We start from the raw sequence: 72,089 nt of genomic DNA, 5'->3' as shown, positions 1-72,089 counted from the left end.
AGGCAAACAAGCAGAATGGTTTTATGTGTTGTCCATGCCCTAAATGTGGGAATACGAAGTCTTACTCTGACCGGAAAATCCTTCACACCCACCTGCTTTACAAGGGTTTCATGCCACACTATAATGTTTGGACGAGGCATAGAGAAATAGGGGTTATGATGGAAGACGGCGAAGAAGAAGAGGACGATGACAACTATGTGCCCCCTGAATACGGTGATGCTGCAATGGGGGAAGCTGCTGAAGATCAAGAGGAACCAGACGATGTGCCCGATGATGATGATCTCCGCCGGGTCATTGTCGATGCAAGGACGCAATGCGAAAGTCAAAAGGAGAAGCTGAAGTTCGATCGCATGTTAGAGGATCACAAAAAAGGGTTGTACCCCAATTGCAAAGATGGCAACACAAAGCTCGGTACCATACTGGAATTGCTGCAGTGGAAGGCAGAGAATGCTGTGGCTGACAAAGGATTTGAGAAGCTACTGAAAATACTGAAGAAGAAGTTTCCAAAGGATAACGAATTGCCCGACAGTACATACGCATCAAAGAAGGTCGTATGCCCTCTAGGATTGGAGGTGCAGAAGATACATGCATGCCCTAATGACTGCATCCTCTACCGCGGTGCGTACAAGGATCTGAACGCATGCCCGGTATGCGGTGCATTGCGGTATAAGATCAGACGAGATGACCCTGGTGATGTTGACGGCGAGCCCCCCAGGAAGAGGGTTCCTGCGAAGGTGATGTGGTATGCTCCTATAATACCACGGTTGAAACGACTGTTCAGAAACAAAGAGCATGCGAAGTTGATGCGATGGCATAGTGAGGGCCGTAAGAAAGACGGGAAGTTGAGAGCACCTGCTGACGGGTCGCAGTGGAGAAAAATCGAGAGAAAGTACTGGGCTGAATTTGCAAGTGACCCAAGGAACGTGTGGTTTGCTTTAAGCGCGGATGACATTAATCCTTTCGGGGAGCAGAGCAGCAATCACAGCACCTGGCCCGTGACTCTATGTATGTATAACCTTCCTCCTTGGATGTGCATGAAGAGGAAGTTCATTATGATGCCAATTCTCATCCAAGGCCCTAAGCAACCCGGCAACGACATTGATGTGTACTTAAGGCCATTAGTTGAAGAACTTTTACAGCTGTGGAATGGAAACGGTGTACGTGCGTGGGATGAGCACAAACAGGAGGAATTTAACCTGCACGCGTTGCTGTTTGTAACCATCAACGATTGGCCCGCTCTCAGTAACCTGTCAGGACAGACAAACAAGGGATACCACGCATGCACACACTGTTTAGATGACACCGAAAGTATATACCTGTACAGATGCAGGAAGAATGTGTACCTGGGCCATCATCGATTTCTCCCGACCAACCATCAATGTCGAAAGAAAGGCAAGCATTTCAAAGGCGAGGCAGATCACCGGAAGAAGCCCGCCATGCGTACCGGTGATCACGTACTTGCTATGGTCAATGATTTACACATAATCTTTGGAAAGGGTCCCGGCGGACTAGCTGTTCCGAATGACGCTGACGGACGCGCACCCATGTGGAAGAAGAAATCTATATTCTTCGACCTACCGTATTGGAAAAACCTAGAGGTCCGCTCTTCAATTGACGTGATGCACGTGACGAAGAACCTTTGCGTGAACCTGATAGGCTTCTTGGGCGTGTATGGGAAGACAAAAGATACACCTGAGGCACGGGAGGACCTGCAACGTTTTCACGAAAAAGACGGCATGCCTCCGAAGCAGTATGAAGGTCCTGCCAGCTATGCTCTTACGAAAGAAGAGAAAGAAATTTTCTTTGAATGCCTGCTCAGTATGAAGGTCCCGACTGGCTTCTCGTCGAATATGAAGGGAATAATAAATATGCCAGAGAAAAAGTTCCAGAACCTAAAGTCTCATGACTGCCACGTGATTATGACGCAACTGCTTCCGGTTGCATTGAGGGGGCTTCTACCGGAAAACGTCCGATTAGCCATTGTGAAGCTATGTGCATTCCTCAATGCAATCTCTCAGAAGGTGATCGATCCAGAAATCATACCAAGGCTAAGGAGTGATGTGGCGCAATGTCTTGTTAGTTTCGAGCTGGTGTTCCCACCATCCTTCTTCAATATCATGACGCATGTCCTAGTTCAACTAGTCGACGAGATTGTCATTCTGGGGCCCGTATTTCTACACAATATGTTCCCCTTTGAGAGGTTCATGGGAGTCCTAAAGAAATATGTCCGTAACCGCGCTAGGCCAGAAGGAAGCATCTCCATGGGCCATCAAACAGAGGATGTTATTGGGTTTTGTGTTGACTTCATTCCTGGCCTTAAGAAGATGGGTCTCCCTAAATCGCGGTATGAGGGGAGACTGACTGGAAAAGGCACGCTTGGAGGGGACCCAGTAATATGCAGGGACGGATATTCTTGGTCTCAAGCACACTACACAGTTCTACAGAACTCTACCTTGGTGACCCCGTATGTCGATGAACACAAGAACAGTCTGCGCTCCAAACACCCGGAACAGTGCGACGACTGGATTACATGTGAACACATTAGGACTTTCAGCAGTTGGTTGGAAACACGTCTCAGAGGTGACAACACTGTTTGTGATGAGCTGTACTTGTTGTCCAGGGGACCATCTTTGACTGTATTGACTTACAAAGGATACGAGATAAATGGGAATACATTTTACACGATCTCCCAAGATCAAAAGAGCACCAACCAAAACAGCGGTGTCCATATTGATGCAGCAACCGAGAGGGGAAAGGACACATATTATGGTTACATAGTGGACATATGGGAACTTGACTACGGACATGATTTTAAGGTCCCTTTGTTTAAGTGCAAATGGGTCAATCTGTCAGGAGGCGGGGTACAGGTAGACCCACAGTACGGAATGACAATAGTGGATCTAAAAAATCTTGGGTACACCGACGAACCGTTCGTCCTAGCCAATGATGTGGCACAGGTTATCTATGTGAAGGACATGTCTACCAAACCGAGAAAAAGAAAAGATAAGGAAGCGAATACATCATACGATGAGCCAAAGCGCCACATAGTTCTTTCAGGAAAAAGGGACATCGTGGGAGTGGAGGGCAAGACAGACATGTCTGAAGATTATGAAAAGTTTCATGAAATTCCTCCCTTCAAAGTCAAGGCTGACCCAAGCATCCTGATAAAGGATGAAGATTATCCATGGTTACGGCGCAATAAGCAAATGACACAAGCGATGAAAAAGTGAAGACTTTCTCCCGCAACTATTATGATGATACCATGCCAACTTTGTAACAGACGAGTATGATACCATTGTCCGTTTTGTACATGCACATGGTATGTGGATGAAATTATGATACTTTGTAACAGACTTTCTCCACGCACGAACCGGGACCAATGCGCCTCGCCCCTGGACCATGACCATTAGTCCCGGTTTGTGCCACAAACCGGGACTAAAGGGTTGGTCCTCGTTGCGGTCAGAGTTTAGTCCTACCTTGCCAACCGAAGGGCGCTCACACCGGTTTATAAGCCCGTCCCTCTCTGCCTTGTTGAGCTCCTCTCAAAGTGAGAATAGATGCCCTTATACAGGGAATTTGACCTAAATTCATACTGAATTTCTCTGAAATTCATAGAAATTTATTATGAATTTAGGTTGAATTCTCTCTATAGGCGCATCTATGCTCATTTTTTTAGTAAAGTTAATCACAAACTTGTGATTCACACAAATTTCAAAGAATTCAAATTTTAACTATTTAAATTTGAAAACTAATGACACTAATAGAAAGTTTATATTTTTTCTAAAACTAATGGCACTAACAGAAAGTTTATAATTTTGCTGACCTAAAGCAAAAAGAATTAAAAAATAAAGCAAAAAACAAAAGAAAATAAATAATCCAAAAAACAAAACAAAAAAACTGAAAAAAACTATTTTTATACTAAAGTTAATCACAAACTTGTGATTCACACAAATTTCAAAGAATTCAAATTTTGACTATTCAAATTTGAAAACTAATGGCACTAATAGAAAGTTTATATTTTTTCTAAAACTAATGGCATTAACAGAAAGTTTATAATTTTGCTGACCTAAAAGCAAAAAGAATTAAAAAATAAAGCAAAAAACAAAAGAAAATAAATAATGCAAAAAACAAAACAAAAAAACTGAAAAAAACTATTTTTATAGTAAAGTTAATCACAAACTTGTGATTCACACAAATTTCATAGAATTCAAATTTTAACTATTCAAATTTGAAAACTAATGGCACTAACAGAAAGTTTATAAATTTTCAAACCTAAAAGCAAAAAGAATTAAAAAATAAAGCAAGAAACAAAAGAAAATAAATAATGCAAAAAACAAAACCAAAAAATGGATTTTTTTTATAAAAAAACTGCCACCTATTGGACCACCACGGCCTGAATACGACTAAAAACCCAACCTGGGCCAGGATTCAGGCCCGCAGAAGGCCCAATAGGCCCACAGACAGCACAGTGTGACATTAGGCCCGTAAGCCTGCATTTGAGAGGAGCTCGAGAGGGCAGCCGCAGTGGGGCTTATAAACCACTCCGAGCCCCTCTCAACTAGCGAGGTGGGACTAAACTTTTGGCCGCGGGCAGCGCAAGGCCTTTGGTCCCGGTTGGTGGCACCAACCGGGACTAAAGGGGGCATTGGTACCGGTTCGTGGCACCAACCGGGACCAATGCCCACCCTTTAGTCTCGGTTGGTGCCACCAACCGGGACCAAAGGCCGCCGCTTCCCGCCCTTTGGGCTGCTGAAAAGGGACTTTTGGTCCCGGTTGGTGGCACCAACCGGGACTAAAGGGTGGCATTGGTCCCGGTTGGTGCCACGAACCGGGACCAAAGCCTTTGCTATATAAGCAACACTTGTGAAATTTTCAGATTTCCCTCGCCAGTTGCCCCCGACGCCGCCAGGCTGCCCGTGCTCACCGTCGCCGCCCGCTCCTCGTCGCCGTCGCCCCGCGCCCTTGCCCCGACGGGTCGCCGCCCGGTGCTCGTCGCCCTGCCCCACGCGCCGCCCCGCCTCGTGCTCCCCTGCTCGCGCACGCCGCCCCGGCGCCCCGAGCCCCCTGCCCGGCCCGCGCGTGCTCGCCGGCGCCCTCGCCGCCCCCGCCCCGTCCCGCCCCCGCACGCCGGCGCCGTCGCCGCCCCCGCCGTCGCCATCGTCCTAGCCGCCCCCGCTGTGAGAGCCGCCGCCCCGGCTCTGTTTTTTTATTAGTTTAATTGTTTTGTTCATATATATATATAATGTATATGTGTATGTATGTGGCTATATGTTTTTGTTCATATGTGGCTATATGTTTTTTATTTTTATTAGTTTAATTTTTTTGTTCATATGTGATGTATATGTGTATGTGGCTATAATGTATATGTGAACAAATTTTTTTTGTATGTATGTAGATGTTCAAAATGTATGAATATATATGTCAAAAATGTTTTTTGTTCATATATAGAAAGTTTTTATATATGACAATGGATATATATTCGATATATATGAGAAATGATGATCCATGGAAAAGTTTTATATATGCAAAAGTTACAATTTTAGAAAAGTTTTATAATCTAGCTAGGAAGGGAAGAAGAAGAAAAAGAAGGATAGGAAAGAAGAAAATAAGAAGAGGAAAGAAAGAAGAAGAGGAGAGGAAGAAGAGGAGAAATAAATAAGAAGAGGAAAAAAGAAGAAAAAGAAGAGGAGAAGAAGAAAGGAATAGAGGAGAATAGAAAATATTCTATTTTTCTTCTTCTCCTCTATTCCTTTCTTCTTGTCCTCTTTTTTTTTCTTCTTTTTTTTCTTCGATCCTCTCCTCTCTTACTTTCTTTTTCTCCTCTTTTTATTTCTTCTTCGTTTTCTTATGTTTTATCGGGTCTGTCGTCGTCGATATATACCCCTCCCGATAACTTCAACACGAGGGGGGGTCGATATACCCCCTCCCCGATAACATTATTTTCCCGTGTATGTATGTTGTCGTTGTCGATATAACCCCCTCCCGATAACTTCAACACGTGGGGGGGGGGTCGATATACCCCCTCCCCGATAACATTATTTTCCCGTGTATGTATGTCGTCGTTGTCGATATTACCCCCTCTTGGATAACTTCGACATGAGGGGTGGTCGATATATATACCTCCTCTCGACTGTGATAACTTATACCACGGGAGCACCCCCCGACCCTCTCGCTCGACCAAAACTCTCGAGGACACCGAAACCCTAGAAAAAAACGATGTCGGTCTCCTATCCCCTCCCGCCGCGCCCCTACCCTTGAAGCGTTGCCGAGGCCACCCCAAACCCGGAATAAGCTAGGTCTACGTTTGCCACTAATATATCCACATGCTGTCATGTTTGTGTAATAATTGCCATGTTGTAATATTTGCAGAAACAATGGAGCACGGACGAGACGAGGAAGCAAAAGAGGTGTTGGGGGACATAATCTTAGCCGAAGGTGATGTCATGTCGTCGTATCTTAACGACAATGATGGTCTGGAAGAACAGGGTGAAGAAGCAGGTTACGATGATCGAAGAATGGAGGAGGAAAGACATGATTATGATGGTGCAAGAAGGAGCCCGTGTTGACGGCTTCGGTGACCGAACAGAGTCCGGCCAGGTAAATATATTAGTTAAGCCTGTGCTGACTAGCTAATTGATGCATTCATTGTTTTGGTATGTACACATATTAATTAACTCTCGTCTTTCTTCTTTTTTCTAGCCCTCCGGATCGAGCACAACTGCGGTAAAGATACGAGGCCCGAAGAAAAAGTTGCGCGCGGATGAAAGGTTTGAGATCACAGCAATCGCGCGCGACGGCCAGCCGATTGAACCCATCCGGACAAAGGAAGCCTTGTCTGCCCAGTGCGGGGTTCTTGTTAGGGTCAAGATCCCGATCAGCATCCACCAATGGTATAAGCCTAAGAACGAAGACCTGAGGTGTGTTATGTCAATGATATGCAGAAAGATGATCTTTGGACTGAGCTGAAGGCAAATTTCACCCTACCACCAGAGGAGGATCCGGAGAAGCCAGTTATAGAGCAATTAATCAAGTCTCATGCTCTTAAGAAGATGGCAGACCTATTCAGGAGGTGGAAGAATGAGCTAAAAAGGTTTGTCGACAAAGAAGAGACACCAGAATTCATCGGCAAATATGAGAAGATCAGAGATCAATGGCCCGCATTTGTGGCCCACAAGACATCTGAAAAGAGTAAGAAGATGTCGGCGACAAACAAGCAAAATGCTGCGAAGAAGAAGCTTCACCATCGCACGGGGTCAGGTGGCTACCTCAAAGCCCGGCCTAAGTGGGCCAAGGCTGAGAGGGATCTGCTTGATAAAGGGATCGAACCAGAGACAATGAACTGGCCAGACCGTTGCCGGACTTGGTTCTTCGGGGCTGGCGGAACCTTGGACCCTGTATCAGGGAAGTGTCGTTGGACGGACGAGCAACTTGCAATACCCGTCAAGAAGCTTAAGTACTATATCGATGCAGCGCAGCAAGAGACGTTCGTTCCAGACAGAAGAACGACGAGCTCACAATGGCCCTCGGGAATCCTGAGCACCCTGGACGGACACGGTGCACGCCAGGCTCCGTTCCATGGAAGGCTGGTTTTCCGGACGCAGGCGGTTACAAATGCCAGGAGAGGAGGAAAAAAGTGGAGCAGATCAAAATTCAGGCGCTGCACGCAAGGGTACAAGCGATTGAGGAACAAGAAGCAAATCGCAGCAAGCGACCTGCCGAAACTACCCCCGAAGCTACCCCGCCATCTCAGCGGAGAAGCAGCCAGGCTTCCACCGAGCTGGTTCAGCCTGTCTTCACGGCTCCTGCTAGCTACCCCGTAGATGCTATCACGGAGTCTCAGCATTGCCACCTTATGACGCAGTGGATGGAATGGAAAGTCAAGGCGGCTGTTGGCTCTGTTGCACCTCCTGAACCTGGCGCAACTTTTCACTGCCAGCCGATTCCAGAAGGATATGCTAGGGTGATGGTGGATGAAATCACCAAAGGATTTGAGGACCTCCAGCTTGACCACCCTATGGGTGAAGAGGAGACTCGGCTGGGTTCTTGTCTGAAGACTCCATGCCTATGGCAGAAGGAGCTCATCAACCTTCCGAACTGGATGCCTCCGCCTCCTCCTCCTCCTCCGGCGAGTCAGGGCACTCCGCCTCCTCCACCGCCTCCTCCTCCGGCGAGTGACGATCAGGGCACTCAGCCTCCTTCTCCGGCGCGTGGCGGCACTCCGCCTCCTTCTCCGCCTGCGCCGGCGCGCCCAAGCAGCCACCAGCCTCCTCCTTCTCCGCCTCGCCAGCAAGGGCGGAAGAGACCCGCCGCCGCCACGGCTGCTCCGGCGCGTCGTACTCCTTCTCCTCCGCCTCGTAAGCAAGCACGAAATAAGACAGCCGCAGCTGCCCCGTCTGCTCCGGCGTCTAGCAGTACAGCCAGAGGCGGGAGGCGATACAGATACGGTCCACCTCTCAATCCTCTAGAGAAGTTACCGTACGAGAGGACCCCGGAGGAAACCGCGAAGATCGTGCGGACCGAGGTGAAGGACTTCTTTGAATGGTTGAAAGCAAAGAGACATCCACCTCCGGAGGAGAAGGTAGATCCGGTGAAAGCAAAACGCACTATCGATGCCCTGAGGAAACCACCAAAGTCTCCGCCAAAAACCAACTATGAGCGCATTACTAAAAAGGCATATCTCGAAGTGGAGCGGTTGGGAAGTATTGTCAGTGATCAAAGGTTAAAAGAACGACGAGCTGGGAAAAAAATTGCCCAGCTCGGAGAACAAGCGAACCAATCGTTCCCCCCGCTCAAGGTGTCTAGCGATATCGTCGCTAATGATCCGAGGATTGTGCCCGGTTATACCAATCTTGGAGATTACCTGCCCGACGATGTACATTATAATTTGTTGGAGGTGGACGAATACAAATACGAGTACGGGAAGCCTCTTGTCAAAGATGAAAAATCTCTAACAACGATGATGCGAAGATTCCATAATTGGTACATGAAAACCTGCAGAGAGTCTGGGGGGACGAATACTTTGTATCTGAGAATTAAAGAGGAGCACGACCTCGTTGGAACTGATCTGTTGCCTGTTCCATTTGAGGAGTTCTTCGCGTTTTTCAATCAGAAGGCCCTCGATAAATTAATGGTCACTTGCTACTGTCTGTAAGTACTACTTCTGTCATTAAGTCTCTATATATAGCTCAGCTCTTTCATTGCATGTATTTATAATTATCCTCACTATTTATGCAGATTGAAGATCGTCGAGTGCAGAAAAGCAGAAAAGTATGATATTGGGTTCATTAACACAAATCTCATAGATCATTTTTAGGTTAAAAAGAACGCCGAAGAGGCCGAGGCCAACTTGCTCAAATCATTAGTAATAAATCAAAACAAAGATTTAATACTCTTTCCTTACAACTTCGAGTGAGTGTTACTGTCGTGTGCATATTCGGTTTCCCTTATTACTCGAGCGAGGTTATAGTAATGTAATTGATGAGTTATGCATGCGTGCACAGCTTCCACTACATTCTCCTGGAGATTAAGCTTGAGCGGGGAGTAGTAACCGTTTTAGACTCAAGACGAAAAGATCCCAAGACCTATGCGGACATGACTAAAATTCTCAACAAGTAAGTTCAATCGATCATTATCGCACCATATCGGCAACTTTTTGTTAATTTCCTGATATCTCAAGTAATAATTATTTTCTTTGTCTTGCAGGGTTTGAAAACAGTTCACCGCAGAAGCTCCGGGACTGCCGAAGGAGCTGCGATATACATACCCGAAAGTAAGTACTACTAGCTAGCTAGTTGCGCGCATCTCCCGTTGATTCTAGCTACTTTCATCAATGCCATTTATAATGCTTCATTATCAGTTTGATTGACCTCTATTTCTCGTAAAGTGCTTGTGGCAGGAACAAGGGAATGATTACTATGGATACTACGTGTGCGAGTTCATCTACAACGCGACTTGCAAAGATAAGCGGGGCTACTCTAAAAGACAATATGAAGTGCGTAAGCAATAATATTCACAATTTCATTTTATTACACCATCATTTCTGTTGAGTTTCATTCATATATATGTATTAACCCCCTTCTTCAAATTAGACGTGGGAGATGCGGAATGAACTCCTACCACAAGATAGCATGAAAGCAATTCAAGAGGAATTGGCGGGATTCTTTCTTGACCACGTCATCAATAAAGCCGGAGAATACCATGTGGAAGTTGAGTTCAAATGCTAGGGGATTGTAAGAGATCTTACATATTGTATATGTATGTAGCCAGTAGCGTCGGATAGATAATACGAAAACTTGTTGTTCGACCAATCTCTCGGAGAAGGAGAGGTCGATCACTTCTCTCGGTATGCACGACGAACTTCTATACTTAATGGTTTACTTCATTTTCTTACTAGCTAGCGTGTCGAGGGCCTCTCTATACGTATAGTACGTAGCGTCGACCAAGCACGGAGATAAGAGAGGACACTTTTATCTCTATTAATTAATTAGCTACCTAACACAATATATAAAACACCTTAATTAACCATACAAAACCCCCAAATCCACCCCCCTTTCAGAAAAAAAACAAAAAACCCAGCCACTGAAATGCTGAGGCGTGGATGCCTATTGGTCCCGGTTGGTGCCACCAACCGGGACCAAAGGCCCTCCTGCCTGGACTCCCCGCACCGGCCACGTGGACGGCCTTTAGTCCCGGTTCGTGTAAGAACCGGGACTAAAGGGCTAGGGCATTAGTAACGACCCTCTAGTCCCGGTTCTGGAACCGGGACTAAAGGCCCTTATGAACCGGGACTAAAGGCCCTTTATCTACTAGTGTCACTAGGTGTCGGCGCCATCGACCGCATATGGCTTGAGGCAGTCGTTGCATTAGTTGATGCTATTGAGTCCCTGGACGGAACCACCGTTGATGTCATTCTTGAGGAACAATCATTTGGCGTCGACGTCCTCGACCCTCTTGAGGCAGCCATTGCGCCAGTTGACTTTACTGAGGCAGCGGATGGAGTTACCATTGATGTCATTCTTGAGGTCCCCTCACCTGGTGTCGGCGCCATCGACCGCATATGGCTTGAGGTCGCTGTTGCGTTAGTCGATGCTATTGAGTCCCTGGACGGTACCACCATTGATGTCATTCTTGAGGAACAATCACTTGGCATCGACATCCTCGACCCTCTTGAGGCAGCCATTGCACCAGTTGACTTTACTGAGGCAGCAAATGGAGCTATCATTGATGTCATTCTTGAGGACCCCTCACCTGGTGTCGACGCTATCGACCGCATATGGCTTGAGGTCGTTGTTGCGTTAGTTGAGGCTATTGAGTCCCTGGACGGAACCACCATTGATGTCATTCTTGAGGAACAATCATTTGGCGTCGACGTTCTCGACCCTCTTGAGGCAGGCTTTGCACCAATTGACTTTTCTGAAGCAGCGGATGGAGTTACCATTGATGTTATTCTTGAGGACCCCTCACCTGGTGTCGGCGCCATCGACCGCATATGGCTTGAGGCAGTCGTTGCGTTAGTCGAAGCTCTTGAATCCATGGACGGAACCACTATTGATGTCATGCTTGAGGAACAAACATTTGGCGTGGGCATCCTCGACTGAACATGGCTTGAGTCCGCCATTGCGTCAGTTGACGTTATAGAAGCCTCAGACGGAGCCACCACTGTCGTCATTCCCGTGGAACAGTCACAGTGTGTCGGCGTCCTCGACCGCACATGGCTTGAGGCCGCCACTGCACCAGTTGATGTTATTACAGTCGATGGTGGAGCCGCCGTTGTTGGCGTTCTTGAGGCTGCCGCCGTGGCCGCCCTTGTTGGCGTAGTTGAGGATGCGGGTGGAGCCTCCTGTGACCTCACCTTCTTACCAAGAAACTGTCTTGGCATGGCGTGATCTGCTTCTCTTCTTCGCCGTCGTCCTCCTCCTGCTCTTCCTCTTCTGCCTGGTGAGCTGAGCTGAGCTGGTGTGAGCTGGGTGAGATATTTGCTTTGTGTTGGTTGGGGTTGAGGAAGCGCTGCGGCAACTATATATATAACAGAGACAGAGGGATGTCATCTCTTTTGGTGTCCTTGCTTATTTCGCTCAAACTTACGTCTGTTCACACTCACAACGAAAGCCAGTTGTTCCTTATGTTTCCATGAACGTGTCCAGTATACACAATACACATATATTACTACTGACGGATGGATGCGATTGGGTCAAGTCAAAGGCCATGGTCGTCACGGCGTTCGTCTTCATTTTTCATACATTAGAATACGCGTTAGGTAAGTATAGGTAGCAAACGGCTAAGAATGAAATAAATAGCTGAAAGTACATTACTACACTCAGGAGCAAATGCTACTGGTGTGAACAGTAAAAACAAAATAATAGAAAATAAAATTCAAAACATTCTGAATTTTTTTGATGACATACTTTCACAAATGTTTGTTGTGCATGCAAAATTTCATCACGGAATCGTATTGGTGGAAGTCGTGCCAAAAAAACAAAATCAGAGCTCCAAAATGACCCTTGCTTGATCCCAAACACTGCTTGATGTGTCTTTGACAACCCCAGCTTCGCCATCATAGAATTCATCTTCGTGGGACAATACCTTACCATGACGCGGTATTCTTCGTTTTCTTCTTTGCCAAAGTGATGTGATGTGAGGTTTATACAGTGTTTGCTTTGCTCTGGATGGGTTGAGGAAACCTGAAGCACGGCAGCATAGCCTGAAGACGCGCTTCCACTGGGGAGAATGATTGGTGGCCGTTGCCGGTCAGTCTCTTCTGTTTTGGGTAGTATATATGTATATGCAATGCATTCTTATTGACGGATGGATGTGGTTGGGTCAGTGGTCGTGGTCGTCGCCGCGTTGGTCTTCATATCTCCTCCTCCTCCTTATACTACTAAGTACGTTAGAATTAGCATTCGGTAAAGTTTAGGTAGCAGACTGCTAATAGACAAGGATCATGTCCTTGTTTGTTAATTTGCAGTCAGGCCCATTCATACAAGGCTTGCACCAGCACTGAGTTAAAATAAATCAGCTTAAGATATCTTGCAACTACGACCATTTTTTATCATTCCAAAAAAAAAACGACCTATTGCACAACATGGAGATAAGATAATTACAAGGGGAAGAGATCTAAGAAGACAGTACAGAAGCAAGAACTGAAAATTACAGCTTACAGAAAACAATTACAAGCCACTAAGGAACAGAACGAGAGATCAGACAGAAAAGTAGAGAAATGAGTGAACAGCTTATGGCATATGCTTGCCCATAGCAGAAGGTTATGTGCACAACTAGGAATAAGAACCGAGGAGTCCTCTCAATTTTTTTTGTTAAATCCTCAGGTTGTGACACTTCAAAATTATCCAAACAAAGCAGATGGGCAACAAAGAGCGGACCTATTTGCTAGAAAATCGAGGCCGAGGACAAGCAATCACAAGCAAGACATTAACATTTGTTGACAAGGTTTTGCAAACTCACCTACTCACCAAGCCTGGTTACGAGCACTCCTCCATAGGTACACCCTCCATCCGAAAATACTTGTCATCAAAATGGACAAAAAAGGATGTATCTAACACTAATATACATCTAGATACATCTTCTTTTATTCATTTTGATGACAAGTATTTTTGGACGGAGGGAGTACTAAATTGAGACGACAAATTCCACTAGGGCAATCGACCAACATCTCTAGCCAATCACCACAACCGGTCAGGCCATCACTGCCACATCCCCCGCACCTTCCCTCAAGTGATCCATGTCTAGACTTCCAGTTTCGTCTAGTCTATTTTGGCGACCCCGTGCTGCCTTTATATGTTAGACCTTGGTCACACGTATTCGGTTCAAACACCTTACCTTTCGCTAATTACAAGTCCAACTATAGCACAACTCTAGCATGAAGAGCTCGTCGTAAAAGGTTACGTCGATGCTAGTTTTGACACTGATCCGGATGACTCTAAGTCACAAACCGGATACATATTTATATTGAATGGTGGAGCTGTCAGTTGGTGCAGTTAGAAGCAGAGCGTCGTGGCGGGATCTACGTGTCAAGCGGAGTATATAGCTGCTTCAGAAGCAGCACATGAAGAAGTCTGGATGAAGGAGTTCATATCCGATCTGGGTGTAATACCCAGTGCATCGGGTCCAATGAAAATCTTTTGTGACAACACTGGAGCAATTTCCTTAGTGAAGGAATCCAGATTACACAAGAGAACTAAACACCTCTTTCATGGACAAAACATGATCAGCACCAAGACTCCATGGGTGTTAGATTCTTTACTAAGTAATCTAGATGATTGACTTTGGTGCAAGTGGGAGACTGATGAAAATATGCCCTAGAGGCAATAATAAAGTTGTTATTATTATATTTCCTTATTCATATTAAAGGTTTATTATTCATTCTAGAATTATATTGATCGGAAACTTAAATACATATGTAGATACATAAACAAATACCGTGTCCCTAGTGAGCCTCTACTAGACTAGCTCATTGATCAAAGATGGAGCCGGCGATCCGTTTTTCTGGACATAGCCAAAAACTAGCCGCAGTCCAAAGTCCAAACCACCACTAGGCCTTGGGATTGATAGAGGACTAGATCGGGCCTGAATCCGCCATGTCTAGCCGAGCCGGAGGCCACCAGCCAGATCCAACCGAGCCGAAGGGCACCAACCGGATCCTCCACGCGGGTGAGCGCCGCATTACCAGGGCCGCGCATCGCAGCGCCAAGGGCCAGCATGCCGTGGACAAGCCACTACCAGGTCACCAGCCTCGGGAGTAGGCAGAGGACCCACCATCCAGCGTAGCCATGGCGTCCCCTACCGCCTCATACACACGCCAGATCCGGGCCAACCTCGGCTTCAAGTGCCAGCCGAAGAGTTTCAACACCCACCCCCCCCCCCCCCCCCCCCCCCCGAGTCGCCAGAGTTGATGGATCTAGCAGCTAGTAGTAGCTAGCTGACAGCCCCTGATGATTGAATCTTCGAATGTTTGATGTTTGGGTCGAATTTGCAATGATCAGGTTTAAGTTTGGTTGTTTTGGTGCCCTGTTTAGAGCATCTCCAACAGGCGTCGAACGCGTCGCGCCCAAAAAACAGCTTTAGCGCGCGCCCATCGCCTGGTTTGGCGCGGCGCGCCGCGCTGGCTCCAGCAGCGCGCGCAAAAAATGCAGCACGCGCACTCATTCTACAAACTAGATGTTTATACATCGGAAGTATAGATAGACAGATTGCATAGATTTTTTATACATCGGAAGAACGACTGCCCACCTGATCGGACTGCGCATTCGCCAATGCCTTCCGCTGACGCCTGTCCAACCGCTCCTCGCGGCGCCTTCGTGTGTCCTCCTCACGGCGCCTTGCCCAGTAGACTTGCTTGTAGGCGACGTCCTCCGGGTGGCGCCGGCGCCACTCCGCCATGACCCGCTGGTCCTCCTGGGCGACGAGGAGGCGGCGCTGCCGCTCAGCGTGCTCCGCACGGTCTTGTGCCGTGTTCAGACGAGGCGCCGGGGCGACGTCCAGCGCCTGCTAGAGCGTGTACACGTCTTGGAAATTCATCTGCCCGCGCGGCCGGCTTAGGCGCCACGTCGCCGCGTCGTACGCGCGGGCGGCCTCGCGCGCCGTCCTGTAGGTGCCGAGGCCGAGCCGGAGATCGCCGGAGCGTATCTCGGAGTAGTAGCCGCCGTTGGGGCGCAGGCAGACGCCGCGGTAGCCCGACGCTCCTCGGCGGCGCGGCGGCATGGTGGCGCGTCGGTGGTGGGGCGCTGGAGCGGTGGAGGGGCGCGTGGCAGAGAGGAAGAGGAAGAGGAGTCGTGGAAAAGGCGCATGGCGAGCGCCGCATTTTATAGGCGCGCCGTAAGCGGTGCGCCAAAAATGACGCGCGAGCTGGCGCCTTTTCGCGCGCGCGTAAACGGTTCCCGCGCGCGCGAGTTTCCCGCCACCGCTGGAGCGCGGCAAAGCATCCCCCGCGCGCCTTTTTGGCGCAGCCGTTGGAGTTGCTCTTAGGGCAGCTGTTGGAGCAATGGTGCCCTATTTTAGAATACAGTTCGACAAGAATTTTTTTCCCTCGCAATTTTTTTTCAATGACCTAAAAATTGTTTTCTGATGCCCTATTTTGATGGTCTAAGGCGGGATGCCTCCTCAAGTCCAAAAGCGTGTAATATCTAAAATCCTAAACTTATCAATCTTCATTGAAAAGGACAACGTAACCTCCATGGAAACAACGTAACCTCCATTGGAAATTAATTCATTCTTGCCGGGCTCCCTGTGTAACAAATCCATTAAAGAACCTAGGCTTGCATACGGAGGGTACCTAATCTAACCAGGACAGCTACGCCCCCGACTACAAGCAGGGTACCTAACCAGGGTAACTAATTTATTGTGTAGTCGTCTCTCGTCGGACGTCTTTACTTAATCTAGCCGGAGATGATTTAGAGGGTATAAGAAGAGGAAGAGAGGGAGAGAGTAGCATAAGAGGAGGGAGAGAGGGACAGAGTAACTGCTATCTAGCTTAGGTAGCAGATTCTTCGTCCATGGCGGAGACGGCAATAACTGCGGTGCTTTCCAAGCTTGGTGAGCTAGCGGTGAGCGAGGCCAAGATACTGCTTCAGGTCGGCGACGACATCATACTACTGCGCGACCGGCTGGAGTGGCTCCAAGCCTTCGTCCGTGACGCCGACCGGAAACGCCGGGCCGGCACCGACGGGTTAACCCGCGTGTGGGTGCGCCAGACTCGCGATGTTGCCTTCGACGCCGAGGACGCGCTCGACGACTTCTTCCACGAGGAGGTGCGTCTGCCTTCCCCTGCTTATGTTTTTATTTTGTTCCCCTGCTTATTTTTGCGGCAAACTGTCGATCTATTCATCTTTAATCATGGCAGTACAATGAATACCAGAAATAATAAAAATTACATCCAGATTCATAGACCACCTAGCGACGACCACAAGCACTGAAGCGCGTCGAAGGCGCGCCGCCGTAATCGCCCCTCCCTCGCTGGAGCCGGGCACAACTTGTTGTGGTAGACAGTCGGGAAGTCGTCATGTTAAGATCCCATAAAACCAACGCCTCAGAACAACGACCGCCGCCGATGAAGAGAATTTTAGATCAGAAAGATCTTACGCTAACTAAGCAATTACTCCGTAGTTATTTTGTGTATATACACTGCACACTATCTTGTTGGCACTTTTTATGGACGCCAATAACTAGCGTACGTCGGCTTTAAGGAAGAGTTCCAACGAATGATATGTTCCTCTCGAGGGTATGGTCTGGCGAACGATTATGTTTTTTCTTTTTGGAGTGTGGCGAATGATTATGTTCACTGGAAGGAGCCCCAAGAGCGAACTCCCTCCTCTCTGTATGCTTAACGTTGCTCTCGTAATGCACCCTAGTTAGGCCAAAAAAAGTTCAAAAGTTGGTATAAACTACTACCAAAGTCAAAAAAACTCGTATTTGGACCTGACTTTAAATGGCAGAACAAAAATAAAAGAGGTTTGATACCGGTTCGCCGGATTGCAACAGATCAGAATGCCTCGATTGTTCTTTATATTTATTCCTTTGCTTTTAGTAGCATCTCCACTCGCCCCCCCACCCCCTCCCCAACAGGCTCCCCCACGGCCCTTTTTTATCACCGACGCTCAAAAACCGGCCTAGTCGCGTCACCAAAAGCCCAATTTTCGTCGGTTAGGCCCGAATTTGGCCGGCTGATCCAGGCCGGACCCGGTGTGTTGGGGGACGCCCGGGGGCACCGGGGGAAGCGTTTATGGTGTTTATAAGTTGTTAGTTTACTTAGCAACACGTAATTATCATGCATGGAGAAAAAATAGTAGTGGTGCCATTCTAAATCTTTTTAAAACTGAAAATTCATAATGTTTTGTTGCTCAAACCGTAGGCCCAAGTGACAAAATATTTTCACATACAAGACACGTCCTGACAAGACCTTTCAAACTTGATCCCATGTTGTTATCTTACAACGAATTTTTCGAATAAAAAATTACCATGTCTATGCTACGTAAGTTACCATGTAAGCAATATATAAGTTATCATGTTGTTTACACAAAAATTACCAGGGCATAAAAATTGATTCCTCCAAGTTTCTCCCCAATGCATTAGAGGATAAAAATCTTGATGCCATTCTAGATTCTCTTATTATGAAAGTTCAAAATATTTTGTAGCTCAAATTATTTGTGTGACCGAGAAATCATTTTAACATACAAATTTTGTCGCGACAACACCTTATAAACTATTCCTTGTGGGTATGGTCCGACGACTTTTTTTTGGCTCAAAAAGTTACCAAGCATGGGCTAATTATGTTACCAACTCAGTTGTGCGTATATTATTGTGTTATTTACACATGAGTTATCAATGATATTGTTTAGTAATTTTTTCATCCGGGTCAAAAAGTTATCACATATGGGCTAAGTAAGTTATTAGCTATGTCGTGTGTATATTACCATGCTATTTAAGCAGAAATTATCGCGGGTATATTTTTAATAACTTTTATCCGGCGGTTAAAAGTTACCACGATGTTTGTACGTGAGTTATCAACCTTTCTGTGCGTACATAACAATGTTATTTACAGATGAGTTATCCACGGTATATTTTTCAACATATTTTTATTCATGAGTCAAAATTTAACACTTTCGGGCTAAGTAAATTATTAGATCTGTTGTATATTGTCATGCTATTTATGTAGAAGACTATCGCGGGCATGTTTTTCAACAATATTTCTCTCCGGATTAAAAATCACCCGATGTTTGTACATAGGTTATGAACTCTGTTATGATTGTTTTACCATGCTATTTACACATAATTAACCGGGGTACATTTTCAACAATGTTCCCCGGGTTAAAAAGTTACCGCGATGTATGTACATAGGTTATCAGGTCTATAGTGCATATGTTACCCGAAAAGTGCTTGCAGCCACCGGGCTCCAGGGCGCTTGATATTTGAATTTTTTTTAAAATAAACTTCGGTTGCTAAAAAAAAATCTTAAATTAACTACGTGAATACATACACACATTCCTAAGGCCCGGTAAAAGTCTGAAAAAAGATACTTTGTATTTTGAGAACTACAAACAGGAGAAAGTTTTGACCAAAATGGCACCCCATTTCTCTTAATTTTTGTTTTCGAAAAGGGGAGTTACCCCAGCCTCTGCATCAGAAAGATGCATACGGCTCAAATTATTAAAAATGAAACCAGTATCAAAGTCTCTAGTACCTCAAAGTACGAAAAGAAAACAGAACGCTCATACGAGCCTAATCAAAAAGTCACAACCGGCAGGCAAACAAAATAGGAGCACTACATGCCTATCCTATTACATGACCGCCATCCAAACCGGTTGAAAATAACCCGAGCTACCATCTCTCATCGGGTAGACGCAGTAGCCAAACGCCCCCTGGCCTCCGTCGGAGTGAGTAGCGACCACATACGGATCAATGCTGTGGCCCTGAAGATAACCTGCAAAAAGTGAAAGTTCGTTGCTGTGTTAAAAACCAAATCATTTCTGCAGTTCCAGACTACCCATAACAAGGGACAAACTCCAACACGAATGTGCCTCGCTATATCCGAATTAACCCCATCAAGCCACGTTCCAAATAACATGTTGATAGAGGTAGGTGGAGTAATATTAAAAGCAATATGAATCGAACGCCAAAGAATCTTAGCCAGCGGACAATCTAGAAAGATGTGCCTGATAGTTTCATTATGATCACAAAAACTACACCTAGCAGAACCCATCCAATTGCGTTTTGCCAGATTATCCTTTGTCAAAATGACTTGTTTATGCACAAACCACATAAACACTTTGATTCGCAAAGGTACCTTAACTTTCCAGACGTGCTTCGAGCAAGGAATGACACTAGTGTTTATGACATCCAGATACATGGATTTGACCGAGAACACACCGTCCTTAGTCAGTTTCCAAAACAATCTATCTGGCTGCTGAGACAGCTGGACATCCATCAGCCTTCATACAAGATGAAGCCAGGCCTCCCAACGATCGCCTACCAGCGTCCTCCGAAAGCTAATATTGAGAGGCGTGGACTGTAAGACGGTTGCAACGTAAGCTTCTCGACGTTGAACAATGTTGTACAAAGTAGGATATTGAAGTGCCAGGGGCGTCTCCCCAAGCCACGTATCCTCCCAGAACCTCGTATTAGCCCCATCACCGACTAAGATCTTTGCCCTGTTAAAGAAGAGGGGCTTGACTCTCGTCAACCCTTTCCAAAACGGTGAGTCAGTCGGTCGCACAGTCACCTGAGCCAATGTTTTAGACTGAAGATACTTATTTCGCAAAATCTGAGCCCAAGTAGCCTCTGTCTCGGATGAAAGTTGAAATAGCCACTTGCTAAGGAGACATCTATTCTTGATCTCTAGATTTTCAATGCCTAGACCGCCTTGGTCCATCAGCCTACAGATGATGTCCCATTTTGCAAGCCTATACTTTCGTTTCAACTCATCATTCTGCCAAAAGAAACAAGATCGATAAAACTCTAACCTCTTCCTGACCCCCACCGGGACCTCAAAAAAGGATAAAAGAAACATAGGCATACTGGTGAGGACCGAATTAATCAGAATTAATCGCCCTCCATATGACATGAGCTTCCCTTTCCAACAGCTCAGTTTCTTTTCAAAACGATCCTCGATGCACTTCCACTCCTTGTTCGTCAGCTTACGATGATGAATGGGTATACCTAAGTACGTGAACGGTAGCGAACCCAACTCACATCCGAACAATTGCTTATACGCCTCCTGGTCATCATTAGCTCTTCCAAAGCAAAACAATTCGCTCTTATGGAAGTTAATCTTGAGCCCAGACAATTGTTCAAATAAGCACAACATAAGCTTCATGTTTCTCGCTTTCGCCAAGTCATGCTCCATAAAGATGATAGTATCATCAGCATACTGCAATATGGATATACCACCATCAACTAGGTGCGGAACCAAGCCAGTAACCTGCCCCGCATCCTTAGCCCGACCTATTAAAATAGATAGCATATCAACCACTATGTTGAATAGAATCGGTGACATGGGATCTCCTTGCCTTAGTCCTTTGTGTGTCTGGAAATAGTGACCTATATCATCATTCACTTTAATCCCTACACTCCCTTTTTGCGTAAAGGATTCAATCTGGTCTCGCCAGGCCTTGTCAAATCCTTTCATACGCAAAGCTTGTTGAAGGAATGGCGATTTAACTTTATCGTATGCTTTTTCAAAATCCACTTTAAAAACCACACCATCTAGTTTTTTTGAGTGGATCTCATGGAGCGTTTCATGCAAGACGACCACCCCTTCAAGGATATTTCTATCTGGCATGAAAGCGGTCTGGGACGGTTGCACAACTGAATGCGCAATCTGCGTGAGTCGGTTCGTCCCAACCTTGGTGAATATTTTGAAACTGACATTAAGCAAATAGATAGGCCTGAACTGCTCAATGCGAATAGCCTCTGTCTTCTTAGGAAGAAGAGTTATCGTTCCAAAATTGAGCTTGAACAAATGAAGCTGACCAATGAACAATTCATGAAACATCGGCAACAGGTCACCCTTAATGAAGTGCCAGCACTTTTTGTAAAACTCCGCCGGAAACCCATCCGGTCCTGGCGCTTTATTGTTTTTCATTTGTGCAATGGCCTCAAACACCTCCTTCTCCGTAAAAGGAGCAGTCAAAATCTCATTCTCTTCCGTCTCAAGTTGAGGAACATCCTCAACCCTTGACTCATCCAAGGACACAAAACTCTCTTCCGAAGGTCCAAACAACTGCTTATAATAGTATAATGTAAACTTTCAGGTTTTCCTGACCAACAATCATCCCTTCATCTTGCCAAAACTTGCTCTTATACATTGTCAGAAATTTGTTTTCCTTCTATAGCCCAAAACGAATCGAGATTTCTACCAAAACTTGCCACGGGTATTTGGAATGTGTATATGTATCCCTAGATAAAATATCATATGTTTTTAAACTTCCAAAACACAAATTTCAAAATGTTTAAATATAGAGAGCGGTGGAGCTCGGGTGCTGCAATCCCTGTCTCATATGTTACCATTCTATATACACATAATTTACCGGGGGTATTTTTTCAATCACTTTTTTCCTCTGTCAAAAGTGACCTGGTGTTTGTAAATACGTTATGAAGTCTACGATGCGTATACTGTCAAGCTATTTATGCATGAATTACTTGGGGGGGGGGGTATGTTTTTTAATAACTTTCTTCTACCACTTAAATTTTACCACGGTATTTTACATAGGATATCAGGTCTTCAGTATGTATATTACCATGCTATACATATATATAAGTTGCCACGGTATATTTTTGAACAATCTTTACCCCTCAGGTAAAAAATATAGTGTGGTGTTTGTACATATGTTATCATGTATGTGGTACATATATTATCATTCTATTTGTACATAAATTATCAATGTGTCTTTTTCAACCCGAATAGTAGATATAGAAATAAAAAAATAGATGTGAAAAATAGCTATTCCAGAATTAGATCAGCATATGGTCTTCCGAAATTTCGGAAGGACAGAGTCACCCATGTATCCAACGTCCAACCCTAACAAGTCAATTGTTAACTCTCACCAAAAACACACCTACTCCTAAATCAGGTTAACTCCATTTTGTTGTTACTATGTTTAGATCATTGGTCAATGTGGGATATGAGGCTATAGATGTCGTCGAACCCGGCAATGTGAAGCAAAAGCATGGAAATGTATGAAATGCCTGACTCCACGAGCCCTAGGGTGAGCGGACACATGGGGGCAACAACCCACGCCCATCTCCTTGCTGATTTCATCGTCGGGCAGTGGCGGCGTATGGGTTCCATCGGATGGGGAACGTTGCATGGAAAACAAAAAAATCATACGAAACACCCAAGATCTATTCTATGAAGATGCTTGCAATGAGAGAGGAGTGTGTCTACACACCCTTGTAGACCAAAAACTTTAGCGATGTAAAGATCGTGGTTGGCGTAGTCGTACACCTTCGCGGTCCAATCCGATCCAAACACCGCACGAGTGGCACCTCCGAGATGTTCACACGTATGGCTCGGTGAAGTCTCTGCCTTCTTGATCCAGCAAGCGAGAGTGGAGAGGTAGATGAGTTATAAGCTAGCACGACATGGTGGTGGTGGTGGCGGCCGCAGAACTCCGGCAACGCTTCGCCAAGCGCTACACGGAGGAGGAGGAGATGCGAGAGAGGGGTGGCAGCCAGGCTTAGGGATAACTTCCCTTGTGCCTCCCCTCTCTTTATATAGGCTAGGGACAGGGGGCGGCCAAAATCTCCTAAGGACAACCACAAGGGAGAAATCCCTTTAAATTTAGAGATAACATCTTTTGTCTAGATTTAACCCTTTAAATTTAGAGATAATACCTTATATCTAGATCTGAACGACATGGGCCTTAGGGGATGGTACGGGTAGCCCATGTGGGCTGTTGGCCCACCCCTTGGTCCATGTGGTCCCTTCCCGAGTCATTGTATCCCATGGTGGAACCCCTGGAACCTTCTAGAACCTTCTGGGTAATCTACCGAAAATATCAGAACTTTTCCAGAACCCTAAAATAAAAATTCTCTTAAACAAATCTTTACCTCCAGACCGTTCGGGAGCTCCTCGTGATGTCCTAGATCTCATCTGAGACTCCGAACAATATTCGGCCTTGCCATTATGAATATCCCAATACTGCCCTAGCATTACTGAACGTTAAGTGGGTGACCCTACGGGTTTGAGAACACGCAAACATGACCGAGACACATCTCCAATCAATAATCAATGGTGGGACCTAGATGCCCATAGGGACAACCACATATTGAACTAAGATATTTATCAGTTTGAACCACGATGTCAAGGATCTAGTTAATTCTGTATACAATTAGCTTTGTCCGTGATATGTTACTTGGCCAAGATTAGATCGTCGGTATCGCCATATGTAGTTCAATCTCATTACCGACAAGTCTCTATAACTAAAATGGCTACATATGGCGACTAAAATCTCATTACCGTTTGGACACAATGCTTGTTTAGGTATCCGCACATGTATTTAGTTTCCGGTCAATACAATTTTAGCATGGATAATAAACATTTATTATGATCAAGGAAACATGGTAATAACAATTTTATTATTGCCTCTAGGGCATATTTCCAGTAGTCTCCCACTTGCACTAGAGTCAATAATCCAGTTTGCATCATAATGATTCTAACACCCATCGATTCTGGTGTTGATCATGTTTTGCACGTTGGAGATGTTTAGTCAACGTCCTGCCACATTTAGATTTGTATGTACTTTGTAAATCTCTATGTATCCTTCCTTGATGTAATCACATATGGAGTTGAAGATGTTTGATATGTATAGTTTTCTTGTGAAACCATGACTCATTGGCAATGAAAATGGTGCCAGTGTTGTGACAATAGATAGTCATGGGATCCGATCCACAAGGAACCACTCCCAGATCTGACATGACCTCCTTCATCCAGACTCCTTCCTGCATGGCTTGTTGGGGAACGTTGCATGGAAAACAAAAAAATTCTACGCGCACGTAACATCTATCCATGGAGATGCATAGCTACGAGAGGGGAAGAGCATCTACATACCCTTGTAGATCGGTAAGCTGAAGCATTTATCAATGCGGTTGATGTAGTTGTACACCTTCACGACCCGTCCCGATCAAGTACCGAAGGTACGACACCTCCGCGTTCACCACACGTTCAACTCGATAACGTCCTCACCTTCTTGATACAGCAAGAGTGACGAAGTAGTAAATGAGTTCCGGCAGCATGACGGCGTGGAGACATTGGTGGTGAAGAACAATCTCCGCAGGGCTTTGCCAAGCACAATAGAAGCTAGGACGGAGGATAAACTAGAGGGGGTGGGGTTGCTGGCACACGGCTTGGTGAATCTTGATGTCCCCCAGGGGCTAGCTCTGCTCCTCTATTTATATGTTGAGCCATGTGGTCGTTTCTTGGAGAAAGAGCCTCCTCAAAGTCGGTTTGGAACACAAGGAAGCGTGCTTCTCTGTTTCCAATACCAGATGCCACGGTCCTCGGTATCTAGCCCAGACGCCATGGGCCTCGGTGACTGGCCCAGGGCCAGATGCCAGGGTCCCTGGCGTCTGGTCCCTGAGCTCCGCAAAACTTCCTTTTGCACCGACCTATAGCCCCGTGGGCCTTGCCCATGGCCCAACCATATCATTCTATATATCAATCGTTACCTCTGGACCATTCCAGAGCTCCTTGTCATGTCCATGGTCTCATCCAAGAGTCTGTACAACATTCGGTCACCAACATACATAAGTCATATAATACTATATCATCAACGAATGTTAAGCGTACGGACCCTACGGGTTTGAGAATGATGTAGACATGACTGAGACGCTTCTCCGGTCAATAACTAATAGCAGGACCTGGATGCCCATATTGGTTCCTACATATTCTACAAAGATCTTTATCGGTCGAACCTTTATGAGAACATATGTAGTTCCCTTTTTACGTCGGTATGTTACTTGCCCGAGGTTCGATTGTCGTTATCTCCAAACCTAGTTCAATCTCATTAACAACAAGTATCTTTACTCGTTCCATAATACATCATTTCGTAACTAACTCCTTAGTCACTTTGCTTGCAATCTTCTTGTGATGCTATATTACCGAGAGGGCCCAGAGATACCTCTCCGTCATACGGAGTGACAAATCCCAATCTTGATTCACACCAACTCAATGGACACCTTCGGAGATACCTGTAGAGCATCTTTATGATCACCCAATTACATTGTGACATTTGATAGCACACAAGGTATTCCTCCAGTATCCGAGAGTTTCATGATCTCATGGTCGAAGGAATATGTATTTGACATTAAGAAAGCAGTAGAAATAAACTAAACAATAACCTAACGGATAGGTCTTGTACATCACATCATTCTTCTAATGATGTGATCCCATTATCAAATGACAACTCATGTCTATGGTCAGGAAACCTTAACCATCTTTTGATCAAGAAGCTAGTCTAGTAGAAGCTTACTGGGGACTTGGTATTTTCTTATGTATTCCCACATGTATTTAAGTTTTCGTTCAATACAATTCTAGCATGAATAATAATCCTTTATCATGATTAAGGAAATATAATAATAACCACTTTATTATTGCCTCTAGAGCATATTTCCAATAGTCTCCCACTTGCACTTGAGTCAATAATCTAGATTACAGAGTAATGAATCTAACACCCATAGAGTCTTGGTGCTGATCATGTTTTGCTGACGGAAGAGGTTTAGTCAACGGGTCTGCCACATTCAGATCCGTATGTATTTTGCAAATTTCTATGTCTCCGTCCTTGACCTTTTCACAAATGGAGTTCAAGCATCTCTTGATGTGTTTGGTTCTCTTGTGAAACCTGGATTCCTTCTCTAAGGCAATTGCTCCAGTGTTGTCACAAAAGATTGTCATTGGACCCGATGCACTGGGTATTACACCCAGATCAGATATGAACTCCTTCATCCAGACTCCTTCATGCGCTGCTTCCGGAGAACCTATGTACTCTGCTTCACACGTAGATCCTGCCACGACGCTCTGCTTGGAACTGCACCAATTGACAGGTCCACCATTCAATATAAATACATATCCGGTTTGTGACTTAGAGTCATCAAGATCTGTGTCAAAGCTAGCATCGACGTAACCCTTTACGACGAGCTCTTCGCCACCTCCATAAACGAGAAACATATCCTTGGGCCTTTTCAGGTACTTCAGGATATTCTTGACCGCTGTCAAGTGATCCACTCCAGGATTACTTTGGTATCTCCCTGCCAAACTTATGGAAAGGCACACATCAGGTCTGGTACACAACATTGCATACATAATAGAAACTATGGCTGAGGCATAGGGAATGACTTTCATTTTCTCTCTATCTTCTGCCGTGGTCGGACTTTAAGTCTGACTTAACTTCACACCTTGCAACACAGGCAAGAACCGTTTCTTTGGCTGGTCCATTTTGAAATTCTTCAGAACTTTTTCAAGGTATGTGCTTTGTGAAAGTCCTATTAAGCGTCTTGATCTATCCCTATAGATCTTGATGCCCAATATATAAGGAGCTTCACCGAGGCCTTTCATTGAAAAATTCTTATTCAAGTATCCTTTTATGCTACCCAGAAATTCTATGTCATTTCCAATCAGCAATATGTCATCCACATATAATATCAGAAATGCTACAGAGCTCCCACTCACTTTCTTGTAAATACATGCTTCACCGTAAGTCTGTATAAAACCAAATGCTTTAATCACATCATCAAAGCGTATATTCCAACTCCGAGATGCTTGCACCATTCCATAGATGGATCGCTGGAGCTTGCACACTTTGTTAGAACCTTTAGGATCGACAAAACCTTCTGGTTACATCATATACAACTCTTCTTTAAGAAACCCATTAAGGAATGCAGTTTTGATGTCCATTTGCCAAATTTCATAATCATAAAATGAAGAAATTGCTAACATGATTATGGAAGACTTAAGCATCGCTATGGGTGAGAAAGTCTCATCGTAGTCAACCCCTTGAACTTGTCGAAAACCTTTTGCAACAAGTCGAGCTTTGTAGATAGTGATATCACCATCAGTGTCCGTCTTTCTCTTGAAGATCCATTTATTCTCAATGGCATGCTGATCATCGGGCAAGTCCACCAAAGTCCATACTTTGTTCTCATACATGGATCCTATCTTATATTTCATGGCCTCAAGCCATTTGTCGGAATTTGGGCTTGTCATAGCTTCTTCATAGTTCATAGGTCCACCGTTGTCAAACAACATGACTTCCAGGACAGGATTACCGTACCACTCTGGTGTGAAACGTGTTCTGGTCGACCTACGAGGTTCAGTAGTAACTTGATGAAGTTTCATGATCAACATCATTGGCTTCCCCTCTAGTTGGTGTAGGCATCACGAGAATGTTTTCCTCTGATGTGCTACTTTCCAATTCAAGAGAAGGTACAACTACCTCATCAAGTTCTTCTTCCTTCCCACTCACTTCTTTCGAGAGAAACTCCTTATCTAGAAATGACCCATTCATACCAACAAAGATCTTGCCTTCGGATCTGTGGTAGAAGGTATACCCAGTAGTTTCTTTAGGGTATCCTATGAAGAGGCAATTCTCCACTTTGGGTTCGAGCTTATCAGGCTGAAGCGTTTTGGTTGCATCCTCAAACTTTAAGAAACGATAGCTTAGGTTTCTTGCCAAACCATAGTTCATGCGGTGTCGTCTCAACGGATTTAGATGGTGCCCTATTTAAGGTGAATGCAGTTGTCTCTAATGCATAACACCCAAATGATAAAGGCAAATCGGTAAGAGACATCATAGAACTCACCATATCTAATAAAGTCCGGTTACGACGTTCGGACACACCATAATGCAGTGGTGTTCTAGGTGGCGTGAGTTGTGAAACAATTCCACATTGTCTTAAATGAATGCCAAACTCGGAACTCAAATATTCGCCTTCGCGATCAGATCATAGAAACTTTATTTCTTGTTACGATGATTCTCCACTTCACTCTTAAATTCTTTCAACTTTTCAAATGTTTCAGACTTGTGTTTCATTAAATAGGTATACCCATACATACTTAAATCATCTGTGAAGGTTAGAAAATATCGATACCCGCCATGTGCTTCAACACTCATTGGACCGCATACATCGGTATGTATTATTTTCAGTAAGTGATTAGCTCGCTCCATTGTTCCGAAGAACGGAGTTGTAGTCATCTTACCCATGAGGCATGGTTCGCAAGTATCAAATGATTCATAATAAAGTGATTCCAAAAGTCCATTCGCATGGAGTTTCTTCATGCGCTTTACACCAATATGACCTAAACGACAGTGCCACAAGTATGTTACACTATCATTATCAACTTTGCATCTTTTGGCATCAATATTGTGAATATGTGTATCACTATGATCGAGATTCAACAAGAATAGACTATTCATTAAAGGTGCATGACCATAAAATATATTACTCATATAAGTAGAACAACCATTATTATTTGACTTAAATGAATAACCATCTCGCAACAAACAAGATCCAGATATAATGTTCATGCTCAACGCTGTCACCAAATAACAATTATTGAGGTCTAAAACTAATCCCGAAGGTAGATGTAGAGGTAGCGTGCCGACCACGATCAAATCGACCTTGGAACCATTCCCGACGCGCATCGTCACCTCTTCCTTAGCCAATCTTCGTTTATTCCCTAGCTCATTTTTTGAGTTACAAATATGAGCAGCCAAACTAGTATCAAATACACAGGCGCTACTATGAGCATTAGTAAGGTACACATCAATAACATGTATATCGAATATACCTTTGTTCACTTTGCCATCCTTCTTATCTGCCAGGTATTTGGGGCAGTTCCGCTTCCATTGACCATTTCCTTTGCAGTAGAATCACTCAATTTTAGGCTTGGGTCCAGCTTTGGCCTTCTTCATGGGAGCGGCAACTTGCTTGCCATTCTTCTGGAAGTTCCCTTTCTTTTCCTTGCCCTTTTTCTTGAAACTAGTGGTCTTGTTAACCATCAACACTTGAATTTCCTTCTTGATTTCTACCTCCTCCGACTTCAGCCTCGCGAAGAGCTCGGGAATCGTTTTTGTCATCCCTTGCATATTATAGTTCATCACGAAGTATTTGTAGCTCGATGGAAGTGACTGAAGAACTCTGTCTATAACACTTTCAACTGGAAGATTAATTCCCAGCTGAGCCAAGTGGTTATGATACCCAGACATTTTGAGTATGTGTTCACTGACATAATTGTTCTCCTCCATCTTATATCTATAGAACTTGTTGAAGACTTCATATCTCTCAACCCGAGCATTAGGTTGAAATATCAACTTCAGCTCTTGGAACATCTCATATGCTCATTGGTGTTCAAAACACTTCTAGAGTCCCGGTTCCAAGCCGTAAAGCATAGCACACTGAACTATCGAGTAGTCATCCGATCGAGCCTGTCAGGCGTTCATAACGTCTGCATTAGCTCCTGCTTCAGGTCTGTCACCTAGCTGTGCATCAAGGTCATAATTCTTCTGTGCAGCAATGAGGATAATCCTCAAGTTACGGACTGTCACCTAGCTGTGCATCAAGGTCATAATTCTTCTGTGCAGCAATGAGGATAATCCTCAAGTTACGGACCAATCCGTGTAGTTGCTACCATCATCTTTCAACTTAGCTTTTTCTAGGAACACATTAAAACTAAACAGAATAGTAGCACCGGCCATTTATCTACAACATAGATTTGGAAATACTATCAGGACTAAGTTCATGATAAATTAATTTGAATTAATCAAATTACTTATAAACTCCAACTTAAATTAACATCCCTCAAGTTATCTAAGTGATACATGATCCAGATCAACTAACCCATATCCGATCATCATGTGAGATGGGGTAGTCATCAATGGTGAATATCTCCATGTTGATCACATCTACTATATGACTCATGTTCAACCTTTCGGTCTCTAGTGTTTTGAGACCATGTACTAGGCTCATCAAGTTTAACCCAAGTATTCTGCTTGTGCAAAACTGGCTTACACCCATTGTATGTGAACGTAGAGTCTATGACACCCTATCATCATGAGGTGCTTCGAAACGACGAACTTTAGCAACGGTGCAAACTCGGGTAGAACACTTTTATCTTGAAATTATGTGAAGGGATCATCTTATAATGCTACCGTCGTTCTAAGCAAAATAATATGCATAAAGGATAAACATCACATGCAATCAAAAATATGTGACATGATATGGCCATCATCATCTTCTTCTTAAGGATCCATTTGTTCTCAATGGCCTCTCGGTCATCGGGTAGGTCTTCCAAAGTCCATACTTGTTTTAGTACATGGATCCTATCATGGATTTCATGGCCTCTAAACATTTGTCAGAATCTGGGCCCATCATTGCTTCCTCATAGTGCATAGGTTCATTGTTTTTTTGACTATATATTGTAAGGCAACAGCCTCACAGTCTTTTATTAAAACAATGAACCAGATAGTTTACAAAGTTACAAGTTAAAGGCATGGAAAGAGAGGAGAGATTACTTACAAAGAGAGTTTAAGGTAAGGCGGCTATCCAAGAAGTTAGGCTATTCCTATATTTACAATTGATTCTATGAGCTAAAAGAGAAATGTCACGAAGAAAATTTCTCCTCCAGGATCTGAAAGAAGGCAACTCATTTCTGAAAATCTTCCCATTTCTTTGTGTCCAAATATTCCAAGTAGAAGTGAAGACAACCTCTGAGAAGAAAGGGAAACCAAAATCATTCCTAGTAGTTGAAGCCATCTCATAAGTAGTCTGGTTAGGTTGAACAATCCATGAAATGCCCAGGTAATTCCAGACCCGTTGACTGAAGTTGCAAGTGAAGAAAAGATGGGCTCTGTCCTCATGAGAGGCAGAGTGACACAGAACACACGTGTCATCCTGGATAATCCAATGCCGCCGCTGCATCATGTCCCTAGTGTTAAGGCGATCCATCAAGAGGATCCAGCCAAACACCTTAAACTTGAGGGTGCAATAACTTTTCCAGATCCACCTGAAAATGGGATCAACCACAATGTCCGAAAAGCAAGACATGTAATAAATCCTTGAATGGTAATCTCCAGACTTTGATGGCCATTTCCAGACATCCTTTTCCCCCTCCTGAAGGATAACCAAAGGCAGCAAAGCTTGAAGCTGATTAAATTCCTCAAAGGCCTCAGCAGATAATGGCAGATGAAAATTGTCGGTTGGGTCTGACAGTTCCATCATATCCTTCATGGTGAGAGTGTCATCAATCACAAAAGAGTGAAGCCTCGGAAACCGGTGTTGCATGAAAACCGCATTGTTACCAAGCTACCATCGATCCAGCCAGAAAATCACCATATCCCCCGCCCGCACGTGAGGGACCTCAAACTTGCAAAACCTATCATTCAGCTTCAGCACATCCCTCCACCAGAAAGATCTGCAGCTTTGAGTGACTTGGGGTGGTGCTGCGGCATAATATGTGTCCCAAATGAGAGATACCCAGGGCACATCCATCTTATTAAAGAACTTGAAGAGATGCTTGATCAACAAGGCATCGTTCTGTATACTCAGGTCAAGAACGCCAAGGCCTCCCAGTTTCTTAGGCTGACAGACCAAATCCCAAGCTGCCAATGATTGTCGTGGCGTATCCGTGTTCCCTCTCCACAAACACTGCCGCATGATTCGTTCAATCTTCTTCAAAATGCCCTGTGGCAGCGAAAGAGTGCACAAGAAGTATATTGGCATAGAACTAAGAACAGATTGCAAGAGTTGTAGTCGGCTCCCTTGATTCAACAGGCAAGAAGACGCAGATAATCGTCTCTCAATGCGATCCACCAAAGGCAACAAATCATAAATTGTTGGCCGAGAGGTACCCATGGGCAATCCAAGGTAAGTGAATGGCATGGAACCAACACCACACCCAAGCAAAGTAGCAACACGCTTTCCCTCATCATCGCTCATAGTGATTGGTATCAAAGAGGACTTACTGAAATTGACCCTCAGTCCGGTTGATTTAGCAAAGACCTCAAGCATTTCCTTGAAAGCAATGAGCTGGCTGTCAATAGCAGGAAGAACAATAAGATTATCGTCCGCGTACTGAACAATCGGATAATCCATCAAAGATGTTGGGATAGGTAAGGTGAGAATGTTCCTTGAGCACATTTCATTAACGACCGATTGAAGTAAATCAACAGCAATCACAAAGAGTAAAGGAGATAATGGATCTCCTTGACGAACACCCGATCGACAGACGAAATGATTACCAGGCACTCCATTTAATAGGACCGAAGAGGAGCCCGTGGACAAAATGCTCTCAATCCAACTTGTCCAACGATTGTCAAAACCCTTACATTTCAAGAACCTGAGAATCAGTTCATGCTCGATGGTGTCAAACGCCTCCGTGAAATCAAGCTTAAGAAGGCTGATAGGCCTCTTGGAAGCTTTGCATTGGTGAATGTATTCAAAACACTACGCCAGGCAATCCTGAATGGATCGACACCGAAGAAAGCCATATTGGTTGCGGTGAATACATTTCAAAATCACACCCTGGAGACGATTAGCCAAAAGTTCAGTTAAAAACTTCAAGCAAGTATTTGTCAATGATATGGGCCGGAAATCACCAACATATTCAGGGCTCAACTTCTTGGGAATGAGGGTGATAAGAGATGTATTCAGACACTCCAAATTGCACTTCCCATCATAAAGCTCTTGGACAAGCTTCATAAAATCCTCCTTTAAAATAGACCAACAATTCTTTTAAAAAAAGGCCAGTAAACCCGTCTGGTCCCGGAGCACGATCAGAAGGCATGTTCTTAATTACCGCATCCACCTCGGAGTCCGTGAACGGTACAGATAACTCCTCTAGACCATCAACCCGAGAAATTAATGTGTCTAGATCAAAACCCATTTGAATGCCTTTCGATTGGCCCATGCGTTGATTGAAGTCAGTCCAAAACATCCCAGCCAACTGCTGATGGTCAGTGACCACATCACCGTCAACTGACTTGATCGAGGAAATGGTGTTCCTCCGATATCTTTCCATTGCCATAGCATGGAATTTTTTTGAATTTTCCTTGCCAACTTCGATGTTTCTGATCGTGCAACGTTGTTTCCAATAGATAAACTATAACAATTCTACGGAAATTGAACTCCGGCCAACTCAAATGCCTAATTTTCTCAAGATCATCAAGAAAAATAACCACTTTATTGCAATCAGCAATGAGAGCTTTGACTGTGGACAGGTTGAGATGCCATTTCTTTAGAGCATATTAGAGGGATTTAAACTTAGCAGAAATGGTTAAGGCAATAGACGATTTGCCCACTGGCCTGTTCCGCATAGTGCATAGGTTCATTGTTGTCTACAACATGATGCCCAAGACATTATTATCGTAGAACTCATGTACAGTACGTGTCCTTGTCGACCTGCGAAGTTCGGTAGAAGCCTGATTCGAAGTTTGTTGATCATCATTAGTAGCTTCCTCTTTAGCTAGTGTAGTCACCACGGGACCATCTTTCTGTGTTGCACTACTGTCCAATTCAAGAGAAGGTTCAATAACCTCATCAAGACCTACCTTCCTCCCACTCACTTCTTTCGAGAGAAACTCTTTCTGTAGAAAGGATCCATTCTTGGTAACAAAGATCTTGTCTTCGAATCTGTGATAGAAGTTATAATGAGTCTTTACAGTATCCTATGAATACACACTTCTCCACTTTGGGTTTGAGCTTATCAGGCTGAAGCCTTTTGAGTTAATCATCGCACCCCCAAACTTTATGCAATGATAGCTTATGTTTCTTGCCATACCATAATTTATACGATGTCGTTTCAATAGATTTAGATGGTGCCTAATTTACAGTGAATGAAGTTGTCTCTAATGCATAAATCCAAAATGATAGTGGCACATTGGTAATAGACATCATAGAATGCATCATACCCAATAGAGTATGATTACGGCATTCGGACACACCATACACATTGTCTTAAATGTATACCAAACTTGTAACTTAGATACTCACCTCCACGATCAGATCACAAAAAAATTATCTTCTTGTTACGATGATCCTCGACTTCATTTTGAAACTCCTTGAACTTTTCAAATGTTTAAGACTTGTGTTTCATTAAGGAAATTTACCCCTATCTACTCAAATAATCTGTGAAAGTCGGGAAATGATATCCACCTTGTGCTGAAATAGTCATTGGACCGCATACATCGGTATGTATTATTTCCAACAAGTCGATTGCCCGATCCATTATACCGGAAAACGGGGTTTTACTCATCTTGCTTGTGGGGCCTGGTTCACATGTTTCAAATGATTCAAAGTCAACTGATTCTAGAAGTCCGTCAATTTGGAGTTCCTTCATGCGCTTTACACCAATATGACATAAGCGGGAGTGCCACAAGTATGCGGTGAAGGCGGCTTGAACTACATTGGTATTTCCCCAAAGAGGAAGGGATGATGCAGCATAGCTACGGTAGGTATTTCCCTCAGTGATGAGACCAAGGTTATCGAACCAGTAGGAGAACCACGCAACACTATGTAAACGGTACCTGCACACAAAAACAAATAATTGCAACCCGACGTGTAAGAGGGGTTCTCAATCCCTCCCGTGTAAAAAGATAGATAAATTTGTGGTAGATTGGATAAATAGAGCTCGCGGAAATGCGAAATAAAATAAATAACAAAAATTTGCAGCAAGGTATTTTTGGGTTTTTAGATTAATAAATCTGACAATAAAAGTGAATAAAATTGATCTCAAAGCAAATATGATAAAGAATAGACCCGGGGGCCGTATATTTCACTAGTGGCTTCTCTCGAGAAAAATAGCATACGGTGGGCAACAAATTACTGTTGGGCAATTGATAGAGCTTCAAATAATTATGACAATATCCAGGCAATGATCATTATATAGGCATCACGTCCAAGATTAGTAGACCGAATCCTTCCTGCATCTACTACTATTACTCCACAATCGACTGCTATCCAGCATGCATCTAGTGTATTAAGTTCATGGAGAAACAGAGTAATGCAATAAGAACGATGACATGATGTAGACAAGATCTATTCATGTAGGAATAGACACCATATTGTTATCTTTAATAGCAACGATACATATGTGTCATGTCCCCTTCTGTCACTGGGATTGAGCACCGTAAGATCGAACTCATCACAAAGCACCTCTTCCCATGGCAAGAAAAATTGATCTAGTTAGCATAACTAAACCAAAGATTCGAAGAAGAAATACGAGGCTATAAGAAATCACGCATATAAGAGATCAAAACTCAAATAACTTTCATGGATAATATAGAACTGATCACAAACTCAAAGTTCAGCGGATCCCAACAAACACACCACAAAAAGAGTTACATCAAATAGATCTCCAAGAGACCATTGTATTGAGAATCAAAAGAGAGAGAGGAAGCTATCTAGCTACTAACTACGGACCCGAAGGTCTACAATGAACTACTCATGCATCATTAGAGAGGCACCAATGAGGATGATGAACCACTCCGTGATGGTGTCTAGATTGGATCTGTGGTTTTTTGGAACTTGCGGCGGCTCGAATTGTGTTTCATCGACTCCCCTAGGGTTTTTTGATTTTTGGGGTATTTATAGAGCAAACGGGCGGTGCGGGAGCCGCTAAGGTGGGCACAACCCACCAGGGCGCGCCTGGGCCCCCAGGCGCGCCCAGGTGGGTTGTGCTCCCCTCGAAGCCCCCTCTAGTACTTCTTTGGCGCGCAACGTGTGTCTTCTGGTCCAGAAAAAATCTCCAAATAGTTTCGCTGTGTTTGGACTCCGTTTGGTATTGATTTTCTGCGAAGTAAAAAACAAGCAACTGGCACTGGGCACTATGTCAATAGGTTAGTCCAAAAAAATGATATAAAGTTGCTACAAAATGATTGTGAAACATCCAAGAATGATAGTATAACAGCATGGAACAATAGAAAATTATAGATACGTTGGAGATGTATCTGTGGTACTATCATCATTTACTTTCCATCTTTTGGCATTAATAATATGAACATATGTATCATTGCTATCGAGATTCAACAAGAATAAACCATTCACATTGGGTGCATGATCATAAAAGATAGTGTCTATTCATATAAATAGAACAACTATTATTCTCGGATTAAATGAATAACTATATCACAATAAACAAGATCCTGATATGATGTTCGTGCTCAACGCAGGCACCAAATAATAAATATTGAGTTTTAAATCTAATGCCTAACGTAGACATAGAGGGAGTGTGCCGACGATGATCACATCAACATGGGAGCCATTTGAACATGCATCGTCACCTCGTCCTTAAATACTCTCCACTTATTTCGCAGCTCCAGTTTAGAGTTATAAATATTTGCAACTGAATACCCAGGCGCTACGACGAGCACAGTAAGGTACACATCAATAACATGTATATCAAATATACCTTTGTTGACGTTGCCAGCTTTCTTATCTACCTTTCCATCTTTCTTAGGGAAGTTTTGCTTCCAATTGCCATTCCCCTTGTAGTAGAAACACTCGGTCTCAGGATTTGGTCCAGCCTTGGGTTTCTTGACGGGAGCGACAACTGGCTTGCCTTTTTTTCTTGAAGTTTTCTTTTTTCCCTTACCCTTCTTGAAACTGGGGGTGTTTTTAACCATCAACACTTGATGTTGTTTCTGGATTTTTACTTCCGCGGTTTTAAGCATCGCGAAAAGTTCAGAGAGCGTCTTCTCCATCTCTTGCATATTATAGTTCATCACAAAGCCCTTGTAGCTTGGTGGCAGTGACTGAAAAAACCATGTCAATTGCTACTTCCTCGGGAATAGTAACCCCAATGTAATTGAGGCGATTCGCGTACCCAGACATTTGAATACATGCTCGCTAACGAAGTTGTTCTTGTCCATCTTACAGCTAAAAAACTTCTAAGGCTTCATTCCTCTCCACGCTGGCGATCTTGAAACACCATTTTCAGCTCCTGAATCATCTCATTAATTTTCCCCGTGGTGCTCAAAACATTTTTGGAGCCTAGGTTCTAAGCCATAAAGCATGGGTATCGAGTACTCATCAACTCAAGTCTACCAAATGTTCATAGCATTTATAGTTGAGGGAGCAGGTGGCACACCTAGCAATGCATCAAGAACATCAACCTTCTGTGTAGTACTGAAGATAACCCTCAGATTACGGACCCAGTCCGTATAGTTATATGACTCATGTTATATGACTCATGTTTAACCTTCTATTTTTTTTCTTACGGACCTCAGATTACAAGTTTCCATAAAAAAATTGATGATCATTCCCATAAAGTTTCAGATTTTTTTAAATCTTTTGCTATGTTTTTATTCGTGGGTGCACCGAGCCGGGGTGTATAAAAACCAATCTCTATCATCTATATGACTCATGTTTAACCTTTTGGTTCTCCGTGTTCCGAGTTCATGTTTGTACATATTAGGCTCCTCAATTTAACAAAGTATTTCTTCATGTGTAAAACTGGATTACACCCATTATATGTGAAAAAAGAGTCTATCACACCCGATCATCACGAGGTGCTTCAAAACGATGAACTTTCTCAACGGTGCATACAAAGGGAAAACACTTTTATCTTGATATTCAGTGGATCGATCATCTTATAATGCCACCGTTGTTCTAAGCAAAATAAGATGCATAAAAGACAAACATCACATGCAATCAAATATGTGACATGATATGGCATTTGCCTTCCTTCGCTTTTGATCTCCATCTTTAAAGAGCCAAATGATCACTATCAACTCCGGCATAGCACCATGAACTTCATCATCTCCGAGGTGTCGTCATGTAGTTTTCTTCGCCAACTATTCTTTTACAACCATTGCTAACTCATATCGATAAAGTAAACAATTACATGGTCATTAATGATTGACACATAGGTAATACAACAATATTATGACAACCCTATGGCTCCTGGCGGTTGTCGTACTCATCGACATACAAGTCATGAACTATTAAAAAACATGATCATCTCATACATCACATATATCAAATCACATCTTGATCATACCACATCACAACATGCCCTGCAAAAACAAGTTAGACGTCCTCTACTTTGTTCTTGCAAATTTTACGTGGCTTCTATGGGCAACATAATAGAACCGTTCTACAACAACCGCCGTTGTCAAATCAGTTTATTAACATAGTACAGACGCAAACGCTCATACATACGCGCATACACTCACCCCTATGAACACACAGACGCACACCCTACCCCTATGAGCACCTTCTAGAGACTGAGCCGGCATATCATCTTGAGTTTTACGAAGTCACCGTAGGCGTCTCGTCGTCGACGGGAACGTCTCCTCCCACTGAAAACGCATAGCCGAAAATCCTAAAATAAACCCAGGAATAATGCGGGCACCAGGATTTGAACCCTGGTGGGCTGAGAATATCACTGTCCCTCTAACCATCCAACCACAGTAACTAAAGTGGGAGATTGTTCCCACGCTGTGGCTTCCGTTGTCTATGCACACGTAACTTCCTAGGTCATTTTCATTCTTTCTTACTTGCTGCTTCGTGTTACAGCCAAGTAGCCAACCTTTTTAGCCAACTTGACAGACTGAACTTAATTGCAGAAAGATAATACACAACATTCTAATTATTTCGATAATTAGATTTCTAATTTACGTCTAGAATTGAACTAGAAAACAGAACTCATATGAAGGAAATCCAGTTTGATAAGGTACGTATTTATGCACTCCATTTATGTGGAAATAGGATATGCCCATCCGATTGATAAAGATTGTTTCCATCTGAGACATGCATGTCAAGACTAACGACGACGGCTAACTGTGTACTGGACTTAGTCAAGGAAACACGTGGGTACGATATATAATCTGATTTATACATGTACATGAATATGTATTCTAAAGACACCTATATTTCTAATTAGAATGCAAAACAAAATATAGGTAACATTTTGGAAGTTTTTTAATGCTTCCATTGTGTCTTCATTTTGAAAGTCTATAGGCCTGCAAGATTTCACGTTTTTAATCATTTGTGTTTATTCAGCTCCTTTTGTAAGTGATACATGATTTTTCTGGTTAAAAACAGGTCGTTGGTCTAAAAGGTCATGGTTGTCGCCGACGGTGGAAAGCATTGCGCAGATACTTTACTGGTTTCTTTACAAATATCGTGGTCCGACATGGGTTGTCCGATCGAATGAAAATTATCAGCAATAGACTGGAGAATATCTCACTGAACCAAAAGGAATACCAGATTGTGCATACACCGTCGGTGGTATTGTCATCTTCCACCACGGCCATTGCAGCTTGGTAAGCTAGACTCATACAATTTCAAATTTACTGTGACTGCATGTACTCATGTGTTGAAGAATATCTTATATCTTAAGAATATCTTATATCTTATATCTTATATATTTACTAATTGGACGCACCATACGAGCCTCCACATTAATCCACATCAGCAAGATTAAATTAGCCATTATATTTAAAATTTAATGGTCTAGATCTATTAATAGAAGATACCTTAATTGTTTTTAGAAAAGAAACACCACGTACAAAAAGTATATAGAAAGGAAGTCCTCGCACTAACAAAAAGGAAGAAAAGAAGTCCTGACCACCCACGATATACCCTTCGTGAAAGTGTGAAGATAAAAAAAAATTAAGCCCACATGTACAGTATGAAAAAAGAAGTCCACATCCTCAAAAAAAAAAAGTCTCAAAAAACACCTATGTACGCACACCCTAAAAAACACCTATGTACGCACTGTCTCAAAAAGATCACCCATCCCAAAAGCATGCACGTAAAAAAATCACCGTGTCTTTCTTCTCTCTTTTTTTTAGTTGGCCGTGACTTCTATCATCTTTGGCAAAAAATGACACGTAAAAAGAAGTGTGCGAGCCCCATTGAAAGAAAGTCCACATCGCATATTCTAAAAATAAATAAAAAACACTCGCATGTTTCCTTGAAAAAAATAAAGACACATAGAAATAAAGAATTGTACCCAATAAAGAATCTTCAAGCCTCACGTTAAAAAAACAGAGTCCATATATAACTTTTTTCTGTACATTACAAATGCAGAATGTATAAGTCAAAAGTTCTGTAATGGTCATCATAAAAGATGATCAATTAAGATAAAATAAACAAGAGACAAACAAACAAATATCTGTATAATGGATCAGGAATATCTTTATTATTTAGATAAGTGCTACCATGTGGATCCAATTCACAAATATTATTTTCTATATCAGAAAGATGTGTATCTGGCCATAAAGGATCAAATTAATACATACTTTCTCCTTACATGCCAAATAGATGTACTTGACACAATGATAGGAAGGATTCATTCATAAAAATAATGGCTATGCAACATAAAGGAAAAATGGATGCACTATTTATAATCTTAAATCTTATAAATATGTGTATATCTTTATTATTATGATTATTTGAATAATAAAGCATTTGTCAATTTGTATGATACGAAGAATGTTCACTCCAGCATTTTAAATGCTAAAATAATTGTGAAGGTAATTATACATCCCTATAATATCTAGACCATGCGAACGCATAGGATGATGACTAGTATATCATAGTTTTAAATAGCGGGCTATGTCTAGTGGCGGACCTTTCTAAACACTATATCACACTATTTAAAACTTTAATTCATGTAGCACAGGACCTCTCTAAACACTAGAGTGCGCTATTTAAAACAATGATATATATATATAATATATATATATATATATATATATATATATATATATATATATATATAACTCCAATTATTCTAAATTGGATTACACAGCGATATATGTAAAGTTTTTTAGTTACAAATGTGTCACACAACCTAAATTTTCTCTTCATAGAAAAAAAGGAAAAACTGACAGTGCCGACCAGGCAATTACACAGCGATAAAATGTTTGGGGCACCTAGGTGCCTGGGCACCTAGCTGGTTTTCATTAATGCCTCGTGGATTCAAACCCATTAAATTTTGCATGCAAGATTTTCCATATGTGATACTAGCACGCATGCATTTGTTTCCAAACAATGCATACATCCATAACTTCCCTTCCATGCACGATCATCCTTTATTCTTTCCAAAATAAAAATATATACCTTAGTACGGACGACATGCTTGATGTATCGAAGGTACGGTAGATGGAAATGATATATCAAAGAAATATACAAAATCAAAGGACATACGTATGGAGAACTGATGAAGATATATGCATGGTACCTTGGGGTCAAAGGATATACGTAGGTATCACATACTCTCCACTATGTATGAAGAACTGATGGAGATACACGATGTTGGGCTGGATGAAAAAAATATACACACCTACATATGGTCTCATACTGTGGGTATATAGCACCTTGTAAAAAAATACCTTGTAATTTTCTTAAACGTCTTAAACATGTGTGGGTATATGATACCTTCCATTCTTAAAATATTTACATTGAGTCGCAAGTTTTTGCATGGACGTTATATTCTATTCCTGCAAAAAAATGGACGTTATATCCTAATTACTGGATAGCCATTTTTTTATGATATATTCATCATACGTATCACATACTCTCTACTGTGTATAAAGAACGGATGGTTATATCATTTTTTATTTATTGTGTTGTTTAATAATTCCTAGGCATGTCGACAGTTTTGCTAGTTTTCTTGTTATATCAACTTTTATATATTTTAAATATGGCAACTGTTTATTTTTTTGTGGTATAATAGCTAGCTATGTCACATATCATGGGTATATTTTTTTTTCTGAATATGGTTTATGGGTATGTCAGACTTATTTACTTTTGTAATGTAAAATGCATTGGATATGACATACCCACAATATTTAAAAATATTTGTGGGTATTCGATTCCTTGGAATGCTTTTCTAAAGTGACAAAAGAACGCGTTGAATTTTTGTACAATAGTTTTCTAATAGGTATCTGATAATAAAAGCGGAAATGTTTCTGCCACGAGACAACTGTGGGTATGTGAAATTTATGGATATGCATGAGATATTTGGTCTAATATGTGAACTATGAATTATTCTTCTTCAACACATTACTACCATTTGTTTAAATTAAACAATATTGAAAAAATACGTCCCACATAACAGTACCATATACCTCCTTTTAATACACGCATGAAAAAATATCTCCATATACCTAAGAACATGAATTTATACAAATCATGAGGCATTTATTTCTGATTTCTCTCTCCTATTTCTATTAATGACTCCAAACATGCAACATGGCCATGCATGTTATTCTCCTTCCTTTTTTCTACTACTCCCTCTGTCACGGTTTAGAAGGCGTACATGAGAAATCTCTGGGACCAAGGTGTTCCACGATTGGCTCTAGTTTCCCTTGCATGCGACTGAAAAATAGCAGGGTAGTTAATAGCACAGCGCCTAATTCCTTGAAAAATCAATGCGCAGTAACCCCCACGTCCTCTAAACGAGCAGCCCTCACGCATGCATTGGTGGAGACCGCATGCGTGAGGGCTGCTTGTTTAGAGGACGTGGGGGTTACTGCGCATTGATTTTTCAAGGAATTAGGCGCTGTGCTATTAACTACCCTGCTATTTTTCAGTCGCATGCAAAGGAAACTAGAGCCAATCGTGGAACACCTTGGTCCCAGAGATTTCTCATGTACGCCTTCTAAACCGTGACGGAGGGAGTAGGAGTAATTGCATTGGCGCTTTAAATCTTGTCTATTTTGGAAACGCACGTAAATCTAACTGTGCCTTCTAAACCGTGACCGAGGGAGTTCAGAAATTGTTCCCATGCATGATGTGCATGAGCCTTATTTATGGTATGCAATTAGCAATTAATGCATTAATACACATAACCGTTGCAATAGCACACATCTAAATGCAATCGAACGGTGGAAAGGCAACGAGCCTGAGCACCTAGGTGTCCCAAACTGCCGTCCTATATATAAATTATATATATATATATACTGCAATTATTCTAAATTGGATTACACAGCGATATATGTAAAGTTTTTTAGTTACAAATGTGTCGCGCAACCTAAATTTTCTCTTTATGGAAAAAAAGGAAAAACTGACAGTGCCGACCAGGCAATTGCAGATATATGCCAATCCTATCTATAGTTTGCAACAAATTTGTTGCTGTTACTGCATATTTGTGTGAGAAAATGACAAAACTTCCAAGGGAGTATTAATTCCTTTTGGAAATATTAACAATTATATACATATTGGTTGACCAGGCGGGATGATCTGGAGAATACTAAGGGGTTTGACTCTGACGCGAAGATTCTTTTGGCCATGTTGCACAAAGGAGGGACACCCAAGCCAATGTTTTTCTCCATAGTCGGCGAGAGTGGTGCCGGAAAGAGCACACTCGCTAGGGTCATTCGTCGGATGATTCATGAGACAACTGATGTAAAAGTTGTATGGTACAACATGGAGCCCGGTTGCAGCGTGGAGAATCTCCTTAAGGAGGTGCACCGACTTGCAAAACTGAAGCTCACAGCCCATGAGCAAGCGGATGCCCGTTCTGATGAAAATGGTGGCAAGCTATATCACGTCCTAAATGGACGGAGTTTCCTGTTGATTCTGGGCGGCATAACCTCGAAAACCATCCTGAATAGCATGAGGGCGAGCCTGCCAGTCAATGGCTGCCAGGTGATGCTCCTATTGGACACTGAAAATGAAGACATCGCTTGGCATGCTGATTCCATTAATGGTGTTGGCTCCTACGGTGTATATATGCTGACCCGGCATCTATTCTTTTGGAGGGTGTTGAGAAAACAAGCAGAAGAAAGCAACGACGACAAAGACGATGAAGACGAAGACGACGAAGACGAAGAACAAGCTGAAAAACGATATTACGGAGGACTGGTACACGAAATTACTGGGGGCTATCCTATGGCTATAGTGCTTCTGGCCGGACTCCTCCGATTCAAGGAGAAGCCACTCCAGTGGAATGCGGTCTTGCAGCAGCTCATGTATGGAAATAATGGAACACATCAAGTCCAGCGGGGTGCGGTGTTGCAGCAGCTCAGGTCTGAAAACAATGGAACACAGGACGCCAGTGAATGCTTGCCTAACACACAGATAACTAACCTGAGCGGGGACACAAGAAGGGCGATGGAGGTGGTCTTCTGGGCGAGCTTTGAAGACCTCCACAACGACCTCAGGTCGTGCTACCTCTACTTTGCCTCCTATCCTACCAATTCCTCTCACCCAGCCGACCAGCTCGTGCGGATGTGGATTGGGGAGGGTTTCATCAAGGCGCGCAGAGGCAAGACCATGGAGGAAGTGGGACATGACTACCTCAAGGAACTAGTTTTGAGATGCCTTGTTGAGGTGGAAGAGATGAAAGCCAACGGTGGCATCCAGCTCGTCAGAGTTCACAAGAGCCTCATGGGTTTCTTGGAGTCGGAGGCGCGCGAGACTGGCTTCATGGAGATGCATGATATACATGACGTCGTTGTTCCACCATCTGTGCGTCGTCTCTCCGTTCAGAGTGACAATGGCAAAAGATACAACATCACCTTTGCCAGCAAAAAGTTCCCCAAGCTGCGTTCCTTCATTTGCCGCATCAACATCATCGATGATGATATTCGCAAAAAAGAAAAAACATCATCGATGATGTCGATCAGAATAAACAGCAGCATGATCTCGAGTTCCTCCTCTCATCTAGGTTCCTTCGGATAATATCTGTAGAGGGGTTGAGTCTCTCTAAGCTGCCTGAAAAGATCGGCGACATGATTCAGCTGAAGTACTTGCGCATTGACTGCAGATCCCTTGACACCCTCCCGTTGAGCATTGCAAGACTCCTCAACTTGCAGACGCTCGACATAAGCAACACAGGTGTCCTAAAGATCACCAATGACTTCTGGAAGATCAGGACACTGAGGCATGTGCTCGCAAGCAACCTCACACTTCCAGCAAAAATACCAATCGTAGAAGCAGGTCATGATGAGAGTGGGCTGCAAACGCTACATGGTGTGAAGCCCGTCGCCTCCGAAAAGTGGAGCATAGGGAACTGTCCGTTGGACAAGATGGGAGGCCTACTATCACTGGAGATGCATGGTTTCCAGTATGCGGAACACGGAGGGAGTGCATTCAAGGAAGCTCTCACGAAGATGCATCTCCTCGGCCACTTGAAGTTGCAAGGTGACGAGATCCCATTATGTGTCTTCACCGACCCAAGCTTGCAAAGTCTCGAGACCATGGAGCTAAATGGAGAAGTGAAGTGGAAGGACATCCTCCCAAAATCAGAAAACATCAATGTGGTGCGTGACATCATTCCAGAAAACACCAATGAGGTGGGTGAAATTGTCCCAGAAAACAACAGTGTCGTGGGTGACATCATCCCCAAGGAAAACATCAATGTACCAGTTGATACCGTCCCAGAGGGTAACATCAGTGTGGCAAGTGATGTCTCGATGAACAACGTTGCTCCGGTCAGTAGTCTTATTCTCAAACTCCGACCAAACCTTGTTCAAATCAAACTGAATGATATCAATCCAGTGTCAAAAATCATGGAAGATCAACTGTGGGAGATAATTGTTGGAGAAAAAAGAGCAACAGGAGGAGAAGCAGAAGGAGGAAAAGGAGGGGAAGGAGGAGGACAACAACGAGAGGGAGGAGGAGCAATGGGAGGAGAAGGTGGAGGACGAAACGGAGGGGAAGGAGGAGGACAACAACGAGAGGGAGGAGCAGCAGCAGAAGATGTAGGAGGAAACGGAGAAGGAGGGGAGGGACGAGTGGAAGGAGGAGGAGGAGGAGGAAAATGGGAAGTAGAAGCAAGAAGAGAAGGAGCCGTCGGAGGGAAAGGAGGAGCCGAAGAAGTAGTAGGAGGAGGAGGACAAGGAGAAAGAGTAGAACCACGAAGAGGAGGACCACAAGAAGTAGGAGGAGGAAAAGGATGTGGACAAGAAGCAGGAGGAGCAGAAAAAGCAGAAGAAGAAGAAGCAAGAGGAGGAGCAAAAGGAGGAGGAAAAGGATATGGACAAGAAGCAGGAGGAGCACAAAAAGCCGAAGAAGAAGCAAGAGGAGGAGCAAAAGGAGGAGGAAGACCAGAGCAGAGGCAGTGGCTGAGCCAGCCCGCTCAGGAAGCCTGGGCAAAGCCTTTGCACGATGACCTCGTCCAGCGTTTGCCTCAGCAATTAGCAATACTAATCACGGTGTCTTTGTATTATTTAACGAAGTATGGCCAGAGCAGCCCAGCCGAGAGCAGCACAGGGTCGCCGGGAGTTAGCTCTGCCCCTGGACGAGAGGGAAAAGGAGAGGAAGCAATAGGAGGAGGAGAAGAGGAAGTAGCTGAGAAGGCGAAGGCAACGTCAAGTAATATCCATTTCATGCAACCAGTGTCGTTACCTGACAGGTACGAAAGACTGATCGCTAGGAAGGGCAAGATGAAGCATAGGAAGACCGGGGAAAGACTTCTGAAGAAGGGCAAGTTGGTGCCAGGAACCAAACGTCCGAGTCCAAGGTGACTGTGTCCACGACTCCAAAGAAGACGACGCAGGGGCATCCTACGGCGAGTAAGTTGGAGCGTACAAAAGGGTGAGAGCAGCAGCACGGTGATCGACGTCGTCTGGCCATGATGAAGTCAAGTGGCCAGAAGCTTGTTGGTCCACATTGCAGCAAAGTTGTTTTTTCGTTGTGTTGTCGACTCGTGTTCCAGGTTGTTTTTGTTGTTGAGTGAGGAACAAGATGATCCTGCACACCTTGTTGTGGACATAATTTACAATTATTATGGTATAAAACATTTATATTTGGAATAATTATATGATAAAGAAAACTGAACATATGATATATTTGGTTTGATTACTGTATAGTTGCAAAATATTTTATTAAATATAAATAGCATAATACAGTGAGAAATATCATCGATGTTTGCATGTTGAGGTGGACTTTTTCGTATGCATGTTTGCATGTTGAGGGGTGCCTTTTTCCATGCAAAATATGCATGATGAGGTGGCATGCCTGCATATTGAGAGAAATAGGTTGGTGAGATATATAAGATTATTGTATGGTTGCAAAAAAAATTGTTTAATCCAAATGGCACAATTGATTGAAATTATGATGCATATTGGCATGTTGAGGTGGACTTTTTTCTATTCATCGCTGCATGTTGAGGTGGGCCTTTCCAATGCATTTTACATGAGGGCTTTGCTGGACTCACATCAGATTACTTAAAACTTTTATGTAAAAGGAAACATGGAGAGCTAGGGTTGGAGGGATTGGGGAAGGAAGGGGCCCACACCGTGAAAACAAGGAGGGGGGAGCAGAGGTTTAGTTAGGAAGTTTATGTAAGCTTTTGTTAGGCTCTTCGTAGATGTAGTATTGTCGTTTACATGATGAGATGATATGCTTGCATTTTGAAACGAATAGATTGGTGGGGATTTGCAATTTAGATATACTAGCAAACACGAGCGGGCGTTGCTATGGGTGAAAAACAATATCACATATCCTCTGGCCCTCCAAAACACACACACACACACACACACACACTTCCTCTATTTCAACTCGATGATCCCACTTGTTTTGCAGCTTATCCTCTTCCTACTAGTAGGAAACGGGTCATCAGTCTCGGTTTCAGAGGGCCTTTAGTCCCGGTTCTGCAACCGGGACTAAGAGCATCTCCACTCCCCCCCCCCCCAGACAACAGCCCCGCCCCCAGGGCCTTTTTTTACCGCCGACGTCTAAAATTGGCCCAGTCGCACCCCCAGTAGCCCAAATTTCGTCGGTTAGGGCCAAAATTGGCGCTGGCGGACCCAGGACGAACCCGACGCGCTGGGGGCGCCGGGGGAAGCGTTTTTCGCGGGAAAGCCCCACGGGCCCGCTGAATCAGTGACCAGTCGCTTCTCGTCTTCCTCATCGCCTCGTTTCCCGTAGGGAATCAATGCCAACGCTGCCGCCAGTCAGCCATCCATTGATTCCCCACGGGTGGTGCACCGAAGGCCCGGCGACGCGCCATTCCCCTCCCACCATGCGTACACACATGTCTGCCGCCCCCCGGTGGCTAACAAAAGCCACCCCTCCTCGCCGGTGGTCGCAATCACTTTCCCTCACAGTTCCTCTCTCCTCGCCGCCACCCCATCCCGTCTCTCTCCCCCCGAGACCAGCCACCGAGTCATCCTCCAAATGGGCGAGCGCTTCCCCGGCAACGGTGTGTCGACCAACGGCTTCGGCCGCCGCACCCTGCATGAGTGGGAGGCGCACCTCCTCCACCAGGCCAACTACCCGACGCTGCCTGACATGCGCGCGCCGGGGCGGTGAAGGCTCAGCGCTGGAGGCGTCCAAATACACCCCGCAGCCCGACACCGAGCACCCCTCCTACTACCACGATGAGATCGAGAGCGTCTGGGCCTCCCTGCTGGAGGAGGTGCGTGACCGCCCCAAGTACGCTGCCGACAACCACGTCAAGTGGGCGGCATACTTCAAACGCTGCCACGAGGAGCAGCTCACCTCCACCAACAACGCGGCCCGGTGAGGGGGCGTCACAACGCCGACGGCCACCGCCTGTGGTGGGGCGTCCCCGGGCGGACGCTGCATTTCGTCCTCGAGCACCTTAAGGGAGGCAACCAACCACCGATCCAGTATAAGTGTTGGTGGTTCAGTTTTGGTAGCACACGCCATACACACCACACGGCTTGTTAGTTGTTAGTAAGTACACACGATGATGCCGTTGCAAGAGATGTTTTGGTAGAGCTTGAGTTTAGATTAGCTAAACCATAATAACTTTGTACATTAGTTAGGGGTCGAGTTGAGAAATGGGAGACAAGAGAGTTATTTACCCAGGTTCAGACCTTGTGAGGGAGAAGTTTTCTCTATTCTTTTCAACGGAATTCTTTAGTTATTATGGCTTGTTGACTATTTGGTTTTTGGGTGTTCGCCTAAATTCGAAACTTTCGATGGCAGGCCAAAAATATGTCAATCTTCTCCCCTCAAAATGGTGGGACCAATACTGAGGTGCGGGAGACAAGAGGTCGTACTATGTGCCAGCGTATGTCAAGTGTTTGGAACAAACGCATGGCATTACACATTAGTCATATAGATGTTCATCATACATTTAAAATATTAAGATGCTTTTGAAAAATCCCTCTATCTGACTAGTAGAAAACAAGGCTTTGGTCGAAGCTCAATCTACTCACTAGTCCCGGTTGCATTACGATCGGGACTAACGTGAGCATTAGTCCTGGTTCGAGCGGCTAGTGCGTCGGGCAGACATTAGTCCCGGTTCAAATGGGACCTTTAGTCCCGGCTTGAAACACCAACCGGGACTAAAGGGTGCGATGCCCTTTAGTCCCGGTTGGTGTCTCCAACCGGGACTACAGATTAGACCTTTAGTCCCGGTTCGAGCCACAAACCGGGACAAAAGGGGTTGAGGCTTTAGTCCCGGTGTGTGGCTCCAACCGAGACTAAAGGGGTTCTGAATTTTGTTTTTGTTTTTAGTTTCTGTTTTGAATTATATGTTTTAGGATATTTGATGTTTATGAGTGATCCTTTTTACATTAGATTCAAAATTTTGTCCATTTTCCGTTTGTGCCATTAATTTTCAAATTTGACTGATTTAAATATGAATTTGTTCAAATTTGCTTCAAACCCCAGATTGTGAATAATTTGACTTTAAAAATAGTTTTTAATTTAATTCTTTTTGCTCCTAGTCGCATGTTAGATTGTTGTCACAGTAAAGTTTGTTTTCTTATTTTTCGTTTAATTTAAATTAGGATTTTAATTAAAAGAGTGTTGTTTTTCTTATATAGTTGTTTTAGTCCTTTAACTATTGTTTTCAATTATTTTTTGTTATTTCTTTCTGTAGATTTTAACATGTTGTAGTATGCTTCTGTTAGACAACCGTAGATAAATTTTTATAATTAATTAATATTAATTTTGCTACTGTTTTGTATTAATAGTTGTTTAGCCTTTAATAATAGTTGGTAGAATTAGTTTTGCTATATTTAAAAGTCATTCTTTTTGTCACTTTAATAGAACGTGACTCTGGCTGGGACGGTGCTAGCAGATGTAGTCGACGGTAGGATTGGATGGACACCATCCCGGACTAAAGGGGTTCTACAATTTTCAAACTCTACCCCCCCCCCCCCCCCTATCGGCATTTGAGTTTTGAAAAAAACAAAAGAAAATGATCGGAACTTCGAAAATTAAAATCCTTCGAGATGTACTTATGTTACTACATCTACTAGTTAAGAAAATTGAAAAACATAAATTTGGACATGTTTTGCAAAAAACTATTATGAAAAAGTAAAGCGGCTACAACTTTTGCATACAATGTCAAAAAAAAGTATAATATATCAAAATGTTCAGCACGAAAAAACGGTTCCGATTTTCATAGCCGTATGCTGTTTTGCAAATTTTTAGAATCATCATATTCTTAAAAGAGAAAAAGTTATCCTCAAATTTAAGTTTTTATGAAATTTTTGGTCAAACTGTGGTGAAACAATGGTCAAACTACTTATTCAAGAAATATTAGTGTTACTAAATAATTATTGTTTTTTAGAATAATAGTTTCAAACTCAAACGGTGCTTCATGCTCAAGTTCAACTCATAAGGGTTAATAGGATTGACAGCTTACTATTGTCAGGAAAACAACAAGTGCAGTGATGAGGAGTGACTAGAGATGGGTGACCAGCCAGGAAGTTAGATGATTTGGAATGAGTGGTCCATACTTGAGCAGTGATGAGGAGTGACTAGAGATTAAATTATCAAATAATTCAGAAAATTTGAAAATAGGAAAAAAATCAAAAAATATATTTTTTAAAAAAATCAAAAAAACAAAATTTCAAAAAAATCCCTTCAGTCCCAGTACTAAAGGTGGAGCTCCAGACAGCGGCCATGTGGAGCTCCTTTAGTCCCGGTTCGTAAGCCAACCAGGACTAAAGGTTTTGAGCTTTAGTCCCGACCCTTTTGTCCCGGTTCCAAAACCAGGTCTAAAGGCCCCCTGAAACCGGGACTAGTTCCCTGTTTTCTACTAGTGTGAAATCCTAACTGGCAGGCTCGATTATGCAGGGATTCTTGAAAGCATACTAACTACCTAATACGAAGTAGCCATACCAAATAACTATTGATCATACTAATCTATCTATATATACCTAGTGTTGATTCAGTCGGAAAGCACGAGGCATGCCACGCCGCTAAAGCCGTCAAACATTAGTCAAATTATATTTCATGAGCTGGCCAGTAGGCGAAGATTATGTCAAGGTTCAAAACTGAATAGGAGTCGGCCGGCCTTCACATGGCACGCACAAGCTGCCTAGCTTCGTCGACCTTCTCTTCTTTATTTAATTTACTCCTCCTGCTACCACTGCATCTCGTTAACCACTAATATTGGAGCGAGCTAAGTAAGTTAATACCGCTACGTAAGAACACCACTCAACCGCTCGCTAGAGTCTTGCCGCTGCTCAATTGCTAGCTCCCTATATTGAGCCGTTCTGCTTATTTTCCATGACAGTGAGACAACTCAGAAATCCACCACCGGACTTCTACAGTGAGACCTCAAGAAACTGGGATGAACACACACAAGACAGAGGCAGTTCAGAAACGTGTTAATTAATCATGTGTACGTCTTTTCTGAATTGATTCTTTTATTTGGTCACCCAACAACATGACTCGATAACGCCAGGAAAAACAGAAATAACTGCAACGATGAACTGGCGCATTTAACTTTTTTGCGGAAAAACTTGCGTTCTATTAATTAATGTCTGCGTTCTATTAATTAATGTCATCAGAGTACAAAGAACAACACAAGTAACCTAAATTACATCCAAGTTCGTAGACCATCTATTCATCAATTGCCACACTTCTAGCTTACATGTCATGGGCTCGAACCAATGGAGTTTACAAATTTATTAACTTACTATAATATAACTAGAGTGAATTCTGATTTTTACCCACTAATTTAGTATTTTTGACATTAGTTACCCCATTTAACAAATTTTAATCTAGATTACCCCATTTAGTGACAATCTTGACTGTTTTTACCCCTTCTAATTTTTAAGAGCCTTCTTACAAAGATCGTGTTTTACTCGAGAGTCGAGACTAAGTGCCCAAGCATATATTTCTATTAAAACAAAAAAATCCCATCCTATTACGTTAATAACTGAATTTTAAATGGACACACATCATTGGAGCCCAACTAAAAAACACATCTTCGACAATAGCACTGCAATTCTGTAAAGCAGAATGTGATGTTTTTATTTGATGATTTCCCGAAGTGTGAAATAAATGCTTCCTCCGATGTTTTTTGCATCAAGGAAGAAAACTAAAATATCATCATCCTAAACCTATGAACCACCCACATTGCAAAATTAAACGTACTTGACCGCTCAAGATAACTGTTCGTCTTTCCTGCGATGTGGTGTGTTATGATTAATCTCGTTGTTTTGTTGTTTCCTGGTTTTTCTCTCACGTTGGATATGTTGGGTCTGTAGGAGTGCCCGTTGCAGGGTGTTGCATGTGCCTTAGATTTCCAACTTATAGTTTGCTTGTTGCAAATAAAATAGGGCCTGTCACGTGTGTATGTGCACACACAGGATTAGTTTGAGTCGTAGTTGTCCTGGTCAGCTTCCGAGTGATCTTCCGTGGGATGGCACGGGCGAATAGGATCGAGCGGAAACTTAGCGATGGAATAGGCCACGATCTGTTGTATGTGCTGCCTAAGAGAATAAGGAAAGAGGAAACCGAAAAGACGCAAAGCGCGTGTCGCCAAAAGCTGTGTGTTGTCTCCTGTGTGTTTGTGTGCGTTCGTGTTCCTCATGTCCACGAGGTCGCGTGTGTTTGATTGATCCAGGGGCTAAATTCCCTGACATGGTGCACACGTACACCTGACAGCCATGTGAAAAAAAAAACTGGGTGCAGCTAAACCAAATGACCAGTTCAGGCATTGCAAAAAGCACCAAGATAAATCTGATGGCAGGGAGTTAGATGACAGATCGCTCTCAAAAGAATTACTGGGGTAAAAACTGGCAAAACTTTTGCTAAATGGGGTAACATGGATGAAAAATTATTAATGGGGTAATCAATGTCAAAAATGTTAAAGTAAGGGGTAAAAATTGGAATTCACTCTATAACTAAACTGGTCTCTCAACGAAGTTAACTTCATCGAAGATGGACGACATACATGGATGCAGATCATCAGTGTGCTGGAAGCGGTTGGACGTGTGGGAGCGGCACGACTTCGACTTGTCGCAGACAAGGGTGGGGCTGTCGTCCTAGCCGTTCTTGACAATATGTCTTCTGCAAAAGAGTGTACATCTTCTCTGTCTGTTACATGACTGATGATTGTTTCCAAATACAAAGACTGATGTTGATATGAAGTGCAAATTAATTTCTGACAGTAAGACTGCCACTACCTCCCTACTGCAAAACCGCAGCTTGTGGTCTGCACATATCTCCTGTCATGCCCATGAAAACATGTGGCAATATCCGAGTCAATTGCACAAAACTACCACATTTGCGGCTAGGTTTGCAGAAAACCACCAAGTCGCTAATCCGTTGCAAAAAAACACCGCTTTTTCACTAAACCTTCTGTAGAAAGCACTGATCATCCACTTTGCCTCGTTTAAGCGTGTTTATGACAGATGGGACCAGATTGTCAGAGCTGACTTGGCATAAAAAAGATTCTTCTCCAATCTCTTTACATAGACACCCCTTGACCAAAAAAGAAAAACACAATCAGATCCTCCCGTCTCTCTGTCTCTCTCTCTGGATGGAATGCACGGGGAGCCGGAGGCGGCCGCCGGGAGCTCGGCCTTGAAGCCACGACTGCGCCCTTTGCCTGTCGTCCGCCGTGGATGGGGCTGCCATCTAGCTTCGCGCCGCTCCGTCTAGGCTTCCCCGCAGCTCGCTATTGCCAGTTCACCGGTGCACTGGGCATCACCGCCGCCCCCTCTCCCTCCCCAACTCTGCTGTCTCTCTCCTTTCTCCAACCCTGCCGCCTCCCGCCGCACCAGGGCCTCACCGGGCGGCGACGAGACCTCCCCGTCTGTGCCCGCGCCGGGCGAGACGCTGCCTACCCAGGGGACACCCTCCCTGCGAGTAGAGCCGGCGACTGGACGATGCCAGAGGAGGTCCAAAAATCGACGGGGGCCGGAGCAGGGCCACCATGGCGTCATCCTTGGTCAGGGTGAAGGGGAGCCCGGCCAGAGGAGGAGTCGTGGCTGCAGCACCTCCCCTCGGTGGATCCCGTCGCAACCGCGACGAATCTGAGCGGGCGGACGAGGCCGATGGCTATGGATCTGAGCGGGCGGACGAGGCCATCATCGGAAGGAGCTCATTGCGTTTTTCTTTCAGATTTGAGGGGGGTGTGTGTCAATTTTTTGCCAACTCAGCTCAGACGATCTGGTCCCATCTGTCATAAACACGCTTAAACGAGGCAAAGTGGATGATCAGTGCTTTCTGCAAAAGGTTTAGTGAAAAAGCGGTGTTTTTTGCAACGGATTAGCGACTTCGTGGTTTTCTGCAAACCTAGCCGCAAATGTGGTAGTTTTGTGCAATTGACTCGCAATATCCAGGTGCTCGATCGGCACCAGCTTCATCTTGTTTCCTCCCGGTGTCGTCTCCGTCTTGACCTCGACGGCGGTGACGCTCACCTCGTGAACATGGCCATGCTAGAGGCATCGTCCTTCCCTGACCTAATTTAGGCACATCGCCAACTTGAGTCGAATGATCAACTGATGCGAGTATTGAATTCACCGGAGTCCTCTCCGTGCTCTACTTTCAGCTATGGCGCTTGAACTCTGCCGGCCCCATGACTCCTCCGGTCATCAAGCTCCTACCACAAGGGCCACAGTGATCACCGACGGATGCTTTGATACCAAATGTCAGATCATGGCTTTTTTTTTCTTTAGAACCATGCATACTAATCATGCAATGGTAGGAGTACATTCATCAACCATGATGTGCCTAGCATTTTCATGCACGCTAACAATCATTAGGTGATCCCTGGAGCTTCTGGCCATTGCAGCAATCTCATGAGCTAGCTTGTTGCCTGAGCGCTTGCAATCATGATTTCAGTGCTGTCAAAAGCGTTCATAGCTCTCTTTACATCCTCCAGTCAAAGTTCTAAATAGCCGGCTATAGCCCAGCTATAGCTTGGTTATAGCGGTTTGAGCAGGTGCCGTTATATGGCATAGCCCGCTAAACTTACGAAATAGCCGGCTAGGCCGCCGCTATTTGGCATAGCCCACAATTCAAAACATTGCCTCCAGTACTCCGAAATAGGCCGACCTGCTTATCTTGCGACTCTGTAGTTCCTTGCCAACTGTAGCACAGTCCACCTCCTCAATCATGCTTCATCCATAGAATTTTGACAGTTCAGTCTGCCCCATTAGAGCCGCCAAGGCCTCGGCTTCCTCAACTGTGTTGCAGAGATTTAGCTGACGACCCACTGATATGAAGACACGCCCATGGTTATCCCTGGCAACAACGCCTCCCCAAGTTTCTCCGGACTCTTCTCACTATGCAGCATCACAATTCAGTTTCGCTACACCAGGAGGAACAGACCAATGAATGGTTGGAGGGTCCAGTTTGTATGCATCAACGCAGTTCAGAGATGTAACTTTCTTAGTGCCCGCACCATCTGCTGCATGATTAGCCGAGGCCATGTCAGTTGGATCTCATTGTTTCTCAGATCCCATGCTTTCCACAGAACCAGTAGCATTTTATCTATAACTGCTTTGGGAACTGGGGTAAGGAGCATCTGCAGCCAATCATTTTTATTTATTTTTCTTTGGGGAGTTCCCAATTTGCCCTCATGGCAGATCTCAATGTTTTACCGTGTGAATGAAATTACTCCGTGGAACTCATCCTCGCTTTCTAAGCCGCACATCTCACACACATCATCCTTTCCAATGGTTCTTCGAAAAGCATTATGTTTTGTTGACAGAGACTTTGTGGCTACTCTCCAGCCTAGGATTTTGACCTTTCCCGGAACATTTGCTTTCCGAATCAAACCCCATATGCTTCTATCTCCCGGTTCATTTGCAGAGCTTGAGGGTTGGCCAGTACCATTTCTTTTCAGCGAATCAGCTAATTTGTATGCACTCTTAATGGTGAACTCCCCATTTTTCTCACAGAGCCGACCCACGCAGTCATCCACCTTATTATTGGGCACTCTAATCTTACAAATCTCATCTGCATCGTATGGGTCAAAGATTTGTTTTATGAGGTCATTGTTCCACTCATTGGTATCCCGGACTAGAAGTTGGTTGACCCATCTCAGCCTAGTTTTCTTGATATATTTTGCTGTTTTTAGCCCTTCTTTCGAGGAATCCATTGGCCTCTTGTGATCTGAATCCTTTTCCCATTGCCAGAACTCGCCAGATCAAACCTTCCTTCAGCAGCTCCAATCCGAACTTGATGCCTTTCCACACGGGGGAAGCATCCGAGGGGAAAACTGTGAAGATCTCCATTAGGATATTATTTTTATTTGAGGACTCTTGGCGCATAGGCTGTTCGGATTTTGTACCAATCTCCATCCTTGCCTTGCTAGGAGTCCTTGGTTGAAACGGTGCATATCTCGGAATTCAATGCCACCGTTTCTTTTTGTTGATCATGGCTTTTTTATGATATTGCAAGAAACTGGTTGAACATCGCGACTATGGTACATCATCTCCAACCATTTCCTTTTATTCAGTCGTCAAACAACAATCTGCGATACACAACTCGACAGCGCAAGGAAGAAAGAAGGAAAGATTTTACTTTTCACCACAATGATGAACATACAGTCATGCACACTTCTCACCTGCATACAAACTAGCTATAGACTCCAAAGGGCTCGATGTAACCGGGTTTACAAACTGACATACTGCAACAAAAACTCACATGACAGAAACACACTTAATTAACTTCATCGTGGCCGGACGACATCGATCGCAGTGCGGCTGGACAGGTTGCTGCTCTGATCCTTTTTGAGGCTACCTCTTAAACAACCTTTGGTTCATCTTAGACGCTGCAGGCGCCGGCTGATTCGTCTTGGACGACTGCTGCTTCGTCTTAGATGGCCCAAACACCACCTGCTGCTTTGGCAATGCCCGATTCGCCATCTTAGAAGTCATCTTTGTGGGACTACTGCGTACCATGGCGGGATATTCTTCCTCTTCTTCTTTTCTTGCCAAGCGATGTGAGGTGAGCTGGATGCAGTGTTTGCTTTGTGCCAGTTGGGTTGAGGTAACCTGCAGCAACGGCAGCATATATATAGGAAGAACGCTCTGGCAGGACGACGCGCTTCTTCCGCGGAGAATGGTTTGGTGGCGTTGCCGGTCAGTCCTTTCTGTTTTGGGGAGTATATATGTCTATCCAATGCGTTCTTATTGATGGATGTATGTGGTTGGGTCAGTGGTCGTGGTCGTCGCCCCGTTGCTCTTCATATAATCTCCTCTTCCTCGTTTTACTACTACGTACATTAAAATTAGCGTTAGGTGAAGTTTAGGTAGCAGACGGCTATTAGAGTATGGTTGATGTCCTTGTCCGGTTTGTTAATATGCATGTCACGCAGTCAGGCCCATTCATACAAAGCTTGCCCCAGCACTGAGTTACAATAAATCAGCTTAAGATATCTTGCAATCACACCATAATCATACACGCATGTTATTTTAATGCAACTTCTTTCTTTGACATACTACAACCAGCAATTACCGGCCTGAACCATTTTTCATCATTCCGAATCAAACGAGCTATTGTGGAGATAATTACAAAGGGGAAGAGATCTAAGAAGACAGAGTATACAGAACCAAGAACTGAGAATAGTGTGATGCCCCAATCGTGCAACTGCTCTTTGAGCGTCGGCTTGTGGCATATGCTTGCCCATAGCAGAAGGTCATCTGCAAAACTAGGAATAAGAACTGAGGAGTCCTCTCTTTCTAATTTTTTTTAAAGAAATCTTCTGGTAGGGGCGCTTTCAAATATTCCACAAAAAGCAGATGCGCACCAAAGAGCAGACATATTTGTTAGAAAATCAAGGCCGAGCACAAGCAATCACAAGCACGACATCAATATTTGTTGAAAAGGTTTGCCAAACTTGCCTACTCATCAAGCATGATTATGAGCGCTCTTCCATCGGTACTAAATTGAGATGACAAATCGCACCAAGGTAATCGGACAACACCAGTAGCCACGCACCACGACCAGTCAGGGCGTCACTGCCACGTCCCCCAGACCATCCCTCACGTGATCCATGTCTAGACTACCATCTTAGTTTATTGTAGCAACCCCACGATGCTTTTATATATTAGGCTTTTGTTACACATATTCAATTTAAACACCTTACTTTGCGCTAATTACAAGAATATGTCTTCATCATCTTGAAGCCGATAAGCATGGACCTCAATGTAGTTTATTTGAATTTGCACCATACAAGGCATGATACAACATGATGAACATAATAGACATGATAATTGGACCAATATAAGTATTAAACAATCTAGACATGCAATCGAATAGATACGAAAACACAGGATGTCCATCTCGATTTCTAGTACTAATACACCAATAGAAATCCTTAACTAACACAAGAGATAAGAATGCATACGAGACGTGCGAGTACTAGCGGTACTGTTGTCAGAAAAACCTTAACGTCTCTCTCTTGTACATGATTGCAAGAGGTCTGGAGGCCTGCCCCCTCCCCTTTCACAGTGCATGTCGAGAAGAAGGATAGTGAAAACTCAGATGCGGCACAGTGCACATAGACATCAATCAAAATTAAGAACCGTTATCAAATTGAAAAGGAGCTCCACATGATGCTTCTTCATCCCATGAACTGATTCTTCATCCAACATTCAACATGCTTCTGCGAGGACGCCATCCATATTCCCTAGTTCAACACCTCGTTGTTTTCAAGATTCCTCTGCAAAGTTGACAAGGACATAAGTCAAAACCCCAACATGTTGATCAGAGTACATGGATAATCAATTTTCTATCATCAACACAAGCACTATTTCTAATTCCAAAGGGTCAAGAAATCATAAGCAATACCAACCATTACATGCTATTTGACTTGCCTTGGAAATCGAGAAATTTAGGAACTAAATAGTTATTGGACTTAATCAAACATGTCCCTAAATGTAGAAGACACACTCCATATTGTTCCACACTAATTTTGCAAGAGAACAATTAAGGAAAAGACGATCAAGTGTTTCATCTAAGCCACAAAATTGACATTTGATGTATTATTGCAAATTCCTCATGAGGATCAACCATTAAGGAAAAAAGGTGATCAACTTTTATTCCTCCCTCTGGCAGCTTTTTCAAAAGTGCCTTAGGTAATTCTCTGCAAAATAAAATGAATTTAAAATAAAAATCATGCAATGGTGATCCAATAAACATCAAATTAGAGTATTTATCATATGAAATCATGCTAGAAAATGAATTTGAATGGTTAATCATGGATGATTGTTTCCATAGTAGTGGCACCACTTATAATGCTTAATGCATGGATGCAATAGTACAAATGGTGATTCATCTTGTCCCTTGTATATGAGCACAAATTGCATCGGAGAGCACAAGGCATGCTATGACCATGCCATTATAATCGTCAAACAAATATTATTCTCTCTGATCCATATTAAATTTTCATGATAGATGTGCTAAAACGAGTGTGGTTTTCTCTAGGTCAAGCTACATGGTGCTCCTTATCTTAGCCATCCATTTCTGTGTCACGATCCATGCAAGCATATTTGTTTTTTTTGTTTCTCTCAAACAAAACAACATATAAACTTCAAACTTCGGAGGACAACAAAACATTGTAACTACATTATGGGAAAAATATTTGGATTTTTTATGCATATTTAGAAATGTATAAAATAGTATTTTAGTCAAAATAATCTCATTTTTTATATTTAAGTCGGACCAAAAAATCTGAAAGTTTTTTCATGCATTGAAGTTCTGATGCATGTTTGACCTGCAAAGTTTGAAGTCCATATGTTGTTCATTTGAGAGAAACAAAAAAGAGAAATTTTCGAGTTGTAAGCTAGTTGTAGAGCACATATCTCAAAGCAATGTTGGAGCGGTGAGGATAAGGGGTTCCATGTAGCTCGAGCTCCACAAGACCTTTCTGTGCTAAAACAAGTATGTACTAAATCAGCAACAATTAGTTGTGCTAAAACATCGACAAATAATATGGATCAGAGGCAGTGGTCAAATTCTATTTGATATCAAGAGGCATGTAAATTTCAAGTAAGAATCACTACCGGAATCGCACCCTATGCCGACGGCCAGGGCCGTCGGCATAGCCATGACTAGCCGTCGGGTCAGGCCTATGCCGACGGCCCCCGTCGGCATAGGGCCGTCGGCAAAATATCCGTCGGCGTAGCCAGGATGACCGTCAGGATAGAAAAGCCGTCGGCATAGACCCTATCCCGACGGTGGCCGTACATCTATGCCGACGGCCCTGGCCGTCGGCAACGTCATCGCGTAACGGCGGCCGCCGTCAAGTGCTGCCCAATGGCTTCTCGCCACGTGGCGAGACGCCGTTCAGCATGGGCGTGTCTATGCCGACGGCCTAGCCGTCGGCTTAGTTTGAAATTATGCCGACGGCTAGGCCGTCGGCATAGACACGCCACGTGTCAGAAACTGGGCGCTCCTGGGGCAGGTCTATGCCGACGGTCTAGCCGTCGGCATAGTTTCAAACTAAGCCGACGGCTAGGCCATCGGCATAGACGTGCCACGTGTCGGCCACTGGGAGCTCACGCCAGGCCTATGCCGACGGCCAAACTAAGCCGACGGCTAGGCCGTCGGCATAGACGTGCCACGTGTCGGCCACTGGGAGCTCACGCCAGGCCTATGCCGACAGCCAGGCCGTCGGCATAGATTCTGTCCATTTTTTTTTCTTTTTTCTTTTTTATGTACACAGTATCACACAACAAATTGGCATCGCAAAGCATCACACATATAAGTATCATCACCACAAAGCATATAAGAATCTCACAAACAACAATAAGATAAGAAACATCACAAGCATACAAGTATCATAGCATCGAGAACAAGCATACAAGTATCATAGCATCGAGAAAGGCTTAAGCGCCAGGACGTCGAGCACCGCGGAGGTCGTCACCGCCAAGACTGCCGAAGCCCAGGTCGTCACTGCTAGCGGCAGCGCTACCGCCAAGACCGCCTCCACGTCCGCCTCCGCCTCCGTCTCCGTGGATCGGAGTGGTCGGGCTCCGTGTCTCGGGAGTGTTGCGAAGACCACCGCCAACGGTAGATGCACCTGTTCCCTGGATGTTGAAAGATATATTAACGGGATATAAGACTGTGTTGAAAGGCATGATATATTAACGGTAGATGCACCTGTTCTCCAAGAAGGCCTTTGCGGTTGCCTCCGGCTCCTCCGGTTCATTCTCTGAAGGTGTCGCATTTCCCGTTTCTGCAACAATGACATCATCTAGCATGTCCCTGACCCCGTCGTCCTCATATCCATCGATGCGTTGTCGCATCACCTCCTCTCTACCACGGTCCTGCTCGGCTATGTTTATCGGCGGCATGTCAAAGTTTGGCATATATCCGTGCGTGCGAAGGTGCTCACTCATGTCCGTCTGATTTCTACGGTGATGTCTGGCACATCTCGCACAGGGGCATGGTGGGATAATTCTCATTGGACGACGGAATATCTCCTTCAAATAGACATCGGTTTTCGCGATCCACTCCGATGTTACTCGATTCCGACGGATAAAACCACTGTACATCCACTGATTATCTGCCATTCTCTGCTTTTTTGCAAGCCACACAACATAATTAAGGATTCATTTAAACTAATCTCATCAAATTTTCAGTTTCTACCGCGTTTAATCCACCTACATCTCTAATAGGTAAAGATGGGTCCTAATCCCACCAGAGGATGTGTAGATTGAGTACGTTCTCCATTCTACCCCGTTCCGAGACAAAATTTCGGCAGCACCTCCCCGCTGTTCTCCAGATACACGTCTCGGCAAATAGCCGAGAGAATGTGCTCCGGAGAACAATGGGGAGGCGCCGCCGAAATCCTGTCTCGAAACGGGGTAGAACATGGAGAACATACCCAATCTACACATCCTCGGGCTGTCCGTGGAAAACGCTGGACAATCCAAAAGAGCTGCGGTGATAAATATGCAATTGAATGCATATTTATCGATGCAACCCTTTCGGACAGGAGACGCCTAGGTTACACCAGTTGACTTGAGAATGAAATCTAGTCACATGATTCGTAGCTCACCCTCGGCTGTAGAGGAAGTATTCGAATAGCAGACGGACGACCGGGGACCAACAGCTCCTACGCCGATCACTTCACCGAGATGGAACACCACAGAACCTGCACCGTGACAATAATTAAGTACATCACAATATATTCATCATCTATCATCATGTAACAATCATCGAAGCATAAAAAAATCATCATCATCATCGTCATTTACCATGATCCAACAATCATCATCATTTATCATCTCTTCCGCAAAAAAAATGGAAATCTATCATCATCATCATCTAAAAATTATCAAGGCATAAAAAAAGCATTATCATCTATCATCAACATCATCATCTATCATCATTAACATCATAATCTAACATCATCAACATCATCAACATCATCATCTATCATCTAATTTTTTTGCATTTCTCACATTTCTAACTATCATCAAATCATCTACCATCTAACTATCATCATACATAATGCATCCATCCATCTAACCATCCATCTAATTACATAACTATGAACAAAAACTTAATTCACAAAAAACATTGCTATAGAGAGGGAGGGAGGGAGGGAGCTCACCATGGGGGAGGGCCGGCTCGGGTGGGGGGGGGGGAGGGCAGGCACGGGCGATGGAGGACCCGCGGCCGGAGTCGAGCCCTTGCGTGCCGGTGCGGGCGCGGACAGCGGCGACACAGGGCGGGTGCGGACGGGGCGGCGTGGGGCGGGGAGGCGCGGGGCGGGGAGGACGTCGGGGCGGGCGCGGACGGGGCGGCACGGGGCGGGGCGGGACGTCGGGGCGGCACGGGGGCGGGGAGGACGACGGGGAGGCGCGGGGCGGGCAGGACGGCGGTGCGGGTCGGGAGGACGGCGGCGCGGCGCGGGTCAAGGCGGGGACGACGGCGGCGCGGCACGGGGAGAGGGTGGTGGCGGCGGTTGGAGGAGAGGAGATGTGCAGCGAGTGGAGGAGAGGAGGGCGTCGACGGCGCGGAGAGGGTGGCGGCGGCAGTTGGGTCAGGGTGCGCGAGGAGAAAAATGAGTGGAGGAGGAGGGCCGGGGTGTGGAGGATAAGGTGGCCCTATGCCGACGGCCAGGCCGTCGGCATAGGAGTGGTCCCACATGGCAGCGAGAGGGCCATCGAGTGGATAAGGTGGCTCTATGCCGACGGCCTAGGAGGCCTATGCCGACGGCATAGCCGTCGGCATAGATGGCAACTACTTTTTTTTTGAAAAAATAGTCCCACCTCGCCGAGGGAAAAGCAATTTGACCTGTTTAAATAGTTCACTAATCCATACGTTATAAGCTCCGGTATTCATTAGACTTATATGAAGAAAATGGACAACTGTTGTGAACTTTTCAGTGCTCGGGCACCGGGCGTGCCCGCGCAGCCGGCCCGGTGCCCGAGCACTAAAAGGTTCACAGCAATTGTACATTTTCAATGATGAATACCGGAGTTTTTAATCAATTCAATTATTACATTTTTTTTAGATTCTTAGTTTACCGTCTGTATGGGACCCGGCACCTTGAGGGGGAAACGGACGCGGGTTAGGCGGGACGGGGGCCCTGGGGGGTAGCAATGCCACCCGAGCGTCGCACCGGGCCCTCATACATGCGGGGTGGTGTGGTGGCATGTCCCAAGAGGTGGCACACGTCTCCGGGGTGTGCCCCCATCCAAGTGACGGCGGCACTGCCTTGCGTGCAGGGGGCACACCGCGGAGCCCCAAGACGGGCGTCTAAGCATGCCTGAACACTTTCACATATGCATCGGGACCCATGCGATGTTTCGGTGACATAGCTACACCCCGAATCCCCCCACCAACTAGAATTCCCTCCGTGTCGACCGTTTCCCCCCTCCGTGACACGGCGATAGCGACGTTCGTAACTGGGGGCAATCGATATACAATCAGGGTATGTTTTTTTAGATAAGGCATAATTATCTTATGCAAAAACAAAAACTAAAATAAAGTAAAAATGAGACAATAAAGTAAAAATAAAAAAATAGTATGCCGACGGCGAGGCCGTCGGCATATCTGTGCACACACGGAGGTGCAGTCCCACGGATCGATGACGTGACATAGCACACGGATCGATGACGTGGCAGAGGGGTATGGGCCAGGTGTATGCCGACGGCATACGCCGACGGCCACCGTTACCACCTGTCGGCGTAGGCTCAACGTCGTCAAACGGTCAGCGCTGACGGCAAGGGCTATGCCGACGGCCGCTCCTATGCCGACGGGCCCCGTAGGCGTACCTCGAGCGGTCCCGACGGCCTCGTATATGCCGACGGCCCCGTCGGCATATATGGATTTATGCCGACGGCTTTTCTACGCCTACGGCCTGCCCTTGGCCGTCGGCATAGCTGCATTTATGCCGACGGGTGCCGTCGGCATAGATTTGGCCGTCGGCAAACCAAGTTTTTCTGGTAGTGAATAGGAGTGCGGCGTTAGGGCATTTCTAACTGATCCACTATTCTATGTCATTATAAGGGAGGATAAATTTGGTTATCCTCCCTTACGGCACACCTAACCAAACCCCTATCCTGAATACTGGAGGAAAATTTATCCTCCCCGCCGAAAATCCCTCCCGATATCCCTAAATATCCTCCATCCCGCTGCAACCGAGTAAAAGTTGCTGCCTCTCTTTCTCCCACCCACTCGGCGCCTTGCCTCCCGGTGCCGGCACCAAGCCCCGCCGCCGCCACCGATGACGGTCCTTTCGCCTGAAATGGATAGCCCAGACACTACCATCGCCCCGCCATCGTCTTTTCACCGCCGGAAACCATCCACGCGCTGCTGCTTTGCGGCGAAGAAAGGTTTGTGGATGAAAAAACCCAGCGGGTTCAAACTCCTTTTCCAACCGTGGTAATAGCCTCCGGGGTGGCGACCGCCTCTCTGGCAACGGCCCGCCGCTCCCGCCGCAACATCCAAGAACTTTTCATGCATAGGATCACAAAGTTCGCCCACAAGTCCTTCACATTGCAAGATTGCTACAAAGTGCTATGCAAGAACGAGAAGTGGATCCAAAGAATCGTGGAGATCACTCCAAAGAGATCAAGGTTGAGCATATCCATCGAGGAGGAGGACAAAGTTGACGAAGATGCCAACAATAGACCGGAAGGTAACAAGGTTGCTAAAAAAAGAAAGAAGAGAAATGCATTCGGTGGCACTTACGAAGAACTTGTGGCCATGATCGAGAGCAAGAAGGTGTTGGAAGCCGAATGGAAAGAAGAGAAGATGGTGAGGTGGAATGAGCTCAGGGTGTTGTAGGATGAGAAATGGAAGGCCAAGTTGGCGGCCGAAGAGAGGAAGTTGAAGGCGTAGGAGCGTAGGCTTGCACTTGAGGAGGAAAGGATCCATGATGCCAAGAAGGCCGAAGAACGTGCTATCATGTTCATGAATCCAAACACAATGGATGAAACTGCACAAACGTATTGGGAGCTCTCTCGTGGAGAGATCTTGGAAGCCTCTCTTTGGAATGTTGGTGGTGGCCGAAGCGGTGGTGGTGGTGGTGGTGATGGTCGTGATGGTGGTGGTTAAGGGGTTGGTCGTGTTGATGGTGGCCGAGAGGATGGTGGTGGTCATGGTGGCTGAGAGGATGGTGGTGGTGATATCTTCTCCGAGGACCTTGTTTGAGTGGTGGTGGTGGTGGAGGTGATGGTGTATGCCATTAGTTGGCTCGATCCGCAACATATACATGCTATGTTTGTGGTGATTTTGGATGAAATATTGTATTTGAAGTGATGTCTTTCGGGTGAACTTTGCAAGTTTTAATTTGAAAAACGCGATAATTTGAAACGTTGTGCTATGCATATTTTAATTTGAATGTTTTTAAGATATATATTGTGTAGCGTTTCAAGTTCATGCGACTAGGACACAAAATCTACACAATTTTATTTTTGCTCCACTATGTATAGGGTATCGACTAGGTGCAGCTACCGTTTTTCCTCCACTAACTTTACTCCGCCGGATCCTCCCTTAACTTTTAGTGTATCGGTTAGAAATACCCTTAGCACGCACAAGCTATCTTCCTCGAGCCTTCCTTTCTTAGTTAATTTGGCCGTCCAGCTACTAATGCATCACAATGGCCATTAGTATTAGATTAAGTTAGCTATGTGAAACATGCACCAACTTGCGTTGATTATATTGTATAGTCAGCCGTTGTGGGTATTGGATTCATCGGCGTCTTCTCACCGAACTGCCACCACAAACGCCACCTTGATCACAAATGCAGTCTCCGACACCAAATGTCAATTCATGCCTTATATCGCTGCTAATTCCATGACTCTGCCAGATCGAGAAAGGGAAGATGTATGTCTCTCTTTCTTCTTATTTAGTCGCCCAACAAGAACCTTTTGCACCTATGGCTCGACAACACGAGGAAAAAAGAATACTTGGGCGCAGCGTGAACCAGCACGCTTCTGGAATATAAGGAAACTAGCAGTAGTGGACACTAAGGAGTCGACCGAACCGAGTTTAAAAATTAGATTATTGCAACATAACTAACCTACTTGACAGAAACGCACTTGGCTTCATCATGGCCGAAGACTCCGGTTTGCCACGGGGCAGCTCTCACTCTTTTTGAGGCTTCCTCTTAGGTCTGTGGCTTGTTCTTCTGACCGAGCGGCATCCCCTTCCCCTTCTTCTTAGGCTGCCCCTGGATCTCCTTAGTCTGCACGGATTTGAAACTGTGTGCTGCCTGACGTTGCATGGGCCTGTGGCACAGATTTGAGCTGTGTACTGCCTGGCGTTGCACTTGCGGCTGTCACAGATTTCAACTGCGGATGGCCTGACCATGTACTGCCTAACGACACAGGTGTTTTTCTGCTCATGGCGCGATCTGCTTCTATTCTTCTTACTATCCTTCTTCTCCAGCGAAGTGGCAGAGGCGAGGAGGATGTGGTGCTCACTTGGCTACGGTTGGGTTGAGGAAGCATGTGCCAAGGGCAGCATATATATAGGAGGGATGGAGAAGGTCTTGGGAAAGCGCTCCAGCCGGACGACGCGCTTTCCCGGAGGAGCATGGTTTGGTGGCGTTGCCGGTGCTACTGTTAGTCGGTCTCTTTTGTCACTGAGGGATGGGTATGCTGTTGGGTCAGTGGTCGTGGGCTCGTGGCCGCTGCTGCGTTGGTCTTCGTTTTTTCTCCACCTCCTCCTTACACAACTAAGTACATACTTCAGAATAAGCGTTGGTGGTTTAAGTTTTGGTAGCACCACGCCGAACGGCTTGTCAGTTGTTGGTCACATATATGCATGTACTATACGTCGTGCATCATTGTCGTAGTAAGTATACACGCCGTTGCCGTTGCATGAGGTGTTTATGTAGAGCTGGAGTTTTGATTAGCTAAACCGATTGTACATTGTAATCATTTGCGACCGATCTTGTATACATGTTTGTATATGAGTTGGAAGTCAACTTGAGCAACGGGGGACAAGAAAGCTATTTACTCAGACCTTATGAGGTAGAAGGTTTTTCAATGGAATTCTTCAGTTATCATGGCTCGTTGACTATTGGTTTTTGAGTGTTTGCTGCCTAAATTCCAAACATCCGATGGCAGGCCAAAAATATTTCAATCTTCTCACCCATACTATGGTTTGGGCCTCTATCTTGTGGTGCCCACATGCTGACATGTTATATCTTTTTGCGAAAATGATCCAGATCTTTTATCAAAGTTCACCAGAACTACAAAGCATCTCAAACATAATAAAAATTACATCGAGATTCCGAGACCGCCGAATGACCATTACCATTGTCAGAATGAGCCGCCGACGCACCGTTGTCGCCGCTCTCATACCGGAGTTGACTTGACCTTGTCGACGACAGCTGGGAAGTCTTCGTGTACGTGCCCCTAAGGAACAGCGCCCTAGAGCAGCAGTCATCGTCGTTGAACCCCTGAATATATATGAAACACCTGACACTGAATTTCGCCACATGACAAGAAGCCCTGACCTCATCGCCGCAAGGAATCTACGCTGGAGCTCCGTCGACTGCGTCCAGATGGACGAACTCGAGGAGGATCGAAGCCCGGAAGACAAACTCGAAGAAGAAGCGCTGCCATCCGTCCGAGTGCTGCACCTACGAGGACTAAAAAAACCTAACCTAAACTACTAACCGGAGCTTAGGCACCGGGATTCCTCTCTCTTCCACCAGTCGCCGGAGCAATAGGTAGAGGGAAGGCGAATTCACGGGCTCACTGGTGAAGTCTGGAGGGGAGAGTTTACCCTAGCCGCCAAGGGATAGGGGAGGGAGAGAGAAACCCTAGACATGTTATATTTAGAGTTAGACCATGTGCCACTACAGGAAACCAGACGTTTCCCACAGGTTAATTCAACTTTTGGACCCACATGTCATACATAGTTCATTATATTCATGTTATATTTACAGTGGAACTATGTATCAATACGAGACATATGTTCCACCATTTCGACCAATCTGTGTTGTTGATTTCTTTCGTTTCAGTGTACTTCATGCATGTCTTTTAACATACCTTCAAAGAATCCCAGCTGATCTATTCTTGTTGCTTATGTCAAGCTAACATGAAAGGATCTTTTTCTACTATTTTAATAACTAGCAAAGTGGCCTGCTCGATACGCGGGCAAGAATTTAGAAATTAGAATAAGAAGAAAATATTATCTCATTTCTCTAAAGAAAAATTCAAACCAAATGTGACGGCATTTATAAATATAAGACATAGTTTTTCATTAAGTATGTTTTTCTTGATATATAAATATATATGCTATCCGTTATCATTTGCCATAAGCGGGAAACATATTATTCATCAATTTATTTGTTCTTTAAATTAAAATGATAATAACCCTAGTTTAAAGGCCATTCATATTTTTTTGTCTTGGTTTTTGTCATAAATACCAATATTTTTTAATGCTCCATAAATCAATGCCATCCCCAAGAATCTAACAACTTCTACAAGTAAATGTGTATTTGTAATTCCGTTGTCTATCAATTCAACCATGACTAAATTGGATACAACGCGCTTTCCCGGAGGAGCATGGTTTGGTGGCGTTGCAGGTGCTACTGTTAGTCAGTCTCTTTTGTTTTGTTTTGTAGAGTAGATATGTATATTCAATAAGTTTGTCATTGAGGGATGGGGTATGCTGTTGGGTCAGTGGCCGTGGGCTCGTGGCCGCTGCAGCGTTGGTCTTCGTTTTTTCTCCACCTCCTCCTTATACAACTACATACTTCAGAATAAGCGTTGGTGGTTAAGTTTTGGTAGCACACGCCGAACGACTTGTCAGTTGTTGGTCATATATATGCATGTACTATACGCCATGCATCATTGTCGTAGTAAGTATACACGCCGTTGCCGTTGCATGAGGTGTTTATCTAGAGCTTGAGTTTTGATTAGCTAAACCTATTGTAAACTGTAATCATTTGCGACCGATCTTGTATACATATTTGTATATGAGTTGGAAGTCAAGTTGAGCAACGGGAGACAAGAAAGCTATTTACTCAGACCTTATGAGGTAGAAGGTTTTTCAAAAAAAATTCAATGGAATTCTTCAGTTAGCTTGGCTCGTTCCCCGCAAAAAAAAAAGCTTGGCTCGTTGACTATTGGTTTTGGGGTGTTTGCTGCCTAAATTCCAAACATCCGATCGCGGGCCAAAAATATTTGAATCTTCTCCCCTAAAAATGATGGGACCCATACTAAGGTGTGGGCCTCTATCATGTGGTGCCCCCATGCTGACATGTTATAACTTTTTGCGAAAATGATCCAGATCTTTTGTCAAAGTTCACCGGAACTACAAAGCATCTCAAACATAATATAAATTACATCGAGATTCCGAGACTATGGAATGACCACTATCGTTGTCAGAATGAGCTGCCGACGCGCCGCTGTTGCCGCTCTCATACTGGAGTCGACTTGACCCTGTCGACAACAGCCAGGAAGTCTTCGTCCACGTGCCCCTAAGGAACAGCGCCCTGGAGCCGCAGTGATCGTCGTTGAACCCTTGAATATATCTGAAACACCTGACACCAAATTTCACCACATGAAAAGAAGCCCTGACACCACCGTCGCAAGAATACGGCATGCATCTACGTCGGAGCTCCATCAACTGCGTCCAGATGGACGTACTCGAGGAGGATCGAAGCGCGGAAGATAAACTCGAAGAAGAAGCGCTGCCATCCACCCGAGCGCTGCACCTACGAGGACAAAAAAGCCAAACCTAAACTACTAACCGGAGCGTAGGCACCGGGATTCCCCTCCCTGCCACCGGTCGTCGGAGCAATAGTTAGGGGGAAGGCGAATTCACTGGTTCGCCGGTGAAGTTTGGAGGGGAGAGTTTACCCTAGCCGCCAAGGGATAGAGGAGGGAGAGACAAACCATAGACATGTTATATTTAGAGGTAGACCATGTGCAACAAACAGGAAACCGGATGTTTCCCCACAGGTTAAGTCAACTTTTGGACCCACATGTCATCCATAGCTCATTATAATCATGTTATATTTAGAGTGGAACTATGTATCAATACGAGACATAATTGCCACCATTTTGACCAATCCGTGTTGTCGATTTCTTTCATTTCAATTTAATTCATGCATGTCTTTTAACTTATCTTCAAAGAATCCCAGCTGATCTATTCTTGTGGCTTATGTCGAGCTAACATGAAAGGATCTTTTTCTACTATTTTAATAACATAATACTAGATAGAAGTTGCCCGTTAGTAAATTTAGGTTCAGTTGCACATATAGATGGGTTGGACAATAATAAAGTTACTAACTTATACAATATTCCGTGGTCGGCGTCCATTAGAGGTATAGCTTGCACTGACAGACCATATTACGACACCGTTCAGTGGCCTTATCTCTTTGAGTGACGGATTTTATTGTCATTCATCTACGTTAAGTACTGCCTCTATCTCATAATTTTTGCTGTGGTTTTAGTTAAATTTGAACTAAAACCAGGACAAAAATTGTGCAACGGAGGGAATAGTATTTCCCCTAGTTTCTCACCAGAATTTCAACATATTAAGACAACAAATCACACATTTTTATTCCGAACAAATGCATTGCATTACACATTAGCCCTATAGATATTCATCCTACACTTCAAAGTTTAAGTTGCTTTTGAAAAATCCCTACATCTGAGACCCGAAATGCCAAGGCTCAATTACGGAGGTATTCTTGAAAGCATACTAATTACGTTAAGCCCCAATCGTAATTCTCAGTTGCCATGATGCGAGAGGACCACGAGGACTGCCACCTTTATCACGGAAGCAGGCCCCCACGCCGCCGCCAGACCGCAGCCATGGGCCAAGCACCAACCCACCCAGATCCAGATCCAGGTCAGGGGGATCAACACCTCCACGCGCTGCAGCACGTGGGCCGCCACCACCATCCTCCCGCCGCCCCCAGGCACCTACAACCTGAGGGGATGGGCGCAACACCGTCAGCCGCCGCAAGAGCCGCCAACATCGCGGTAGCTGGCCAGGGACAACAGAGGCCCGCCGCCGCCAGATCCGCGCAA

General features: G+C 44.4%; 1 protein-coding gene across 1 annotated transcript; it reads left to right on the top strand.

Moving 5' to 3' along the window:
• The first annotated feature begins 16,416 nt into the window (after positions 1–16,416).
• LOC123169088 (putative disease resistance protein At1g50180) lies at positions 16,417–37,813 on the top strand. The gene is made up of 2 exons (XM_044586933.1): positions 16,417–16,760; positions 37,372–37,813. Exons 1-2 carry the CDS (start codon positions 16,506–16,508, stop codon positions 37,384–37,386), a joined length of 270 nt encoding a protein of 89 aa, XP_044442868.1. The 5' UTR covers positions 16,417–16,505; the 3' UTR covers positions 37,387–37,813.
• The last annotated feature ends 34,276 nt before the right edge of the window (positions 37,814–72,089 follow it).

The sequence above is a fragment of the Triticum aestivum genome, chromosome 7D (genome assembly GCF_018294505.1).
Source record: "Triticum aestivum cultivar Chinese Spring chromosome 7D, IWGSC CS RefSeq v2.1, whole genome shotgun sequence".
Lineage (NCBI taxonomy): Eukaryota > Viridiplantae > Streptophyta > Magnoliopsida > Poales > Poaceae > Triticum > Triticum aestivum.
This window is presented reverse-complemented; position numbering and strand designations above follow the sequence as displayed.

Coding starts and splice junctions, on each gene's coding strand:
- LOC123169088 (XM_044586933.1), top strand. CDS start 16,506: ATGGCGGAGACGGCAATAACTGCGGTGCTTTCCAAGCTTGGTGAGCTA.